This window comes from Anopheles coluzzii, chromosome 2 (genome assembly GCF_943734685.1).
Source record: "Anopheles coluzzii chromosome 2, AcolN3, whole genome shotgun sequence".
NCBI lineage: Eukaryota > Metazoa > Arthropoda > Insecta > Diptera > Culicidae > Anopheles > Anopheles coluzzii.
Window position 1 is genome coordinate 44,135,087 of NC_064670.1, and position 70,585 is coordinate 44,205,671.

General features: G+C 37.4%; 1 protein-coding gene across 1 annotated transcript; it reads left to right on the forward strand.

Annotated features, from left to right (window-relative positions):
* Positions 1 to 35,007: 35,007 nt before the first annotated feature.
* On the forward strand, positions 35,008 to 60,310 carry LOC120952467 (leucine-rich repeat-containing protein 4B-like). Its single transcript, XM_040371797.2, has 4 exons — positions 35,008 to 35,174; positions 37,059 to 37,401; positions 57,413 to 57,740; positions 59,096 to 60,310. Exons 3-4 carry the CDS (start codon positions 57,624 to 57,626, stop codon positions 60,308 to 60,310), a joined length of 1,332 nt encoding a protein of 443 aa, XP_040227731.2. The 5' UTR covers positions 35,008 to 35,174; positions 37,059 to 37,401; positions 57,413 to 57,623.
* Positions 60,311 to 70,585: the final 10,275 nt, after the last annotated feature.

The following is a 70,585-nucleotide window of genomic DNA, read 5'->3' on the forward strand; positions in this document are numbered from 1 at the left end:
AAAAATCAGCCTTCTAAATTAATATACCACCTTTATATTATACCAACTAAGATAGCTGCTCGAAAACTGTTATACAATGCAAACAGCTTACAGGCTGAAATTTCTGACTACGAACTTAAAACGGAAAGGGCCCCAATATTAGAACCAGAATATTCTCCGCATTTGCTAATTAAGGTATTTTACTTACTTACTTTACTTATCCGGCGCTACAACCGCTTTGCGGTCTTGGCCTGCCTCAGGAGTGCCCGAAACCGCTCACGGTCTCGCGCCTTCGTCTGTCAGTCCGTTATCCCGGCCTTAATGGCGGACGCCTCCACGCCATCTTGCCACCTCAATTTGGGCCTACCACGCCTCCTCTGTCCTTGTGGACGGCCTAAAAAGACTTTACGGGCTGGGTCGTCCGTTTCCATGCGTACAACATGGCCAGCCCACCGGAGCTTGGCGAGCTTAATACGCTGTACGACAGTGAGGTCGCCGTACATCTCGTATAGCTCGTCATTATATCGGCTCCTCCATTGTCCTTCCACACATACGGGGCCAAGTATCCTTCTGAGCATCTTCCTCTAGAACGCGGCTAAGAGGGCTTCGTCAGATTTGGACAGTGTCCACGTCTCAGAGGCGTATGTGAGTACTGGTACTATATAGGTACTATATAGTCCCAGCTTTGTCCGTCGCGACAGGTTCTTTGAGGTGAACTGCTTTTTCAGGCTGTAGAATGACCGGTTGGCAGCCAGCATCCTTGCGCGCAACTCAACTTCCATACTGTTGTCGTTGCAGACCTTTGACCCCAGATAGGTGAATTCTGGGACGACTTCAAAAGTGCGTTCACCTATCTGTACATCACGCCTACGTAGATTCGGATTATTTATTGGTAGGTCCACTGATGTTGCCAACATCAGTTTGGTCTTTGCCTCGTTTATCTGCAATCCGAGGCTCTCTGCCACCTGCTCGATCCCTTGGTAGGCTTCTGCTACATACGAGAGCCGCAGACCAATGATGTCTATATCATCAGTGTTGCAGTCCGCCGAGACTGCAGCCTCTTCGCACACTCGATGCTTTCCGGGAACTGACAGCATTCGATGTGTAGCGAATATAGTCGTCTTTTTCTCTCTCTCTCTCTCTCGTGCATGATCCATTACGATCGGGGATCCTGCGATGTAACGAACACTCGGGATTTTATCTGCACCAGCAATAGACGTGGCTAGCGCGCGCGGCACCGTATTCCTTTTCCTTTTATCATTTGATCGTTTTTATATATATGTTTGTTAAAATAAAGTATAAGTCAACAACAACATAAAAGTGGCGACGAGTTTAAGTGGAAACGGTCAACGACAAGTAGGGAAACGCCGCAGAATGTCCAGCCCAGAAGAGACGCCGATCATCGAGGAGCAACGTCGTCTCTCACAAAATGGGGTCCTGAACACAGGGTTCATTCACCCCCAGCCACCGCAGCACACGCCATCGGATTCATCGACGCTGCAGCAAACGCTGCAGATTTTACAAAAGCAATTGGCCCAACAGCAGCAGCAAATGGCACAGCAACACCAACTGTTATCGCAGCTCGTGCAACAACAACAGCAGCAGCAGCCACCGACCCCCGATCTGCAATTTGTGCCAAAACCGAGCAACCCGGAGTTGATACTGGAAGCCCTCGCCGGTAATATTAGTGAGTTCCGGTACGATCCAGAAGCGGGAGTAACCTTCGAATCATGGTACACGCAGTATGTAGATTTGTTTCGTGAGGATGCTTCTCGCTTGGATGACGCCGCCAAGGTTCGACTCCTGGGACGTAAGCTTGGAACCGCTGAACACGCCCGGTTTAGTAATTTTATTTTGCCGCGTGCACCGCGAGATTTCAGCTTCAACGAAATGGTGGAAAAGCTTACCGTCCTGTTCGGCAAAATGGAGTCGGTGTTAAGCAAACGCTTCAAGTGTCTTAATATTACCAAAACGCGCACCGAGGATCTGCTAGCATTTACCTGTCGAGTTAATAAAGCGTGCGTCGATGCAGAATTTTCTTCGATGACGGAGGAAGATTTTAAGTGCCTCATCCTCGTTTGCGGATTAAAGGACGAAAGCGTACAGGACATAAGAATGAAACTGTTAGCCGTCATTGAAGACAGGAACAATGCCACCCTAGAGCAGCTAGCAGCAGATTGTCAACGTTTAGTGCGTGTAAAAGCTGATAGCGCTATGATCGCTACGGACACTAGTGAGCGAGTACAGGCAGTGCAAGCCAGAAAGAACCGCCAGTGGCAACGAAACACCAACAACGAGCGCTACCCCAAACCAGCACCCCGAAACGAAGCCTCCAAACCCCGCACCCCGTGCTGGCTTTGTGGTGCCCTGCATTGGACCCGTGACTGCACCTACAGAACCAACAAGTGCCGGGATTGTGGACGTACAGGACATCGAGAGGGTTTCTGCAACTCGTCACAACGGCGCAGAGGACGACCGCGATTCGATCATCGCCGTGCAGTGTCATCGCGAGTAGTACGTGTCAACGTGTGCAGCGTGCAGCAGAAGCGGAAATTTGTTAGCATACTCATCGGAGAGAAGCCAGCTCGACTACAACCAGACACCGGATCGGACATCACTGTCATTAACCAGCAACTATGGAAGCAGTTGGGTAAGCCTCACCTCAACCCACCCAAGGTAAGAGCGAAAGCAGCTACTGGCGAAGTTTTCGGCCTTCAAGGTGAGTTTGAAGCGAACGTGAGCATTAATAATACCACCAAGCAAGCGACAATTCGCGTGTCAAAAGCGGATGTGTCATTGTTCGGGGCTGATTTAATTCATCTTTTCGGCTTGGGGACCGTCCCGATGGATAGCTATTGCAATCACATAGGTACAGCTGAACCACGATCCTGGGAGAAAGAATTTCCTTCGCTTTTTAGTGGAATGGGCCTGTGCACCAAGGCACAAATTCACCTACAGCTGCAACAAGGGAGCAGACCAGTTTTTCGACCGAAACGTCCGGTTGCATACGCGATGGAAGATGCTGTAAATAAAGAGTTAGATCGGCTTGAGAATCTAGGCATGATCAGTTCCTGCGACTATTCGGATTGGGCAGCACCAGTCGTAGTGGTTCGAAAGGCGAACGGCAAAATACGGCTTTGCGGAGACTATAGCACCGGACTCAATGCAGCATTACACCCGCACGAATATCCGCTTCCTTTACCCCAGGACATTTTTTCTAAGCTAGCCCGTTGCGTAATATTTTCACAAATTGATTTATCCGATGCATTTTTGCAGGTCGAAATAAAAGCAAAGAGCCGACCCCTGCTGACAATTAATACGCATCGTGGTCTATACCATTACAACAGGCTTCCTCCAGGCATAAAAGTGGCCCCTGGTGCCTTTCAGCAGATAATGGATAAAATGCTCGCCGGGGTAAATGGAGTATCTGCTTACATGGATGGCGTAATAGTTGGAAGGAAAACACAGGAAGAGCATGATGCAGCTCTTGAAGAAACGCTGAAGCGCATAAGGGACTATGGGTTTACCATCCGGAGTGAAAAGTGCGCATTCAACAAGTCGGAAATACGCTACTTGGGGCATATCATCAACAGCCGAGGTCTACGACCCGACCCGGCAAAGATCGACGCCATCAAAAATTTGCCTGCTCCAAAAGATGTCACAGGGGTTCGATCATTCATCGGTGCGATAAATTTTTATGCCAAGTTTATCCCCAACATGCGTAACTTGCGCTACCCATTGGATAAGTTGCTGCTAGCCGGAAGTGTGTTCCAGTGGACACCCGAATGTCAGACCAATTTAAAGCCCTCTTGTCCACGGAGCTCTTGCTCACACACTACGATCCAACGCGCGACATAGTTGTGTCCGCCGATGCATCATCAGTTGGCTTAGGAGCAACGCTATGCCACAAGTACCCAGACGGATCCCTAAAAGTGGTACAACACGCATCCAGAGCACTCAGCAAGGCGGAGATTGGTTATAGCCAAATCGACAGAGAAGGATTGGCAATAATTTTCGCTGTAACCAAATTTCATCGTATGATATACGGTCGTCATTTCACACTGCAGACCGACCACCGACCATTGGTACGCATATTTGGCAGTAAGAAAGGAATTCCGACATACACAGCAAACCGGCTGCAGAGGTTTGCACTTACTCTTCAGCTGTATGACATGGACATCGAGTATGTAGCAACAGGCTCATTTGGAAACGCCGATGTGTTATCACGGCTCATACATCATCACGCCAAACCTGAAGCTGAATACGTCATCGCCAGCCTGGAGTTGGAAAACGACTTAAGGTCAGTTGCCATTAATGCGCTTAGCTCATTTCCTTTATGTTTTAGAGACGTTGAGACAGCTACGCAGACTGACCCCTTGCTCCGGAAAGTCCATAAGTACGTGCAGGACGGATGGCCGCATGATGTTTCATTCGGAGCAGATTTGGCACGGTACCACAATAGGAAAGAATCGCTCTCAACCGTTGAGGGGTGTATTCTTTTCGGGGAGAGAGTGGTCATCCCGGAGAAACTGCGTTCCCGTTGTTTGCTGCAGCTGCACAAGGGTCATCCGGGGATGCAGAGAATGAAGGCGATTGCGAGAAGCTACCTGTATTGGCCAATGATCGACGACGATATTGTGAGCTACGTGGCATCTTGTGAATCCTGTTTGGCAGCCGCTAAAGCACCCCCTCGAGCAACACCAGCGACATGGCCAACACCATCGGGCGCCTGGCGTAGAGTACACGTGGACTATGCTGGGCCACTGGAAGGGTATTTCTTTTTAGTGGTGGTTGACGCTTTCTCCAAGTGGCCTGAAATCTACAAAACTACGAGTACAACAACATCTGCCACCATCTCCATGTTACGGAACATTTTCGCTCGCTTCGGTATGCCTGAAACGTTAGTTAGCGACAACGGTCCGCAATTTACCAGCGCTTTGTTTGCGGAGTTTTGCAACAGCAGCGGGATCGAGCACATCACGACAGCACCGTTCCATCCGCAATCAAATGGACAGGCGGAGCGGTTCGTCGATACGCTGAAACGAGCACTGCGGAAGATCCAGAGCGACGAGACGTCCCTTGATGAGGCCCTGGAATTGTTTCTCATGATGTACCGATCGACACCAAATGCGCAGTTGAACCAGCAGAAATCTCCAGCTGAGAAAATGTTCGGCCGCCCCATCAGGACAGCACTGGAGCTGTTGCGGCCCCCATCATCACACTCACTATCTCCTTCCTCATTTATTTCAGTGCGAAGTTTTCAGCCTGGCGATCTCGTTTCTACAAAATCTTTCTATAGAAACTCATGGAAGTGGATACCGGGAAAGATCGTTCGTAGCTGTGGACGCGTTATGTATGACGTCATTGCGAGTGATGGACGTTTACTTCGGCGCCACATAAACCAAATCAGGCGTCGTGCGGTAGCCCGTGCACCTGAGGGACATCAGCTGCCGCTTGATGTACTGTTAGAGGAATGGGCTTCTTCTTCTTCCCGACCAGAGCCAACCCAGCCGGAGCTGGAACCAATCGTAAGCGAGCCAACAGCGCTTCCACGGTCATCGCCCGCTTATTCATCACTAGCAGCGACGACCCCGATGGATGTTCCTTTGACGACATCCAGCTCGCTACCTCCTCCCGTCCTCGAAAACCGTCACGGAGGTAGGACCGATCAGCGCCTGATAGATTTGCCACGCAGGTCTTCTCGAGTAAGAAGCCTTCCGCGTCGGCTCGGAGCCTATCAGCTCATTTAGCCGGGGGAGATGTTGCAGTCCGCCGAGACTGCAGCCTCTTCGCACACTCGATGCTTTCCGGGAACTGACAGCATTCGATGTGTAGCGAATATAGTCGTCTTTTTCTCTCTCTCTCTCTCTCGTGCATGATCCATTACGATCGGGGATCCTGCGATGTAACGAACACTCGGGATTTTATCTGCACCAGCAATAGACGTGGCTAGCGCGCGCGGCACCGTATTCCTTTTCCTTTTATCATTTGATCGTTTTTATATATATGTTTGTTAAAATAAAGTATAAGTCAACAACAACATAAAAATCAGCGTATGCCAGGATCTGGGTTGACTTATAGAAGATGGTTCCCGTAGTCTCCACCCTCAAGTCGCGATTGGCCTTCTCTAGCGCCAAGTTGAATAAGAGACAGGCAAGCCCGTCCCCCTGGCGCAGACCCTTGGTGGTAGCAAAAGGTCCTGAGAGTTTTCCATCCACCCTCACCTGGCATGTAACGTTGGTCATAGTCATTCTAACTAGCCTTATCAGTTTGGCCGGGATTCCAAATGAGCTCATGGCGTCGTACAGTTTTACCCTGGCTATGCTATCGTATGCGGCTTTGAAGTCTATGAAGAGATGGTATGTGTCGTTTCTGTATTCAGCCATCTTCTCCAAGATCTGCCGCATGGTGAAGATCTGGTCAGTGGTTGATTTTCCGTTTCAGAATCCTCTTTGATAGTTTCCTACTATCTTTTCGACGTGCGGGACAAGCCGATCCTGAAGGATCAGGGAGAATATTTTATAGGCGGTATTCAACACCGTAATACCCCTGTAGTTGTTGCAGTCTAACCTGTCTCCCTTCTTGTATATGGGGTAGATGATGCCGAGATTCCAATCACAAGGCATCGATTCGCTATCCCACACCTCAGTAACCATTCGATGAGTCTCGTTTTCTAGTCGTGCACCTCCATTCTTAAGCAGTTCAGCTGCAATTCCGTCGGTTCCGGATGCCTTGTTATTTTTCAGCCGACGGATAGCCTGTCGTGTTTCTTCTATGCTAGGTGGCAGTAGCATGACACTATCTGCAAGTGGCGCTTCTAGCTGTTCGTTTAACTGGTCGTTGAGTAATTCATCAAAGTACTGAGTCCACCGCGAGAGGACCTCTGGCTGGTTACTAACCAGATATCCGTCCTTGTTGCTGCAGCAGGTTACCTTAGGTACAACGTTGTTTCGGTGACCTGCTATCGCTTGGTAAAACTTTCGTGTTGGTCCGTACGCCTCTCTGGTTTGCTCGAGTTCCCGCATGTTTTGCTCTTCCAAACCATGCTTCTTGGAGCGGTGAACTCGTTTCTCTTCGCGTCTGAGCCGTGAATATTCCTCTGCGCATGTCCGCGTTCTATGCCGTTGCTGCATTGCTCGGTATGCAGTATTCTTACGTTCGGTCACTTGTCTGCATTCATCGTCGAACCAGCCAGATTTGGTGTTGCCACGACGTGGTGGGAGTATATTTCTTGCACAGTTTATTATTTTTGTTTTTAGAGCGTTCCACCTCTCGCTCGTAGTTTCATATCTGTTTTCTGGTAGTAGAGACTCGTCTAAAGCGGCTTTGAATTCCTGTTGGACAGTAATGTCCCTTAGAGAGTCCGTGTTGAGCCGAGGCTGCGTGTTTTCTCCGCCCTCATTGGCGCAGAGGCCGGCGATTCTACAACGTATCACTAAGCCAACCAAGTAGTGATCGGAATCGATATTGGCTCCTCGATAAGTTCTGACGTTTAACAGGCTCGACTGTCGTCGGCGGCTTATTAACACGTGGTCGATCTGGTTGAAGTATTCGCCATCCGGGTGCGCCCACGTCATTTTGTGGATGTCCCTCCGCGCAAATTTGGTACTTCCTACAACCAGATTGTTCGCTGCGGCGAACTGGACCAATCTACTACCATTATCGTTACTCTGCTCATGCAGACTGTGACAGTCAGTGTATTGGCGGTACATTGGCTCCCTACCGACTTTTGCGTTAAAGTCCCCCAGGATGATTATGAGGTCATGCCTGGGGCACGCATCTATAGTTCTAGCGAGGCGGCAGTAAAAAAGGTCCTTCTCCTCTTCCTCTTTATCTTCGGTAGGGGCTTGAACGTTTATGAGGCTTATATTAAAAAATTGGCCGCGCATGCGCAGGGTGCATAGCCTATCGTTTATAGCCTTGAAATCTATGATTACGGATTTCAGCCGGGGACCTACGGCGAAACCCGTTCCGAGCACGTGGTAACGGTCGTGGCAGCTGTAGTAAATGTCGTAGCATTGCTTACCACGCCTGTTGTGCACACCGTTCCCTAGCCACCGAATCTCTTGTAGAGCTACGAGGTCCATGCTCAGTGTGGCTAGGGCGTCATCAAGTTGTTTCAAGGCTCCGGCTTTGCTAAGAGTGCCGTACGTTCCATGAGCCCATTTTTATCGTTGTCCGGGGGTATTGCGTTGGGTCGGTTTCGTTAAGTCCGTTTCGTATCCTTCTGGTGCTTTCTGTATTCAGTTGTTACGTGAGACTGGGTGACTGGCCCTGCGCCCACGTGGCCGTTTTATTTAGCGTCGGGTTGCCCCCCCGACGTTCAGGCACCCAGTTTCCCGGGATACCCACCCCCCTCCTGGTTCGCCATATGCCACCATCCGCCCAAGGGGTTGGATCTAGCCCGTGTACCCAAGCTAGGATATATAGAGGCACATGTTACCACTCTGCACGACGAGGACGTGTCGGAATAGAAGTTGGATGGGAGAGCCTATGTTATCCCTCGGAGGGCTTCAGATACCATCCCATTACAGAGCTAAGGTATTTTACATAACAGTAAACCGATTAGATTCAATATTTTCTCATGCAAAGTCAAATGAGTTTTCTCATTTCATTATTTTATTTAGATAAACGAATTCTAGCTAACTTAGATAATAACCGTAATGTTCGGTCGATTACCAAAAGCATTTTGATAATCCCCCAACAATCGCTAGAAAACAAGCTTCTTGTTCAAATTATAGACTTATAATTTATAACAAATACGAATATCATAATTTACTCTTAACATGCCCATAGTTTCCGATGTGTGTAAAATTTCACAAATTTAGCAACCTTAATTCACTGAATTAATAAATCCTGTTGTTCTTGTTATGGGTTCATGTTACAAGAGGTATGATTGACGGTGAAAGTATCAAACGTACCAAGGGCATTTTTTTTTAGTTTTTATTGGGCTACTAAAATTGACCGAGAAGCACCTGCTAGCAATGGTGGCGAGACAGTCTATGAACCATCTTACATTCGAATTCCATCAAGATTATGTGACGAACTTCTTTCCTGGAATTCTAGCTATAGATTTTGACTAGACTGAAGATGTCCAGGACACTGCATGGATATTGGCGTGTTTATATTGATTATGTAAAAGAACTGAAGATAATGAATTGAATAATGTAATGATTTCTAAGCACTACAGAAAACCGTTAACGAGGCCAACTGTTTGGAAATTATTCTAAATACATATGAACGGCAACCCGCAAAATGGTTTCAATCAGTAATCATGCGTATTGTGTTGTAATGGAATTTTTTTGCAAAGAGTATCAATAAACATGTTTTTGTTAAAAATGAGATGCAGTTCGTAAACAGTCTTCAGTGAATCGAAATGCAATACTTTGGTGTAAAAAATATATAGCATACACAATTAAATGCGCAGTAGTATAAAATTATACAAACAGTCCCGTGGTACAGACGTCAACTCGTACGACTTAACAACATGCCTGTCGAGGATTCAAATCTCGTATGGAGCTGACCCCCGTCCAGCTGTGAGGCACTGAATGAGTTTCAAAAATCTGTATAGTCTGGCACGACCGCGTTGTTTTGCAAAAACAAGGTAAAAAGTAATACATACAAAATCAAGATATACCGAATAACTTTTTTGTCACTTTATAGTCACGATTATCTGCTTCAAACGGAAAAGTGTCAACAAAAAAAACATTCTACACGAAAACGGAAACGAAATCAGTATTGTAGAAGCATGTTAAAGTCTTATTTAATTTCACTCATTTTTTTTTTGTTGACTTGAAACATTGCTACCAAATTGATTTGAAATGGTTTTGTTTGTCAAAACAAACTCCAACGTGAAACGCAGTAAGTATCGTACAATTGTTTAATTATTTCTACGTATGGTATATTGTTGTTCTTTCAATATTTTTGGCGATGTCATGGAAGGAAGTGCTTGAGTAAACTGTTTTTCTACTTTTTACAACTACTCTAATTCCTGTGTATTTTGTTGTTCCCACCCTGTCTACAGTAATATATGATAAAACATCTGATCTGGATGTAATTACATGTAATTCGTGTGGTTTAAAAATATTGAATTTATAGTAACCCCGCAAAGCAAAAAACATTCCTTAGCAATCTGAAATCTGACGGCAAGCTGTTAGACAATAAGCTGGTCTCCGTTTGAGCCAGGTAATGAAAATGTCCTTCGTTCATTCAGATATATTAAACGAGAAACGAATCAGACAAATGATTGAGAAATGTCTAATGCTGATCATATTAGCAAATCAACATTGTTGACGCTTTTTCTCTTTAAAATTACGAAAAACAATAATACCCTATTTAAAATTACTTTGAAATTTAAATTAGTTAATCCGGACCGTAGAGCACTTAGAGGCATAGGTTATGTAATACGCAGATGTTCACCCAAACTAGTCAATGGCTCTTGAATAACTGATATCACATGATTTAAGAATCATATTGGCCTATATTGGCATGCTACGTGGTCATTTTGCTATGAAATGAGTGAAATGACTTTCAGTGCACCGCATACATTTCATACCCTTTAACATATTTCTGCATGGTGTTCCGAGATTTTGATATTGATCTGATTTTTTGTAGGGAAATAAGTGAAGAGTAACAAATCGCAACGATTTCGTAGTCCGACTTTATCTGTCAAATCCCATGTAAAATTTTGACAGCCTGTCCAATAAAATCGCATGCAAAAAATCATTGCTACCAGCCTACGTGCAACTTTGGTAAATAAAACGTTTAAGTTTAACGTTTAATTTTAATAACGTTTACATTATTAAAATTAATCGTTAAACTTAAGAATGCTATTAAAATAAGAAAAAATAGTCAATGTAGTAAGTTATTTTTACGATTTTAATAACACTGAATGCCTTCTACCAAGGTGCTGAAAAGTCTCTATACAAATAAAATGGCACCGTTTTCTCAACAAACTCACTCAATTCGGAGAATTTGGTTGCGGTACGGTTTGTTGCGCACTAGGTCGCGCCGGACGGTAAAGGTGTTGTTGGCACGATAACGACCTCGTGCATTTTGACTGGTTTTATTTTACAAAATCATCCAGCTGTATACGGTAGCTCGAATAGTTGGAACTAAAAACAACAGGTCGCGTCATAAGTAAGATAAGGACAAAACGATAACCACAATTGCGAAATAGCTAGAATATCATAAATAGGTTCAATTAGGACAAAGTTCGGCAGCGGTCGCTAAACAGGTTCAAACGAGGTCAAGATTGATCAGCTGATCGAGAACAGAGCATTACTATTTATTTTTAAACTGTGCAATAAAACTTACAAAAGTCAGTTCTAAAAAAGGCTAGCAAGAGCTACTCAACAAATTGATACCAGGCGTATCAACAGGTGTCGAACTTTTTAAAGCGTGTTCTCGCGAATAAAGTGCCATAATTACTCAGCAAATTATAACGATCACTCACCGCAAAATAGAACAGCGCATGTTTCATTCCGTGAATGTTAATAATAAAATAAAGCCAGTTTATCTAATATTAAAAATACAACGAAAGGAGTTTACGCGATCAAACACCATGCGCCTCCATGTGACTGCTTTACCATGCCGGGCAATATATGACATTGCTAGAATATGCAAGTATTCCCTGAGAAACATGGAAACTTTTAAACCTTGACTTATTAATTTAAAAATAAGCTAGTTTTTAGACCAAATTATACTTTTTTTGCTTAATCCACAAACATCAATCGAATTTACTTCTTTGAGGACGTTTGAAGTATTTTGGTTGAAATTGAATAAATACTCTTAAGGACGGAGGACATTGCTCGTACTCGCTGGTGTAATTTCGATTTTCATTAGCAAATCTGACGGCGACTGACCGAAGCATTTTGCTTGAACAATTTGGAGCCACTTTAGAAAATATGTTATTTTTCCATGGTTTTTACTAAAACTCGAATTGAATTGCTTTGTAATTGATAGATAAATATGTTGTGTAAATATGTCAGCCATATTCGCATCAAAAACGGTAAACAAACTACTTAAATTTAAGATCCGGCCCGGCCATTCCCTCGAAAACAAAAAAAGCTTCCACCAGCCGTCGCCAGATGCGCTAGTGAAAATCGAAATTACACTAACGAGTACGGACAATGTCCCTCGGTCTTAACATTGTACGTGGAGTCTCCGTTCGCAAGCAGCACCTGTTGTGGTAGGTTCGACGCACTTTGCTTACCAGAACCGTGTGCGGTAAGTCGATGCCCAGAATGCAGAGGAAGAGTGCAGAACGGGGTATCGAGGCGAGAACGTACCGTGAGTTGGTTCAATTGCTAATGAATCGTATCATTCGTTCACTACGTTGGGAAGATCGTCAGGTTACACTTATGCAACGGACGAGTAGAACAACCGTGTTTGATACCGTGTTTGAATCGTAATGTGGTGCGTATTGGATCCTCCTTAAAATATAGGCATAGCATGACAAACTTCAAAGGAAAAACAATCCAGCAGATGGTATAATTTTTACTTCAATTAATAGCCGGCATCGCGAATAAATGAACACATTTTAACAGTCGTTTAAAGTTCATTTTGGTTTAACCGAGTTCATTTGTTGTTCATTCCTGTTAAAATAAACGACCGTCAAAACAGTTAACGACTGCTCGATATCGCATATAGGCAAACACGGGTAAAAAATTCGAGCAGTATAATTAAACGACTGTTAATTTGTATCGCATACGCTCTTGACAGTCGTTTGTTTAACGACAGCATAGGACCAGTCGTTAAAATTAACAAATGAACTCAATGCGTTCGCGATGCCAAATTCTAGGAATTTTTAACGACTCTGGTTAATTTTTAACGACTGTTAATTTTAAACCAATTCTTTCGCGATACCAGCTAATGTTTCGTAAGCCGGTTTCGTAGTACAGTCGTCAACTCGTACAACTTAACAATATGCCCGTCATGGGTTCAAGCCCCAAATGGACCGTACCGCCATACGTAGGACTGACTATCCTGCTATGGGGCGGGAATCAATTAGTCACTGAAAGCCAAGCCCACAAGTGGTACAGGCAGGCCTTGACCGGCAACGGTTGTTGAGCCAAAGAAGAAGAATAATTAAAGTTTGGACGTGTGAAATGCTTACTGACCATGCTGTGACAGCTCTTATAAATAAAGATACATGTGTGGATGCGCAGTGGTATCAGATCACATGAAGCGCTTTCACTACCAAATTTAATGAAAATAGTCGACAAAGAATGCTGGAAGAATGGAAAGAATGCTGGAAGAATGGAAAAATGCTTCTCGATGTGTTTACCCTAATGAAATGACAAGCTAATCTACTTGTTGTTTTATGCTGTTTGTGTTCCTTTGTCTCTTTTTCAAAAATGAATTGTGTTTTGATTATTAATATTCTGATAAATTGAATCCAAACAATTGATTAAGACTGCAGAAGGTGTCAAATAACAAGCTTTTTCTACCACTATGCCGAAAAAGGCATCGTTTTAATGAAGATTTTATTCTACGAAAATTTTGAAATATTCCCAGTATGAAGATACATTTGACCGCAGCTCATTGAATTTTCTATCAATGCAATTTACGATAAGCACAAGCGTTCACGAAAACAATTTAATGCGAGTTTTCTCATTAGCTATTCCATAATACAGAATTCATTTCTAGACAATTTTATCTTCGGGGTAACATTACGATGCTCTTATGTTTATTGGTTCTCCATCAAGCATGTGAGACTCATATTGCATTACCCATAACGAGCTTCAATTATGATTCTTTCACTAGGTATTCGATTACAACGATTAATTTTCACTGAGGACTGCATTTTCGCAGACGTTTGGAATGAGTCAGATGAAAAGTAAAACCAATTAGATAAACGACAGAAATGAGTAAACCATCGATCTATAAATTCTTCATAAGTTTCTCCTCTATTTCCCATTCCCATTTTACCCGACTTTATGACAGATTCCTATGCTAGAAAATACTTTGCTTCAACATGATTTCAAATTAAAAAAAAACAATATCTTGAGCAATCAATTCAATCGAATGATAACACATAAATGTTTATGTACAATTCATAACCATTTTTTTATATCTTCAAATAAATTTTCGATGCATAATAATGGCATTGATTTCGTAGTATTGTCCTTTCCATAGAAATGATGACCTGTTAAACCTGTTCATAAAATCTCGGTCCATTTTGGTATGTGTTTCTACTGTCAATCGAATCAAGAATCGAGAGAGTGAATGCTTGAAACCATTTTAAAACCGATCTACAACCATTATAAGTATTACTGCTGCAAATGGCAAGATACTCAATAAGTTTGGAATGTATTTTAGTTCAATTTGTTGGACACGCTTTCCGATACCAACCAATATACCGTATTTTGTGCTTGTATAACGATCACTTATCCCTGAGATATTACATTCGATTACATACAAACATATTCTGGAGCATAGGAATCCTCAAAGATAATACTAGAACAATCGAAGGGTGTTGCCGATCAAATGCATAAAATAGACTAATGTACTTTCATTCACTTGTACAAAAAGCTAAAAAATGGACGGCATCAAAGTGGATTTTTATACAATTGGCAATAAAACAATGGTTTTCTTCTAAATATTGAACAATTCACCAAGGAGGACGTTATATGCGGGGGTCGTTAGACATGTTAAAAGCGGTACATTGGCTGACAATTAATAGTTAATTCAAAGAAAAAAGGAGAAAAAAGGGCAGCTTGGTTCACATTATCTTTGCTGTTGGTGACCACTTATAGATATTATAGACCACTTACTAGCAAGCGATGTATTATCAGCTTTTAGCCCAATATGAAATAATTGCTTTTTATCATAAAATTCCTGATTGTTATACAATTCTTCCCTTCTTGAAAAACGATTACGTAATCAAGCTATCATTACAAGGTGGATTGAATCAGACACGGATTTAAATAAGTAAAGATTGGGCTACCGCAACAATAGGAATCCAAAAATGGTGAGTACAGCATAAATTATAATTCCCTACGCTAGAATGAAACAACTCTCGTCTTCGATTTCAAAGCACCCTGTGGTCGATAGGAGCCATATGGTATATATATTTGCCCAACCTCCTTGCTCTAAATCCATAACTGCGAAGGGTCTTCTGGCATATTGAAGGACCGTTGGGGTTTTTGATGTTCCATTATAATTAAGATAGACATTAGCATATCATCAAGGATTTCGATAACCATGTTCGTTCGTTTTCTCTAAATTGCAAATCGGAATAAAAATGCAATTGAAACGTCAAGTATATACTCCACTCCAATCAAATATGTCCATAGTATACAATCGTAATCATCGGTGTAATGACTGGCCACTGTTTTGTTTATCTATCATTAACTCTTGAGTGCTGTGTACAGGCATTAATCTTAATAAGATTTTAAAGAGCAGCTTATTTATAGATAGCTGAGTGACAGTAGAATAAATGCGTTTAAGCGGCAATCTGTTTGCGTGTAACTACATCGCAACCTATCAGGCAAGCGATAATTCCCGCGGAAAGTGAAAGGGATAAATTCCGTCGCGATAATATGTGAAACTTCCTTAAAAGCTATGCTATGTTAATTATTCGTCACAGTGGCTGAATCATTAAAGACTCTTAATTTCAGTAAACTTAAAACAAATAAGACAAATCACTCTAAAATAAAAAAAGAACTAAGCAAATGAACTCCAGAACAAACCTATGATAAATGTAGCATGCGATGTTTTATTCACTGAATCACGAACATGCAATGAACAGGCCTAGAGAAACCTGCATTACTATGCTTTGAGTATGGACAATTCTAATAATGCTCTTTTTAATTTAATTTATCATAAATTATGGTCCAAAACATAAAACTGTTGCAATTTAGACATTGAAAATATACTTTAATATCGTAATGCTTCAAATTTATATCATCCTACGGAATGCCAGAAAAAAACATAAACAATTATCACAAATATTCTGGAACAATATTTTCAAGTTTGTATATTTAGAAGCTCTTTCAACAGCTGCAATAGCTAAAAGCCAAAATATTAAGTTTTCATCGCATCAAACTTAATATTACAGGCAAAACATGATGTTGGCCACGCTCAATATTAGTTTCTGAGTTTCAATGGGATTTTCAGGCGCTTATTTTGCGTACTCTACTGAGTCATCATAGGGATGCAATCGTAGAAAAAGGTAAAATAGAATGCTTGTTTGCCACTGAGTTGAGTCATGTTTGGTGCAATTATTGTTATGCGTAACCGTTACCAACCGGTGGAGGCGAAACAGTAGCCATCAATGATATGCCGTTGATGAGCTCTAATATATCTAATCTGGTGTTTGTTCTGACGGTTTAATTTAGTTATCTTATCAGCGTTCAATTGTTTGCGAAGATCTGTCAGTAAAAATGGGCCAAAAAAAACAGTTGCAGGATGCTTCACGCCTAGTGTACAGTACAAACCTATTCTTTCACGAAAAGTTATGAGTATAATGTACGTTGAGGTATCATGCAGAGCAGCTAAGAGCTTATGGAGTTGCAAATATCTCTAAGCTGCTGGTTGGATAGCTCATTCAAACAAATTACCGAGTCATACGTATACGTGGCTATTCTCTTCTCACAATAATTCTATAATTGCAGCCAAAATGCGACAAGACTCTGCATGATACCACGTGAACGTTTGGTGCATATATCAAAGAAAAATATTATAGAGGGTTATTTGCTTTGGAAATATTTAAAAAAATTGTAATTGAACAATTTATCTAGCAATTGTACACAATATAATTGTACACAAGGAATAGGAGTATAAGTGAACAAGGATATGTGGTTTCCTAAAGATATTTTGATATTTGCTATTTAAATTTTTTAATGCTGTTCACAAATAATTGATTGTTTTCAACTTATTTTATCATGAAACATGAACGAACATTTGAAAACATTAATGAAAAAAGTGAATTTGTCAATTGTGGCACACTCAAGTGGCAAGAACCATAACAAGTTTTATTCACCATATAATGAGCATTTTAATATTCATTAAATTCTTCACTTATCTTTCCCTACATCTAAGTCGTTTCTATTATTATTGATAATAACAGTACATTCAGGATAATTTTAAGAAGTTGAACACATTTTCAAATACAACAAACGGATATACCTGTACCGGAGTATATTTACATTACTTATCAAGTCAAATTAATTGCCTTTTATTCAACAATCAATGATTAACAATGAAGTTTCTTTCTTTGATTTAAATCATAAGAACTAATTTTCATTAGATACTCTAAAAAAGTAAGACTTCTCGAAAAGTAATAGCAAAAATGATTTCTATCGATCTGAAATTTATCAGAATCCCCTGTACGTAAAACAATTCAGTTTCTATAAGAGAAACTCTCAATATTTGTATAGTAAAAAAGCCTGAAAGATAAAAAACCCTCTCAAGAATGTCTTTCGTCCAAAGATAAAAATTGAAGAAACGGACATAACAACATAATAATTTAAAATTATTATGTAAATATTATCATACTTTGATAGTTCAAACCTTTGATAATAATTCTATAAAAAAATAAAAACAATTTTTTTATTGATCGTAGTTTGGTTGTTGATTTTTTTGTAACTGAGCACAAAACGCTTTAAAAATACAAATTTAACAAGGCATACAAGGCAAGAAGATGAGAAAAAATAACAACAACAACAACAACAGACGTGTTCATATTTTGCTTCCAGCGATAATCAGGACCAGCAAGAAAGATCATTTAGTCTTAAGAAATATATAGATGCAGAGAGTGAAAGAACAACACTTTTTGTTCTAGCTGTTCCATACTTGATATTGTCGCGTTCTGATTCTGATAATTTACTTTTTCATTTACTTTTGAATACATATATTTAATTCATACCGATTGCCTTCGTTTCCAAGAGCCACGATTAAACAAGTGATATGACTTTGTGTTTGAGTTGATTCGATATAATTGTATTTTGCTTTCCTCGCAGAATTGAATTGTGCAATCTGCAATAATTTCAATTGGAATGAAAGCAATTACTTGTTTTTTTTTTTGGATTGCTTCCAATGGGAAAGATAACGGCTTCCAATATTTCAAACATAACTATGATGTGTGAAAGAGATGATTTTTAGAACTTGTATTTTAACACCAATAAGTGTTATATGTCAATGATTTACATCACCAAAGAGATAATTTTTAGAATAACACAATTTTTTTTACGCCAATCAGTGTATCCCCAGACATTGCCTGTTTTTTTTTAAATGAAACTTTATTCAAAACAGTCATTCACCTACCAAAAGCACACATAAATAGCAACTCTTTTCACTTTGTGCTCGTTCAAACTACGCAACAAGTATACGATCTGGATGTAGTTTTAGTAACCAATCGTTCTAGTCACAGCACTCTAAATGCCACCAATTCATCTCCAAAGCAATCACGCAATCATTGGGTACAAAACATGCGTAAACAAAACGCTTATGTCGTTGACAAAGAGAGGATTTATCACATACCACTTGTCATCGTTAGTATGGCCCACGGGCTGGAAAATACCACTCGGGTGTGCCATACCTCTGCTCTTCCCTAACTGTATCCCTTTCTCGTACAATCTCCGAATAGCGATAGTTAATCCGGCACATTCGTTGTCTATTCGGTTTGGAAATTGATTGGTTGCTCACGAAAGCAATTAAGTTTAATTGTAACTTTGGCATACCGTATGTCCTTCGATCTAGTTAGTGTAGCAAAACAAAAGGCGTAACACACGCACGTACATTACAACGCCATTTTCTGTTTGCCAATTCATCATAATGAATGTGCATATAATTAATGGCAGCGATCGTTATCTCTAGGGCAGTGAATATTCTGTAGGGAATAGAAGTTTGCACATAATGAAGGAAAGAGGACGAAATTCTCACGTGTGAACTGGAATGCGCACAATTAAGTCGTGAGTTTAGGATCAAGATAAAGTATCCTGGTGTTATTATACCTGAAATGAGTAAAATATTGATAGTGTACCGCAAGTGGTTGATTTCCAGAGTGTTAAAATAAAACAATTTTCAATGATAAGAATAGCCTAGCAACTTGAGACATTACATTAATTTTTATCCAATTATACGATAATTGCTGACCATAATAATATTACACACGTGAGAGTATTCTACTCTCAATGGATCGAAACAAATGTATGGTATAAAATAAATATGGTGCAATGAGTTTTATGATGTTTTGATTTAATATAGCTGATCTGTATTCGTTTAAATAATTTTATGGATAAAGAGTTGGCTGTATAGATTCATTTGATCAGGAAAAGAGAATTATTTAAAAAATAATTAAACAGAATTATTCTGAGTACGCGATACTCTAATAAATATAATCAATTTGATACTGTTCGAATAAAATATGACAAAAATGGAAGCTGATAACAGAAATATTGCATTAATCAAATTTAAGCTGCTATGGGATTGGTAAAATTCATGTTTAATTATGAGAAATACATACTATGGATATGATTGAACATTTTTTTTACCTAGCTACTCCATCCCCTCGCTGGCTGAGAATAGTTTATACAATCACCCCGAGAACAGATTTCCATCTGATGTTTTCTGTTAAATCATTTCTTTGGCGCAAACTATTCGTAGAAATCGAGGCAATGGGTAATATATGGATTATACAAAACCAATTTGGATAGGACATAGAAGCAGTGGTCAATACAGAAATCCCAGTCGCCAAAGAGATGTATGAATCCGTTTTCCGAACGACAGAAGTGGAGAATGCCAAATGAAAGGAATTAAAATGAGTAAATGAGAAGAAACTGAGATAGATAACTAGCAAGTACGTTTATTTGGTGTGGGTTCCGTCAGAGCACAATTCTAGGGACACAGAGAAGAAGTAATTTATAATTCATAACACGTATTCCCACATCAAATTAATATCGAAACATGCGTCATGGACAGTTAAATTATTGTTTCTTCTGCATTTTAGATTAGTCTTGGTAACTGATGTGCTAGTGGACGGATCACCATTAACACTATTACAGGAAAAATATTAAATTTCTTCACCTTGGTATTTTTAGTTTTTTCGTAACACATCAATTAATTGTGGAATAGAACGAAATGATTCGCACAAAACACACGTTGGCTAATTTTCTTGATCACTGTTTATATCTACAATCCACAAGCGTGAAAATATATACTATTTTCTTTTGCTGCTTTAGCGAACGAATGGGGTCAATGGATTTCGGCCGAAGACACTACGATCTGCAGCGACAAAACAAATGCAAATCTCAACTATATGAAACCTGAAGATTGATCTAACAGATACAACGCTGTGTTGGTGATCGATTGTTCTGGGAATACTAACGGTGTGTTTTAATTGAAACTATATTCAATAAATTTTATGTATGAGAACAACTTAAATTGAAATTGGTGAAAATTTGATTTTATAAACTTATTGTGTTAGAAACTGCAGTTCTAACTCGGAAAAATTGAATAAAATGAATTTCTTAGGTTGGCACTACAGGTGCACCAAAAAATTAGTTTACTTTTATTCTTGCTATTGCTTATTCACTTTTGAATATTTTCTTGTTATTGTCCTCGTTTATGTGATTTCCTTGCCTTTTTATCTCTTTTCGCGCGCACAAAACATCGCCTTGGCTGACAGTCCGTTGGAACCTTATAACAGTTTCCAACATATTGTCAATCATCCACTTTGCAGTTTTGCAAGTTTTGCAAAAGTTTTTGCAAGTGCTTACTAACTATGGTACCCCACTATTGTAACAAATATTTAAGATAAAAGAAAACCAATGTTACGTAACAAAAAGTTTGCTAAATCTGTATGCACCATATTTATGCACTTAAAAGTATAATTTATAAAAAAATGTTGGGAAAAAAGACTCGTGGTCAAAGAATCGTACGTTTTCGAAAGAATCGGTTTTTGATAACGTGTTATAATACATTTCATCCAATGACGTACTATGTTCCTGTTCCAAAGAAGTACTATGCATGGTTAAATTGACACATTGTTTGCCGTAAATAAATATGTGAGGAAACATGTTGAGACGTGTTTAGTTAGAAAAGCTTCACACGACAAGATCCAGCGAATACAAACCTCCATCCATGCGATCCCTTTCAAACTAGCTCCTTGCAGAAAAGCCGAAACACTCCTTTTATATCATATTTGATTAAAATGTTTGCATTCCAATCGACTCTCGCCATCTATAATTGAGCATATCAGTCACATTTTCCTTCACAATATTGGGATATAGCAACAAACTCGTCTACGTTAATTTCTCTCTCTCTCTCTCTCTCTCTCTCTCTCTCTTTCTCTCTCTCACACACACACACACACACACTTACGTTCTCTTTATTTCTTTCTCTCTTCCTTTTTATCTCCCTCTTTCATGTGAGTGTTGCAGCTAGTCTTTGATAATTGCACTTCATTCCAGCAACATGACCAGCCGCTGGCTATACACGAGCGCGTTGAATATTGCTAGGACGGAACCCCGTAAATGGATAGGTAGAATCCGGGAAGCTCATTCATCCATTTCCCTTATCAGAGGTAATGTAGCATGAGCTTTCCGACAAAGGTAAATTATGTAGAAGATGATTTCTGCGTTGTGTAATTAACTTACCTCGACAAAATATTGTGTGGATTCTGACAGCATAAGTTATGCCCCATGGTACGATTTTGACAATCAGCCTCTGTTCAAGTAACAATATAGCTAGAATAAAAAGCTGCAATAATGTTGCTGTTTTAAAAAAAGGCATACGTAAGCAATGGTAATAATATAAAATAATTGTACGAATGTTATTGCAAGTGTAAGTTGTAGTTGCCAGAAAAAATAAATTTTGCATTGCTTGTCGTTACATTTCAGTAAAAGTACACAAAAAGAAATTCAAGTTCAAATCAGTCTCTTGCTTAAAACAATATCTTACACATCATTTTCGCCTTTCGTTTGATGCTTTTTCCTTCAACAACTAATTCTGTATGTATAACTCTATTTCTATTTTTCTCTTTTGATTGTCAACTGAACAACGGCAGAACGGTAGTGCTCTTATCTAAAGCTATTAAGTACGGGAACAAGATTGAAATCTATCTATAGGAATCTATCGAGAATAATAGTGAAATCAATGTTCGAAACAGCAATAGAGCATAAGTTTAAAAGTGATTTAATGCTCTAAACGGCGTACCCTCCGTTAACACTTTCTGTTGTAAACTTGTTTCAAAAGCTATTTTTGAAACTGACGACGTTGCCATTTGAGCGAATTTGTTTCCACTTTTTCTCTCATTTTCCAATGTCTCAGGTGTATTATGTTGCACGTGCATAAGTATATCCTGGGCCGGGATATTTTTAGACGAGACAACATCCACACAATCCAGGAAAACAAAACGATAGAAACTTAACCTCTTCGTAATGAAGTGTAAGACATTCACTACACCAAACACAGCATCGTCTATGTAGATTGTGTCGTTCATTATTGCCTAATGGTTCAATGGCTCATATAGACACATATACACCAGAAACCAGATGGCAACGACTGTCGTGTGCTTACAGAAAGTTTCATACACACCTTTATTTGCGTACATTGTGATTTCTCAAGAGCTCTAGAGAAGGTTAAAAGATATCCCAGACCATTTAACTCAGACTCTGCTACACGATTATGCTGGTTTTCTAGATCGTATGCAACGTATTTAGCAGCAGCAGAAAGAACCGGCAAGAAACCGGTCCAATGTAATGTCGAATGTTTTTAAGTCTAATAGAAATGTATTCTTCACACTTATTCTCAAAGCTGTATCCAGCAGTTTAGTTCACCATCAGCAAAACAAATGTAGTGGCAAGTGTTGATGAGGTACTGGTGAATCTTTGTTAAGTATAATGTTTTGATAAGTATAATGTTTTCACTTAAAGTAAAGTAGATCACTTAAAGCGGATAGGAGCAATAAATCTTTTTTTTTTCCTATAGGGACATTGCGTTAATTGCGTAGCCATCTCTGGTAAAAAGTGAAATAATATAAGAAATTACTCAGCTGGATGTTACTATTACGAGAGAATTCAACGACTGTCATAAATCGCGGTGGTAAAAAGGGGGTGGTAACGAGTTAATCAAAAATATGAAACGAAAAAATATGAAAAAAGAGAAGAAAAGAACAAAATTACTAATTAAATAAGAATAATTTTCACTTGTTTACTTAAGAACACGTTTTTCTCAATATATAGTTTCAGTTAGACATTGTGTGTGCTTTGATTGTTCTGCTTATTATTGACTTAATAAACTTTATCTTTTTTTTCAACTTGAATGGCATTAACCGTAGGGTTTGAGGTTAACATTATACAGTTCCTTCAGTTGGTTTGGTTCATACTATTACAATACAAAGTTTGCAATAGAGAGTAGATTCATCGCACACTAGACTGTTTGTCAAACTACAAAAATATCCACAGAGTTTGGCATTTGTCATTATGATTATAAACATACCATAACTATAGCAATTGGCTAGCCCCATTTTCTGTTCCGATTTTCTCACATTCAATTCATTTTAATGCAGCATTCTCGATAAAATCATCGACAGTTGGTTATAGGATATCTTCAATGGATTCGGATTGTTTATTTTACATCCTGAAAATGAAACAAATCACTATAATACGTAACAGCGTGCCAGCCTCAGGGTAAACCCACCAACAACAAAAGTAACTGTTACACATCAACAACTTTGCTGCAAGGTATAATCATGGTAAAAGTGATGAAGGAATGTTTGGTGCTGAAATATTGAGGCCGCGCAGCAAGGTTGTTTCCAAATGAATGAACTCTTTTTAATGATGGTTCTGGGCAGATTCACGCGAATCTGCCCGCAGGAAAGCGTTCAGCGGTTTGTCGAGCAAATTAGAAAGGCTAGCTAACTTTCAGCGTTTGCTCCTTTCCAGCTGACTTACATTGCGGTGCAAATGTTCGCACATGACTGCACAAGTTTACTAATTTGCTTTGCTTTTCTGCCAGGGCTTGGCTTAGCGGTGAGTCCGACCGTCCAGAGTTTGGCAATGAATGAATGAGACAAACAAACCATTCGTGTGATACTTAATTCAGCCTACAGCATTTTATAGGTTCACCCTGTTCACGGTGCTCCATCTTCTTTTTAAGCATAACGACCGTTGTCGGTCAAGACCTGTCTGTATCTCTAATAGGCTTATCATCAGTGACTCAATGATTATCTATAGCAGGATATTCAGTCCAACATATGGGAAGTTACGGTCCATACTGAGATTGAAGCCATGGTGAGCATGTTTGAAAGTCATGCGAGATGATCACTGTACCAACGGACATCTTCGTGGTTTGTAATTGAGGTAGATAAAATTTGATTGATTAGATTATTTTAAATTAAAGTTGTATTTTTATTTAAAAATAAATGAAAACTGCTTATGTTGTAATAAAACTTGTATCAATTTAATATCTAGGGGTATCCGGTGGTCTGTTGGATAAAATTCAGAAAACTGGGAACTGGTCTCCATTATAATATTTATTAGCCACATTATCAATATGAATGACTTTCTGCTAGCGTGATGCAATGAGATGGCGTGTAGGTTATTGTAAAATTTTAAAGGGATCTACATTTAGACTGTTTGTTATGAAATAACATTATAATTTGTTGTGTAATTTAATGTTTAAAAAATAAATAAATGTTGAAACTTTCATAAATATATGCCCACCTTAGTGTTTTTACTTAAATACAATAATTTTATTACGTGAAAACATATTTTCACAAATGTATGTACACCAGGAGAGAACATACTTATATAACAATACTTATTAAAATTGTGCATAAATTAATTCATAATACTGTTGTTGATGACAGAAGGGGCTAAAGGTAGTTTATACTCAAATTTTGGGTTGGGTCTAATGAAATTAGCATATTTTGTATGCATTAAACAACTAGTGATAATTTGATGCATAGAAAGTTGGACACGTAGACAAGTAACTTTTGAACTTTCAGGATTACGGGCTCCTTTCAAGGTAAAGATGAGGGAAAGGTTCTGAAATAAAGTACCTGTCCACCTAACAACTTTAACCCAACAAGAAATGTTGTCATACCTTTGAGACGAGCATACTTAATTAGGGTAGTGATTTCATTATACAGGTATAAAAAAGAAGTATTATATTAAAAAAAGATTTATGAGTAGCTTACGGGTTGTGTACACCAAGTACAACTAAAATATTTGATGTCGTTCTTATTGGTGTAGCAACCTGTCCATCTCTTACTAATACAATCCTCGTTCGTCATTAATATTTACAAAACTCGTTAGGATAAACAACCTACTCTAGGACTTATTCCTTTACGGGAACCAGCTTATCTGCTGTTAGGCCTTTCATCGATTTCCTTTATATAATATTAATTGTATGAAAAATCAATTATTTGAAAAATGTCAATATCATTGTCGTTGACGAATTTTCAATCAAAGACCTTTTTGAAAATAAGTGACTTTTTTATTTTTTGTTTATTAGTTAATAATTTTATGATAATCTTAAAAACTAACAATATTCTTTGCAAGTCGTTTTGGGCTTATACTCTGATACTGGGTAGTTGAGGTTTACTTAATGCTACTCGCCGATTTTATTAAAAAAAATTATTTGGTATACATGCAATTTTAGTTATAATTCCTTGAAAATGGTAGTAATACGTAGATATTTTAAAAATTATCTTTGTCAATGGCTGTCTGTTGAGAGGATAGTGTCGATGCTGGGGTCCAATTTGCAGGTGATGCGTTCTGCAGTATTTCGATGGTGAACCGGATGTGTCGGATCCGAAGTCGTGATAACACTAGCTGGTATCGCGAAAGAATTGGTTTAAAATTAACAGTCGTTAAAAATTAACCAGAGTCGTTAAAAATTGCTAGAATTTGGCATCGCGAACGCATTGAGTTCATTTGTTAATTTTAACGACTGGTCCTATGCTGTCGTTAAACAAACGACTGTGAAGAGCGTATGCGATACAAATTAACAGTCGTTTAATTATACTGCTCGAATTTTTTCCCCGTGTTTGCCTATATGCGATATCGAGCAGTCGTTAACTGTTTTGACGGCCGTTTATTTTAACAGGAATGAACAACAAATGAACTCGGTTAAACCAAAATGAACTTTAAACGACTGTTAAAATGTGTTCATTTATTCGCGATGCCGGCTACTATCTGATCTTAGTGTGGTTAACATTCGCTCCATCGTGATGTTGTAGTATTGATGGTTCTCAGGAAAACTTTTTACCCACTGCAAACTTAACAACCGTTCCAACTATTAACGACGATGGTTTAGCTAAGCCGAATGAAGTCACGGTGTGGAAGAGTGTTATGTTAGCATAGCAAGTTACTACATCCTGCGTTGGCTAATCAATCTGTTACTTCGTTTCCATGAATACCTGTGTGACGAGGGATCCACCAGAAAGTGACTTGGGGTGAATTTGGTATATTGCTGAGCTGTTGGATGTTCGAGTCACAAGTGGTTCAAGATTCAAATGCCTAAAGGACACTTGCACTGTCAGTGAAGATCGCGTTGGGATTATCTCTGCATAGACCCTCGTCATCAGCGATAATCATGGCTATTGCTTCGATGGTGAAGATAGAGGTATAAATAAGTGGTCTGGCCGAAAGGTATTGAAACCGGTTTGTATTGATCCATCGGTGTAGATCAAATGGTGGTTGTGGAATTTTTGCTGAACAAGCTCAGCAAAATTATGATAGATGAGGATTGAGGGTTTACGCCCATTACGCTAAGTTGAAAAAGACGAAGTATCTATGACAATGCTTTTATTATCATTACAATATTTGCACCAATTATTGAAAAGTGCTAGACATGTTTTGTTATTGCTCAACCTCACTTGAACCTAAATTGTTTAGTTGATGAAGCACTATTACCAAGCAGATACCAAACTAACATGCGTGGTATGCTGGTACTAATATAAATTCGATAAATTTGCTGAATTCATTTCTTTTCTACTAATTGTTATCGAGGAGCAAAGATCAAAATGCGACACATCACGAAGTTTTGCTGCATTTTCCGGGAAGAGAAATAGAAAGAGAAAAAGACACAGCAATTAAATATACCAGACGGAACAGATGACGACCACGAGAGGTCTAACGGGAAGTGAGGTACGAAGCAATAAATAGAAAAGAAGGCGTATGAAGCAACTCTAAATCATTCCAATTTTGAGAACTTTAGCACACGCTGGAGAACCTCCCTTACCGCCAATATAGATGCATTGCGACGGGAAAATCTGGAAAGAAATAAACGGAGAACCACTCAATAGATAACTCCTACCGTAGTACGAATGGAACAGGGGTAAATGAAGAACGAAACTTATGCTCATCAATTTCTTTGACCAACGCCCCCGAACTCTATTTCCAACTCCCTACCCCAAACCTCGCCACTCCACTAGGAAACACTTGAATCGAACGGTTCTACTTCAATTTCGTTAGATGTGTTCTGCAGCGCTGTTTTCCTCCCTCTACGCCGATGGTAGACCAAATGCCAATACACTAACAGTTTCATCCACTAAATCGTTTCGTCCACGCTGCACACTTCTCGAAACACTTCAGCTACGAGTGGTATCGAGAGCATGTCAGCATACCAGGAATGAAAAAGCAATGGTGGAAACCATGTCACACGCTTTCAGAAGCACAAACCGTCGCATGCAAACCGTGTCAATTGATCGAAATATTCCACACTATCAGATTTGAATTTTTGGCGTACCAGTATGATTGCGATGCACTCTTTGTTTGCGAACCGTTTTCTGTCCTATGCACGTGTTCTAGGGCTGTCTGTTATCTTCTCAGCCGGTTTAGGAACAATCCTCATTTTGCCACAATATTCAAAAGCCACAAATTGTTTTGGAGGGTGCTCACCGTGTGATCTAAGTGCTTTTTGGCCGATGGTGAAAAAATAAACTTCAATTGCTGATTTAGCGGAAATAGTGGAGTGGAAGTACAAATTTGGCAGACCAAATGCATAAAGTATAAACATAAACGAATTGAATGAGAACGAGTTTAGTATTACGAATTGTAATTGAAAGAAACATTTTTATGTTACACATTTTTGCTTGTGTTATATCCATTCGAGTCGATTTGTTTACTAATTCTTATTATTATTTAACATGAAAATCCCTGGAATCAAGAAAGAACAATATACATGCAAAAATAAAATTATAATGATGAGTAAGTACGTTGAATTTTGTAAATCAAAATTAACAGACCACTCTATCGGGCAATGAGCCTCTCGACGGTTAAATTATACTGATTGTGGAGAAGAGTGCAATTTCGAGGTCGGTTAAATGGTGCAGTGTAAATAAACTACCGCACATTATGCAGACGACTGTGGTTGTTTAGTGGCCCCAATGTTTAGTCTCTATGCTAAGTAAACCATACAGACTGCTTGAAACACGTTTGTTTTTATTCAACTAATAATAAACTCCGGGTGAAAGAAGCAGCTTATTGAAAAAATACAACTGTACGAGAGTTTTTTTCATTCTCTAGCCGAACGGCCACACAGGACGAAATGCACAACAAAATATCTATCAGGAAACGCATCACAGAATCCAGCTAATGTGCAGTGTAAAGAAATAACGTATACAAAATTGTCACTTAATCTATTATGTTACTTCAATATCAAGTAGGGTAACTGCACCAATATTCGGCAGTGTACTTGTTTTCGGCAAGGGTAACTAAAAACGTGTAGTCTGGAAAAACCCGCTGAAAATAGTCTCCACACATATTTTTTAAATAGAGTTATGCTCATTCCTTATTCATATAGGAAGTATCATATCACTTCCTTGCATATTTTTCAAAATATCAAACAAAATGGGAAGAGTTCAACATGTTTCTTCAGATTTGTTGTCAGCCAATAGTTCGGTAGGTTTTTAAGAGAACCAGAATAGCAAATGAATAAATGTGTGGTTTTTAGGAAACATTCTATGGTTGTATAATTTATTCTAGCCCGTTTAGAATTTTAAAATCACGAAAAACATGTAAATATTCACTTTCAATACTGCCGAAAAACGGTACACGCTAAATGTTGATTTTTAACAGATCAATGTGGGCTCCTGTCGAAACTTGAAACAATAACACACTTTTGATTTTGCTGCATTCATTTATAACTTGATCAGAACACTACAATGCGTATGTCGACACATAAAATCACATTTCTTGTATCATATAATACCAATTTCACTATAAATAATCCAATAACTTGAGCGAAAAATGATAATTTGTGAGCCAGTTGGAGCCTTAATCTAAAGCCGTCAGGCCGTCTCATTTCTCCAATGCCTATTTTGTTTGTAACTCACATCATAACGACTGTAAAATCTGCCAGCAAAATGACCAAAAGGGGCACCATAAAATTAATAATTTAAGTACTTTTCAACACCAATCTTAGAAAAGTGAGAGTGTAAATATGTTTTTTACATTTTTGTATACCTTCTTCTTCTATTTGGCGTAACGTCCAACGCGGACATGCCCCGACCTATACAGGCTTTCAAGGCTTAATTCATTACCACGTAGCCGGATAGTCAATCCCTTGCTACGGGGGGACGGTCCATTCTAGGCTTGAACCCTTGACAGGCGTGTTATTGAGCCGTTCGAGTTGACGACTGTACCACGGGACCGCCCCTTTTGTCTACCTATTGGCATTAATTAAATCATTTACCGACTCGTATTCGCGTTGCCGAAAATAGGACCAAACTGCCGAAAATGGTAACAAAAACAGTGTTTGCATTTTCACGAATATCTCTAAAAAATACATTTCAATCGGCAAATAAATAAATAGTACAACATAATACAATAGTTTATCGTTCAAAATATTGTGAATTTTATGAAATATAATAAAAAAATTATATTCAAAAAATTTTCAGTTTTAGTGAAACTGCTAGACTAACCTGCCCAATACATTTACCCTATTATTTTATTATTAGTTTCGTGTTTTTTGCTTTTTTACAAATTGATTAAAAAAAATAGGCAAATATTCTCAACTTTGCTTACCGCGCGGCTACACGAAGTGAAATATAAAGCGAAATGAACTATACGACAGGTGAAATATCTGACAGGTACAGCTAAAGCGTTGGGTAGAAGATACAACATCCGATTTCAAAATTCATATTGAAATAATAATAATATTTTCTCAAGCAGAACATTCCCTAATTGGAAGAAATGATGAATTATTCACTGAAAAAATGACGAAATACTTGATATTTAAGTTATTAACTGGATTTAGTTGCAATTTTGTAGGGGAAGGTAGGTAAAGACGGACACGTTAAGGGAAATGGAAAAATCTAGGGATATATAAGTGCAACGACCATGAAAATGTGCATACATTATCTTACACTCATGTTTTATCAGAAAATGTGTTAAAACTTTTAAGTTTCCATCGATTTTTGTGTTTTTTCATGATTGAAAAACATGTTTTTTTTTCGTGCAGTTTTGAAATGTTCGGGTAAGACGGACATCTGATATGGGAAAGATGGACACCATGAAGGGTAAGATGGACACCTGTAGAAAAGGTTAGAAAGTGAAAAGTTTTACAATACAGTTTTAACAAATTCTATCGCTTTCCACGTCCTGGTACGTTTATAAACCAATTCTTGGTCTATTGCAACGGCGATTTATTCAGCCATGAATTTAGGAATTGTAAACGGCGCTTGTAATATATCGTAGAATGCAGAATCTAAAGCATTATTGAAATATCGCGCACTTACAGCTGACGTTGCTCTAGCTTACAGAACAACAGTCTAGAACTTCCCTTTAGGAAATTACTCCGCAAAAAGTCCACGACCCCAGTATTCATGAGGGACTTGTTAACAGTTTAATCCATTTTCCACCATGTCAAAATTCAACAATTGATTTTAGTAATCCAATAGAATTTCTCATCTATTCCTGGACAATGTCGTATAAATGCCTCATCTTTTTATTGCTTAAAGTTGTCCAAGTCCTGAGAAGATATTGGATTTCGTGAAGCGCCTCATCAGCGACGAGCAAGTAATAGCATAACGAATGATAGTAGCCATTAGACCATTAGACCGGTGTTTAATTTCTCGCTTATTTCAATACTTTCTCTCGTTACTGATTGATTTATAGCCTCGGAATTCCCTTATTTAAGATATTTGAAGAAATATATTCATCACCAATTGATATAAGATGTAAAAAAATCAATAAATTCCAGAAAACAATATTTTGTATTGCTTTTATCCTCGTTCTTTCGCCAGTTTTTTCATTGATGATCACGACAACCCATTCATGAAATAAAACTTCCGGAAATATAAACAATACAAGTTGTAGAGCTTAAGATCGGCAGTAGTCAAATTAGATCCACAAGGGTGCACATGATTGAAAATTTATTTTGTTCGTGGATTTAACCAATTTTATATATATTATGCCAAAAATGTTCTCAAATGTGTTGTTTTACCTTCAGTTTGGATTCTACATTGTTAAATTACTCGAAAATTACCTTTTTCATGCATTTATGCGAAGTGTCCATCTTACCCGCAGTGTTCGTCTTTACCTACCTTCCCCTACACGTTATTTATTTACATTGCACATCAGTTGGTTGCTATGATGCGTTTCCTGATAGATATTTCATTTCGCTGTATATTTCCCCTCGTGTAGTCGCGCGGTTACACTAGCGGACATTTTTTTGAAGTGTTTTGCAAGACAGGAAACCCGTATTTTGAACAACGCGTGCCAAGACTAGAATGGTTTTTTGACGATGTTTATGCATTCCTTCTAATAGGGCTCATATGCGTACACGTACATATGAACTTTCGAACATCATCATAGATTATGTTTTAATCCATCAGCAAGACAGGCTGCTCGCTGTGGTAGTGTTCGCACTCTGTCTATTTATTCGCATCACAAGATATATGCTTTTTATTGTGCCCTCAATGAAAGTGAGAGAGTGCATTTTTGTTGTTGTGAGTGCTTCGACAATGTGGTAATAAATATGTATAAACGTATCCATCAACAAACATACATTAGCTCGATCGAATACTTGAAAGTTTACATGAAGGTTATCCCAAACAATAGGGTTATTGTAACGTATTGCAAAACAGAGCCACGAAGGTAAAAGGACTTAGTGCGATCTTGTACAGTGCGTTTATTCTCTTGCGTTGAGCGTTTACCTTCTCTGTTTATCATTTATATTTTTGTGACTAACTTTGTTTCATAGATGTTTTTGAATTACATGTTTATATTTTTGAATGCCATCAACAAAACCAACCAAGAATCCAAAATGAACGGCAGACATCAACGTGGCGTCTACACGGAGTATATTAGTCGAATCGTGAAAACGTAACGGCCAAGTTGGCAAACAAAGTAAATATTTAAAACATAATGAACTCAACCCGATAAAAAATACCCGAAATCTGATTCGTGAGCAAAATCATAATTAACATTATTATGTTTTTAATATTTCGAGTTCACATTTGTTGACAGTTGTTCACAGTTGTTGATAAATCTGACAACTGAGTAATTAAGTTTAGATTTTGTAAGCTGTGAGTTTTTGGCTTGTGATTCCCTTTGTGCCTTAAAAATTAAAATAAACTTCTACAGGCATGTTCTGCGATTCATTATATTTTACATAAGGTTTTATTGAACGGTCTAGCTTTTTTCATCACGCCACACGTAACCACAATCCATCCTGCGCATACATACTTTTGAAACACATTACGACAAAATTCGCTCCAATTTTCATAAGCTGATAAAAAAAGTTGAAGGTGTTGAAAGCATTCCTGCAAAAGAATGAGGCACCATTCTTCCATGACCAATCCAACTTATTCTACAAATTTCAAATGTGTAGAAATTCTCTTAGAAAAAAAGCTTTTGCTAGATCAGCAAGTAAGTATCAGGAGATTCCAGTTTTCACGATTTTACTATTGGCTACAGATTGAATGAAATTAAATTTCCTCTACTTTGAGATATCTAAAAACCGTTGTAACCTGACATTTGAATGTAATAAATTGCGAGACGCATCTTCTAAAACCACAATAACATTGACAAGGAATTTAATTCCAGCACCGGTAACATATGAAAAGCACTTCATCCTATGTTTCGGGAGCGTAACGAGCAAGTTGTGAATCATGAGTGTCCATGGAATTTATTACTGATACTTTATATGGTGTGCACTTTTCCATTTATGGCACTATGCAGTTGTGGCCAACTACACTACTAATATAATTTTTAAATTGTTTTTCAGTATAAATTATTTTCAGTTGATGTTTATTTTGAGGGGCAGCGCTGGTACTGACTTGCGAATACGTTGTGCAATTGCCCTGTATCGATATCAATACACACTATATTGGTTTCCTCCAATCCTGCAAGCATAGATCATGGAACATTTTCATATCATTAGTTTTGTTTATCATGTTTAATATAAATGCATTGTATTTTTGTTTGTTCTTGTGTGATGATTATTATAATAATATACAGGCGTATTCTATTTTGAGCTCAATTCGATTCGAGTCGAGAATATGAACTCCAAAATGAACTTTTCTATACAAATGAACACAAAAAAAATCATCAACTCGACGAGGAGACGACTCGATTATAAGAATAGAATACGCCTGATAACTTCATAATTTTTGGCACATGTTTTAACGACTATTAGGTAACGAATTGAAAGGGTAATGACAGCTACACTGAAATATTCATCTTTTTCACTTCATTACAAGTATATTTCATATTCTTCTCACTTTCTCTAATGTGTTTACTGACTAACATTTTAACGTATGTCTGATATTAATTATTCAAATTTACCCACTCCATTTTCAGCTAAAGTATACGCATGCGGGTCTCGACATAATTTGGAGATACGCGAAATTAGATTGTTTTTCTAGGTAAGAATCAACCAGTTTTGGTGATATGGGTAAGTATGATTATGTTTTTTTTGCACTACCTCAATATGAATCCTTTTTCATACATATGGCTTCATTATTTGTGATGCTTAAGGTGAAATTCAATGCACAATTTGCTGTCTTACAGGCGACCCTGTTTTGCGTGAAGTTAATGTGATACGAGTAACAAGGCAAAGAAAAAAAAAATGAAATAAAGGTTGCCTGTGTAAAACATGCTTTAAAAAGGCTAAATGAAGATATGCAGTGACAAAAAAACAAAAAAGAAAACAATGTTGTGTGTGAAGCAGATGTCACTGGCAGCTTTATACTTCAGTTCTTCACGGATCAAGCTTGATCAAATTGGTTTCATCTATTGCTCACGCAGGATGTTGAGTCTCGTTGACATTTCTTCACACTGTACAATTTTTTCCCGTTTATTGTTTTCCATAAATAACAAAACAGAATTTTAAAAAACAGGACATGTTCAGAATCGCCTTTACCACTTGATGTGACCGTAAACAAAACTTCTCGGATTGTTTAGTGCCATTGAAATGTTTGACATTTACTTTTGAAATTACTTTTGAACATTTTATACATAATTTGTGGTCTCGTGTATCTTTTTTTGCGTAAAGGACGGGTTGAATTATGAATCTAGGTTTAGCTAGAAATTCATCGTTTAGTCAGAAATTCATCGAAATCAGTAGCACTTGAGGTTGATCATATATCAAAACTATTAAATTTGTAAGTTCTAACTTTTCGCGTGGACTGTTGTTTAAAACCATTCAGATCATCTTGCAAAATACCTCGCAGTATGATACTAGTATCACCCAGCAGCAAGTATCACAACCTAATAAAGACATTAGTTTGACTACAAGCGACTTAACTAAAAAATGAAGTTAAGTTGTTTTGTTCTTTTACCATTAATATTGTTACCATCATGGGCTCTCACTTCCAGTCGTTTCATAAAGGCAAAAACTTCCACTCACAGTAGGTCTTCCACGAAACACAAAAAAAAAATGCTCCGAAGCTCACCGTCGATTTGACCGAAGCAGCATCTTCGTATTGCAATCGCTTTTGTCCTCGTGATTGTTCGGATTCGTTCGTTTTATCGCCGACTCACGAGGGACCAAAGAGTGTTAACAGGGAAGTCGTACATTGGATGAAAACAACTGAACGAGATATTGCAGGACCTCATCTATCCCAAGGCCAGCCATGCGACAGTCAGCTCGTAAACGTTATCATTGTCGGACGGATTCGCGTCCTCGGTTTCCCGGGTACACCTACTCGATGGCACGTTTTTGTTGTGGTCGCGATACGGGTACATGCGAATGGTATGAGCATTTGTGTTATTGAAAGTGTTTTGAGAGTAAAGGTACGCCATAATGCTGAGTAATAAGAGAGTGTGTGCGTTTGAATGAGTGAAGTCAATCAGTTCTAATGAAGCAAGCGTATTCCTGAGTGAAAGTGATGAAGTGTGCCAACGGCTATACCCTCTGCCCATGTCCATAAGCAAATATCTATTTACATTGCTGAAGAGCTGCTTCTTCAATCATCCGCGTGAATACTTGACGAGCTGTTTTGTCAACTTTGAATTTTCATGTCGTGGTATCTAAATTTTTTTTCCGTATCAAAACCAATCGGTTGGCTTTCGAAGGTCAAAAGGAACTCATTAGTACTAAAGGAACCACTAATCACTAATTAGTCCCGAAAAAACATCCCAAGGTTGGAAAATGGAAAAGAACATTGTAGCCCATGATCAACACGCTGCTATATGTATAGAATCCAGTAGACATCTAGGAAAAAAAACACCCGGAACTCATATCATATTATATTGCCTATGCATATCACACCGTTATCACTAGGTCTGCTTCAGACTCAAGGCGCAAGAAACAACTTACGATGAGGGTTTCATAGAGGTCAGTGTTAAACGAGCACCGAGAAACGGTAGCAGATTTGATAGGCTACACAAACAGGGTGCCAACGGTGTCGTTATGTCTGGTGCAAAACCACAAAACTTCCTTAACGATGCATTTTTTAGCATTGGTTGAGGACAGTGACTTAGTAGGTACAGGATGGCCAGACTAGTACTAGGTGTCTTGATCGCGTGCTATGCTAACATCTATTAGCCGGAGGCATTTTGTGGCGAGCTATCGTTATACTCTACAATTTGGTCATGGCTAGATTGCCATCTAAGTTTTGTCTTTAGCTAAGGCAGCTTCCGGCAGACACGTGAGTGGTTCGACATTTTCCCCATATGGAAGAGCAATGGAAGAGAGCATACGATTACATAGAACAGACAAGTTAAGAACTAGTAACTCAGTTCTAGTATTTTATGAGCGTAGTTTACTCCTCACTTCAAAATCCATTGCCTTTCTGATATGGCCATTGTGAATAGGTTGTAAGTCAAAAATCTAATGAGAGTATAATATTCAACCTCGATTCAGCAACCTTTCAAATGTATTATTTTAATTGTTTGTGTGCGATGCTGTTTTTTATGAACATTTTTCTTTCAAAAGGAAGCGTTTTATGTTAAGCTATTGTAACCATATTGGCGCAACAACATATGGCTATTGTTTAAAACCATTTTCCTTTACCAACCGCAAATTTAGCTTTGTTTTTCTTTTCCGACAATAGTATACCGGAATAGTTTGAATAGCTTACTTAATTGAAAAAAATACGTTGCTCATCTAATATGACTCACAATGCATTTTAGCTACTCTCAATTGATTTGTGGTAATTTCTGTGGTATTCATTCTGGGCGAATATTTCCAGGCTTACCTCATTTTATTTCTCTTGGGCGGAATGGGACAACTGAGGGTCCGTCAGGCGATTAATTATTATTATTTATTGAATTAAACGGGCAGTGTGGTCTAATTGAGTATTTCTAATGTGAGATTAACTCAAAAAGTCCGTTTTGCTACTTAACTAATTGTTACATAACTGAAAGCCACATATTATTCTAGTGATTTTTTTTTATTATTTATGTTGCATCTCGATAGTATAGAAAGTCTGGGGTCATTTAATATTAAAAAAAAAAAACATCAAAACCTTTATGAATAGAGATGTTCAAAGACTGTGGAAAGATAGATAGCCGAAAAATCAACTTATTAAATTTGTATAAGTGATATCTTCATGTGAAAAGAATGTTGACTTATCAGTTTCATAAAATGTTATTCCAGTATTTAAACCCCAAAATGAGTGAATCATCTACACTTACTCTTAAAATATAAGTTTCTTATCAATTGATATTTCATAGAGCAGTGAATTTGTTACAAACAAATGTTTTTTTGTGCAGACATTACTTTGATGGATATAGAAAGTGAAGATCTCAACTCGTGCTATTTATAGTCCGCGCAGAATGTGAAGTGTTTTCGTTTCTTGCTCTATACATATGTTATTCAACGGTATGCAGTTCACACCTCTGTTTGAATAGTTTATGCAATTACAGCACCCATCGGATACAGTTGCAACATCACCTCTGCATTGGACAACCGCATACTAGCGAGCGCATCATTCGTTCGCCCATGTCATCTCATTAGAACCATGCGAGTATTTGCTAGACTTTTCATAAAAATTAAACACACGCAAAACATTATCCGGTAAGTAGTAGTAGTAGGCAAAATGACTGTTATGTGAAGAAAATTCAGTCGTTAATTCTATGGAAATTATATTTGTTTTGCAAAACTACAAACTACTGTTTTGTTACTCTTCTTCTTTTTTGGCTCAACAACCGATGTTGGTCAAGGCCTGCCTCTACCCACTTGTGGGCTTGGCTTTCAGTGACTAGTTGATTCCCCCCATAGCAAGATAGTCAGTCCTACGTATGACGGCGCGGTCTATTTGGGGATTGAACCCATGACGGGCATGTTGTTAAGTCGTACGAGTTGACGACTGTACTACGAGACCGGTTTTGTTACTAGATAAGCTATTATTAAACTGAATCTCTATTAACGTACCAACATCTCTACTGATATGTTTGCGTTCCAAAACAAAGTTTATTTCACGCTGTCGACCATCCAATTTAGATTGAAATCAAACAAATATCATTATTTCTTCTATTATGATTAGGTATCAAAAATTCAAAATGGTAAAAAAAACTCTCATTTTAGTCCACTTTTAAATAATTGGAAAAAGTGAGTGCTGCGATCCTATGTTATTGAACGGCCCAAAGCCTTATGTTTTGATTGTACCATCATTTTGATAGTGGTTTGTTTATCATAGGCATGTGAAAGTAGGTTGCAGTTTGTTACTTATTTTCTAAAATACTGTTGAACCAAAAACACACCAGTAATGGCACAAGAGGCTGGATCAGCCGTACCGGTGAATTCGTTCGACAAAAAACGTTCGTCACTCATGAGAAAACAGGGTTGTGCCATTAGGTTGGGCAGAACAAAACCTAGACGGTTTTCAAGTTTTTGATCTAGAGGTCTATGCAATGAGCGAAAATGACCGTCGTGGCGAACGTTCCATATAACGAACGAGTTTACCCGTACGGCTGAATATCTCTGTAAGCTGACGGTCCCTTAAAGATTCACTTTAGAGATATTTCACTGTGATTCGGGTGATTTGAGAGCAGAAATTAGATTAATAAAAAATCGGGTTTTCTATTCATTAATGATCATGTATTTGCCTAACACAAAAATACATAATATTTAAAAAAAAATGAATGTATCTACTCTAGACACACATAACATGAATATTGGGATTATCTCCACTTAAAACATATGAAATACGTTGGCTGTTCTCTTAGGTGTGCAACTGTTGTCAAATCACAGTCGCCAACTCGAACTACTTTATAACATTGCCCGTCATGGGTTTAAGCCTTATATGAACCGTCCCCCCGTAGTAAGGATTGACTATCTGGCTGCTTGGAAATAAATTAATTAAGAAGAATATTATTATAACGGTACGTTTTTTACTGTTTACACTTTTGTTTTATATTTAATTAATTGCTGGCACTTTCTTCGATACAATACACAAGGTTGCATTTTTCACAGAATATATTTAAATAAGCCATTGTTTGTCTAAGATGTCAATTCAAATATATTTTTCATCGGTAATGCTCGCAATCGATGATGAGAGACTGTAAACTTTTTGGAAATTACACAGCTATTTTCACCATTTCATCTCAAACGTTAGCTGCTCACGAGAAAATTATTGATCTGAAAAATTTGTTAATTCCGATTATATATTAACGTGTCATACAAAAAGATGTTATAAAAAAATACAAAAAGATGTAAAGTAACATATATTATAGCATGAGTTTTTCCTCTCGCCGATAATTGGGCCAATAGTGCCATGTTAAGCAATTGTGCATGTAACTTACATGCAGAAGTTTGGTACAATTAAATTTTGCATTTTACTTTTATCTTTCAACATTTAAATGATTGTCAGTTTTTATGCATAAATTCTTTCTTTTTTTTAAAGACTTTTTTCAAAGGGTGTTTTGCACTGTGTAATGTGTTTCTATTCATTTGCATTAGGCAATCTGTGGACATTATATCTTTATATTTTGTAAGGTATTCTTTTTTCATTAATCCGCCTCCTTTCATTCGTGTGCGATCTCGTGGTACAGTAATTAACTCGTAAGCCTTAATAAAATGCCCGTTCTGGGTTCAAACCTCATATGAACCGTCGGATGTGCCATGGCATTGATTGCTAAGTGTCATATTCGTTTTTGTGATCTCATTTGCAGCAAATACAACAAACATACTAATACGGCATACGGCTCCCCTAACTAATCCTCAGTTCTCTTCAAATACCTAATAATAGACTATCCTACTATCCTATCTATATACTCCAATTAAACCAATCTCTCAAGTTCCTCTTCAAGAAATCTCATCATGTAAAGCAATATTTTGTTTTGTTATTTGTTATAAGTCATATTAACTTTTAATTGCTTTTACTTACCTTAGACATATTTTTTAAAGGGCATTCAGTTTTTTTAAATGCCCAAACGTACACTGGTGTATCCCATTAAATACAATTCCTCTTTAATTTTTGCTACCAGAATTTTTGAAGTTTTCATTGTTTATTCAAGAGCTCCAGCGCATACAACATACCTTTTTGTTGTTTTTTTTTCACATCATGCACTGCTCTAATTCTTGTTTAGATCCCTAGTTTAATGGATCCGAGATTACTTTTTTCCGGCTTGTTAGTCATTTTGGGTAGATGGTATCGTTCACGCTGCAAATTAATTACATCAAAACGGTCACGGTATCATGGACGGGCGCGTGATCCGTCCTATAGTTAATGCCAAGATTCGTTGGTCCTTGAGTTAGGGACAACACACCGGGACATGACCTTTATTTACAATGGGTACTTTCGGGAAAACTCGCGTTTATACCCGCTGTCATCCTTTCCATCATCCTGTTTTCCTTTATGCCTATTGGTGGTTGAAAAACCGAAAAAGCTATTAGAAAGATTTAAGAGCTTTTCCGCAAGGGAGGAAAAAGTAGTAAGAATCTCTTGAGTGATTAATGTTAAACTGATTGGCGTAATTCCGCTAATATTTAACGGACGTTCAAATCGATTTAACTTCGTCATATGACCGCATATTATAAATCATAAGTCCTGTTAGTATCAACTGTTTGAACAAAATAATAACTACGTTCAAACAGATTTAAATTTTCATGTATGATAACTAGATATAACATATTATTTAGTTCATTAACGGGAACCAGTGGTCAATTCGATGGACGCGTTTGCTCCTAGGATGACGCATTGGATTAAAATCTCCAGTGGACCGTCCCCCCCGCAGCATATATGGATCATACCCGGCTGTATGGTACTAAAAAGTCTCGGAAAAGTGTACGATCGCAAAGAAAATAGACGGATAAGTTTTTTCATTATAGTGTTTGAGTATTACGATACAAAGTTATATCAGTACATACCATGTTCCTGATAGTATGATGCTAAAGTTGGTGATTCATGTCAAAGCGACAATGCAATTTGAGGCAGATACTTAAAGTACTATAACACTTTTTAAATGTTAAAAAAGGAACCAATTTTTAATTTCCGGATACGGCCAACCATTTCTTCCTAACTGTGGAATTGGGATCATGACAATGAAGCTAACAAAGACTTTGTATAAATAAGAAATACTACAAATGATAGGAAACAAATTTGTACGATCTTCAAGTTGGATTTTATTCGGATTCAGTTGCATGTACATTAATAAAGCTCTAAAAATATTTGACAGTGATCCAGTCAACAGTGAATAAGAAAGCTAACTTGATTGCCATATCAAATAGCTCATCCGATCCGCTGGTCGGCATGATTATCTTGATGTTTGATCTACTGTTACAACACGTATATCTAAACCTAAACCCTACGTTCATCACGTAACGCTATCACCATCAACAGCTCTTGATACACTTAATGTTCCAGTCAAGTCCTCCTGAACCGAAGGACCTTCACACCCTATTCTGTACTTTGCTCGTTGGACCACATTTATTTATATATTATCGTTAGTTTTCCCGTGAATCACAACCGTTATCCTCTCACTCGACATTCTTCACAGAAACTAAGCCGCTCTCAATCTCAAACACTCTCGCATCAAACGAAATTCGTTTCACCGCACGTCAGCCATACCAGTACCATCATAAACTTGTTAGCTATTGTTTTGCTATTTTTTAGAGCTTTTATCTGTTCAGATAAAGTATGGACCAATCATCATCGCACATACATAATCTAATGTTGTGCTGTTCATTCCATACTGGCAAGTTTTGAGGTTTTTCTTTTTCACTATGGGTTTGGCCGGATGATTCATGCAAGTGGACTGGATATCGTAGATAACTTTTCATTTGTTTCGTACGGCTTCTTTATGATGTACCATTTGTGCATTTATCTTTTGTTTCGACTTTTTTCTAAGTCTCGTAATATCGATCTAGTAAGCTTTATTATTTGTTAGTGTATATTAAGCGACAAATTTTTGCAAAAGACAGCTTTCAACGGTTAATTTAATCTTTTTTTAAATATAGAGCAGCGGGCGTGTAGGCTTTTTTCGAAATAATATAATTTGTATTAAAAAAAAATATAATCAGCTATTTGGGTGTCATAGCGATTTGAGTATTAGATCAATGGATAACCTTATGCAAAAGGTATTCACATACATCTCATGCCAAACAACAAAAATAATAAAAATGTAATCCCGAAAGAAAAAAAAGCTTCTTTCCGGTTGTCTAACAATTTTCCACTCTTATTCGACATAAACGACGTGTTGGAAGCTTACCGCATCATTCTACATAGCAGTCTCGTACAATTTGTTTGGTAACTGGATCGTTCGGATTGAACACGTTCTGTCGGAGCTCAGGTGTTAAACGTATAAGTTGTGGTTATGGCACTCGCCGTAAAAAGGATCGTGTTTCAATCTCTCTATGCAAATTTCGTATTTTGATTGATAACATATTCTTTTGATCTTTTTCTCACGCTGTTTCACTCGAACCTATTTAAAGTTCTTAAATCTAAGCTAGTGCCACAAATGAGATTGAGTTCCTTTGCCCTCCATATTATTTTATTTGCAAACAATTTTACTTAATCTTTTTCCAATAACTCTTTTTTGTTGTAATTATACTCAATAAAGGATGGGTTTAAACGCATGACGGGAATTTTATTGAGGCGTACGAGTTGACGACTGCGGTCTCAGGGATTTCAAAGAAAACCTTGATAGGAGGGTTAATCTTGTACTATAATAATTATCAATCATTGTGTTATTTCATTTCATTTCATTTCACTTCAGCTCAGCTGTAAGCAATGTGCAACACGATAATTGTTTACAAATGTCCCTTTTGCAATTCGTGTGTCGTGTGTAAAAAATCATTAGTTGTTAAGAAAAATCTCATTATGCCACTTATTTTATAGTAGAGTAGTAAAGTGTGTTGACACTAAATTTTCGTCTTAATAACTGGTGCATTACTAGACTTCTTTATGTTGTTTTGTGGCTATAGGCACTGTCAACTGATATCATTTCATTAGCTACTTGCAAATAAATTTCCATAAATTCGATAAAAAGTAGTTTGCGGTCTGTATTGCTATTCTATGCAGCATTTTGATGCATTTTGATGCTCAAACATGTTTTACATTGCACATATAATTCATGATTTTCATAATAAGAGGGCATTGCTCAAATGAAGTCAAACGTATAAAACTACGAGTTTTTTTTATCAAAACATTTTATTTATCGATCCGTAGTAGGTAAAGGTAGAACGTAAAGAAAAATATTCAGTGCTAGTCAAGCTACGTTATTTATCCTGTCATAACTAGTTTAGTGACACGTGTTTGTATTGTGTTGTTAAGTACTCGAATGGGATCGAATTTCGGTTCATTTAAGTGAATGTGAGTGTACCGAGTCGTTGTTTAGCAAAAAAGCAATACCTGTACAGTCTATAAATCGGTACAATACTCGAAAATCGGTAACAGTACAGATTAATCCGTTGGTCTGATCACATTAAAAATGAAGAAAATATTGACAATCTATCCTCTAACAATATAAAATCGACTATTTCTTGTCTTGTCTCGAAATTTGCGAACGTTGGATAGTTCTTTTGCTCATTTTTGCGATTTTTTCAAATCCTCATGAATGTTTGAACTCATTTTCATAATTTTTATTTTTTCATTTTGATGTATAAAAAAGAACCATAGCGTTCTTTTCTTGTGAATTAGTTAATTCATTTTTTTTCTCGTGAGCTTAATAAACCGTACTGTTTTGGTTCATTTGGTGATGATGATGATAGGTCCCACCTCATAACCCAACACAGGTTTGAGAAGGACGATACTTCGTCCTAAGATATTAAATAAATTAAATGTAACATATTAAATAAACTGGTTTTAGTTATGCTAATTAAAATTAATATCGAACAAGTGGTGAGATCACAGATGCGATTAAAAGCAACAGGATGACAAGAAAAGCATTTCTGGATTTACATTATCCTTGTAACGTCTAATATAAATGGAAAACGAAATAAAGCTTCCTGCGAAATCAATAGCTCCATGGGGTTTTGTCGTATAGCCAAAGTTCCAAAGATAAGGTTTTTTATCTTGGTCTACTACTTTCCAGTATTCCTCACATCTCGCTTAGTTGATAGGGCCAGAGACACAAATTGTTATTGACTACTTGTCCATACATAGCCAGGTTCGTCGAATTCTTCTTCTTCTTTTGGCTCAACAACCGTTGTCGGTCAAGGCCTGTCTGTACCATTTGTGGTGTTGGCTTTCAGTGACTTATTGATTACCCCCCATAGTAAGATACTCAGTCCTACGTATGGCGGCACGGTCTATTTTGGGCTTGAACCCATGAACCCATGAGGGCATGTTGTTAAGTCGAGTTGACGACTGTATCACGAGACCGGTCAATCCGAATATCCGTAAAAAATATTGTGGTCCTACTTTCCGGACAAGTTGAACTCAATGTATCTGCTTATGAACTTCACCCATCTCCACCGATGGATAGAGGTAATCACGCAGACTGCCGGATCGAACAGCTAGAGCCCAAACGCTCGCATCCTAATCACCACTTAAGCGTGCGCGAGTCTCAAACCCATGTTGACTCATTCATTTACATTTACTTTACTTTTTTTTCTTTAAGCTAAACAATATTCTATCATCATCATCCAGTGCATAATGGCAAGTGCAGTCAGCTACTTCCACATCATACTTATAAACTATCAATGGCTTTAATATGTCAACAAGATATCGATTTTACCCCTATAAAAATAGGGACATTTTCACTCTGTTTTAATCAAAATACTAGAAAAATTCAATTAAAAATTGCATCTCAAGGTGCCAATTATGGTTAAAGTGTCTTTATCAATTCACCAATTGTGGCTGTATGCCAAAGCTCTTGAATACTGACACCAAAAATTATTTTGTGACATTGTTTTAACTTAAATCAAGTTATAATACGTTCACTGCAACAATATAACTAATAAATACGTAAAATTTTCAAGTATCCGCTTTCTATCACTGGTTGTATTCATAACTACGCTCAATCAATCGCACAATTGATGGGAGGATAATCCCTAAAAAAATAATTTCTTATACATTTCTGATTACATCGTAGAGATCGTAGATCGTACATCGTTGGACACACTTCATATCACTTGAAAATGCTTCATATCACCTGGAAGCTATACCAAATCCAGCTACCGTATCATATTTTGCGAAAAACAGTTCAACAACAACTACAGTTCATTTTAGCACACCTCTATTAAGTACTTCATAGCTTTGCCACCTAGCCTGCCATGAAGTACTCAATGACTATGACAACCTATGGGCGCGTCTAGTGTTATTGTTGTGATATTAATATTGTAAATACATAACAAATGATAAAAAAAATCCTTTGCTTGGTTATTATTAACTTATCCATTAGAAATTGTTGTGCAAGAATTACTATCATAATTTTTATTATTTTAGAATAACATTACTACGGTCGTATGTTCAATCTGTATCGACAGATTTTATTTTCTTGTTTGAAACAGAATTTATCGCTTCATGTGCAATGCTATATAAAAAAGAATTTGATTTAAATAATTTGTAAAACGTATTCTTCAACGTGGAGCTAATTATTCCGACTATTTATAGATTTAATCATGGCAAATGTATCCATTATTGCAACCATTGATAAACTGTTCCAAATGTCATGCTTGTGCAATCGAATTAGCATCATTGGACATGAACTAGGGGGAAATCCGTGGAGGCAACATAACCATCATCATGAATGCCATGTAAAAATAGTAGGAATGAAACAAACGTTGAATAAAGAAACGTGGCCAAATTGAGAGAAACGCGATTGTATCGAATGGCTAATGAGCAGTAGGAAATCAAATGCTTTTGCCGGAAATTCGAGCAAGGAGGAAATGTTTCAGAAGTGGCCCGAATTGTTTCCTTCCGCATTGCTACGTTCAACGCAAACGTAGTATACATATTTTGATAATGGGTTCTAGTCAGCTTTTTTATATGGAGTTTGACAGTGAAACCATGTCAACACTCCATACAAATCCACACACAAAACACTAGCCTGCGATTTAACCAATGACGGGCATGTTATTAAGTCGTTTGAATGAATTTTATTTTTGAAAGCACATTTAAAACTTTTTTGAATTGCGCGATAAAGTTTGCCAAATTCCTAATAAGAATTATAATGTCAGTCTTCGCCTGACTAGCGTACTTTTTTGTCTTGATAGTTTTTGTACATGTGATTGAGATAATTTTGTGAATAAGACTAAAAGCACAAAGAGAGTGATTTTTTATGCCAACAGCGTAAACATCGTAAGGATGAAGGGGTCAAACGCGTTAAGAAAATTTTGGAAAAATAAATGAAGATAATTAAGCAAAAAAAAAAGGTTCTGAAGCACTAATGTACAGTCACGATGCAATGAATCAAAACATCATCATTCACACTAAGTGTCAACGAACAAAGCAAAACAAAACAAAAAGCAAAAAAAAGTGAAGTGGGCACTGAAGGGGATAAAAGAGATTTATCTTGTTGCTCAACGGTTGCCTTCGTTTGTGTGTCACAACGGTTTCCAGCATCGATCCGTTAGGATACTTTTTAGGGATACTAGTACTTCTTTACTCTCAAATGATTTTATTTTTTTATAACTTCATAGTTAAAGGGTAGTTTCTTGTCAACCAAGCCGACTGATCACTAGATGCGTTGTTACGCCATTTTTGTGTGATGGCGTGTTCCTGAATTTGGGCTTGTATTTTGATGTTGAACAATGGCATGGTTTTCTTTAAAACCTGTGGTCAACTTTACCCACGAAACATAAACGTAATAAAACTTGAATGTTAAAGATATACGTCATACTTCAAGCATTGCAATTTATGATAATTCTTAAAAATTTAAAATTGGAGTGTAGATAAATATGGACATTGTATATTTGGGTTGCGCTTCAAAAAATCTTTCAGATGCGCTAAGAAAACAAAATTTCCATGTTTTTATTGAAGCTCTTCCTGCGGATTTAAAAACATCGTAAATATAAACACAGAAAAACCTAAGACTGTCAACGTAACATTGCAATAACCCAACAATATTTAGAAATGATTTATTAAATAAATCTCTTTACTTGTTTTGCTAACGTACGCTTGTGAAAAGTAAGCTGGGAATAAAATAAATAATAATAATATAATATTTACTCCACAGGAAGGAGCTCTTAGATCAGATATGTCCAACTGGAGGCTCGCGGAACACATGTAGGTTCTGAGGGCTATAAACAAACATATACAGGTGCCCGAGATACGACTGAATTTGGGACCGACAAAATGTCTCAAAACAAGGCGTAAGTCGAAATAGTCGTATGTCGAATATCTGTGAATATAAAATTTATAACCGAAATTGAAGAGTCGGAATCTATAAATCGTATATTTTATTTAAAATAATATACGATAATGTATTAATTTTCCTCCAAATGCCGTTTACACGATCTAGAAATTCAAGATGGAGGAGTTTTGGAGTCTGAGGAAATATGTTTGTAACGGTATTCAAAAAAAAATATCAATTTCGTCTCAATAACAACTTTTAACTGTCAAAATCAAAATCGTCGTATCTGCGAATCGTCGTAACTCAAGAGGGTCGTAACTTGGGGGACGCCTGTAAAGGGTTTTCAATGATATTATTGACGTTTTCAGTGAGTTGTTGATTCGTTCGAGCATATAATTGACTCTTTCAGCGAGATATTGAATTGTTCGGAAGCAGGCGTTGACAAGTTCGGCTATACTATAGAGCTGTCACTTTCGTACCCCTTGGACTACAGCTTGGATCTTTCCCATCAGAAGGTAAACAAACAGTTTTCGAAAAAATATGCTAGTTGTAACTAATATATGTATTAAAAAGCTTGGGGAATGGCTATTTGCTAATAAAAGGACATCTAAGAATGAAAAATTACACGCTTCGGCACAGGGTGTAAACAAAACAAATGACAGCACTACAGAATCGCTGAACATGTCAACGCCTACTTCCGAACAATTCAATATCTCGCTGAAATAGTCAATTATATGCTCGAACGAATCAACAACTCGCTGAACAGGTCAATAATATCATTGTAAACCCTGTAATCTCTCAATATGCTGATATTAAGTTGAACTGGAATAATCAGGTGGATATACCACCGTAGTACACACGTCTCAAACTTTTAGGACTGGAGATGCTTAAAAAAACGTAGAGACTTACAAGTAAGCTTCATGGGATGGGATTGAAGGGTTAGTTCTAGGAACAATTCATACACCATCGCTTCTTCATAAATTATGCTTTTGCGTTCCTAGTTTAGCATCGCGGCAATCTTGAATATTATATTAATCGAATATATCGAACACATAATATGGTGCAAATGACTCCAGGAGCATCATGACCAACACTCAGAATTAATCGGAACCTAACCGTGACAACATTTAGAAACATTTTAAAGACATTATAGGTAGAATATGCTCTCTTTTACGAGTATTTTTTTAATTAAAAAAACAACACTACTGTACAATAGTATTCATGAAGCAATAAATTGCCATGTTATATTTCTCGAATTTCAGAAACTCGGATGAAATTTATCACTTCCTGCTTGTCATGACTACGCTTTCTGCTTGTCATGAGTAAATTTTCACGCATGCTAGCAACGTAAAGATACTCTAGGCGAGTAATTTATGACTCCGTTTTTCACTAAAGAATTCGTACTGTAAAAGATGCTACAAAGGAATGAAACTACTTCAACATAATCCGTAGCTTAGGGCAGGGTGAACCAGGAAAGATCAAGTACGTGCTAATGGCGCTAAACTAGTGTAAGGTAAAAGAATGGTAAAAAACGTAGCAAAACACCTTTAAAACCAACTACTTCATCGTCCAAGTCAGCACGATTGCCAATCATATTGCAGACAAATGATAAAATATAATTGTGCATTGGAGGTCAGCTGGTATTACTTTGGACATTTTTCATCATTAAGATTACCATGATTTCGAAATGTCTTCGCCATCATGTTTTAAATCCTGATGCTTAGCTTTCTTTTGACACCATAACAACATTTAAATTTAATTGAAGACTTGAAATGGTGAAATACAGGGTTTTCCACGATTTATTGATTGATTCCTATTAATTTTAGTACGTTCCCATATTTTTTTGGTGCGTTCCCACGATTTTTGGCCGTTTCCCAGAATTTTTTGTTCCAACTGTATTGATATCCAATCGGAAAATACCAATAAATTATGGGAACGAACCAAAAATCTATGGGATACGATCAAAAAATCGTGGGAACGAACCAAAAAACTATGGGAACTGATCAATAAATCGTGGGAAACCCTGTAAGAAGAAAATAAAATTGTCAAGAAACAATAATATTTCCTTTATTACATCATCGTTTTTCTAAAAGAGTTTTTCATATCATACAAAAATTCCATAACTGAATAATTTCTCTGAGCTATTTTTCATCTTCATGTGCACTTGAATCTGAGCAGTTTCAGTCTACAGCAGGGAAAAATCTTAAAATACCAGCTGATCAGCAACTGGGATTATTTCATTTTACATTCTATATAGATGCTTACACCTAGTTTATAATATGAAAAGATAATCAGAAATAGTATCCATGCAGTACACGAAAGATGGGTATGCTACATAACGTAAAGCTTTGCAAAAAATTACAGAAAACAAGCAGTCTGAACTTGTAAATCTTTGAACGGGTAAATTGCGAACAACTTGGGTAAAGCTGAGTTTAATCTTACTCGTCGATTGTGTCTATTGAATTGAACAATCGGTCCATTTTTAATGTCCTGACAATTGAATAAATAAAAGCCTTTGCAGGTTTTAACAAAATAATTTTCAATTTCAACAACATCTGCATTGCTTACGAGATGTATTACTTGCAAGAACAGCTGTCAAACATTGTATTTGAATCACAATGAAATCACTTCGTCCACATGAATTTCAACATGTTGTTACCTAGAATGAGTTTGGCAGTTCTTTGTGATGTGTTGAAAATCATGTATAAGAACTGAAATTTTATTATCATGCCAATACAATTTGTGGCAGCTGTTCTCGGAGGTGGTGTATAATGATGCATATTTTGTCGATCACAAAATTTACTTTGACTCCTTACTTTGACGTACGAGATGCGATGTTAAAGTCGAAGCAATCCGAAACAGTGTTGAATACAGTAATAACATAATTTTTAGTACTTTAACATATAACGGGTTGTTTCACGATATATTGCATGCTTCAGGTTCTGCCTCGCATCAGTTCCCAGATAAAACCTCGTGCTTTCGAACACCCGTAAGCTCCCATCTTCGGAATCTGTTCTTGGCGCTGCTTAAACATTAAGATTCAGTTTCCTTATTGTTCCATTTTATGCACCACATGAACCGGTAAACCTCTTCTTCTGTTTGAGATTTCTATGGTAAAACAGTGCAATTGGTACCAATTTGTTTGTAGTAAACTGTATGAAAATAATGCAACGCGCAACACACAGCAACAAGCTGTACCTATCCTTGGCTGCCGAGCGCGTGAATTGTTTACCGTTATTCCCATGAGATATTACGAAGCAAGCGAATACTTCATTACAATAATGTTTGCCCGCCGGAATGAAAATAGAATCAACGCAGTGTGTGGCTAACAGTCACATACATGGATTTGCTTTGTTGAGAGAATTTTCCAGGGTATTTCTCGGCTTAGCTTTATTCAGCCTTCATCCGCTTCAGGTGATATGACGATGTAGTTGATAGCACCAAGCAAAGGCAGCTGCAATAGTGAAATCACGAACAACAAAACAACTTTTTGCCTCTCTCTCACCAACTCTCCACCAACTCCCTTCAATTTTATGTCTCCACCGAATTTACGATCTTTTTTCATTAACCCATTCCAACATCCTGGTAGTCCCATGGCTGCAATGAGCTTTACGCCTGCAATGAGCCTGACGTTGGAGGGTTCGTTGAATATATGCTATTAACAGTTGGTTGGTTCACATTTTCGTTCGCACTTACGCACATGCAGGGGCTTTGGCGTTACCATACTCAACCACAGGAGGTTCATGGTACTTGATAAACCCGTACACAAGCTGAAAGTCACGGGTAAAAGCAAACAGCAACAGATGATGATTTTATTTCCCGCGCACGCAACACAACTGTTGGTGGAGGCAAATTTGCCTGTGCAATGGATATGGTCGACTCCTGATGGTTTACACACTTCGTGGACAGATTTTTGCCACAAACCGAGCAAAGCGTCACAGTTGAGGGTAAGGTTGGCACGAAGACAAGCAACGAAACAAAATATTTTAACGTTTCCTCTTCATCACGCGTGCAAGCGTAGGGCTATGTACTTGTATCAAAAAACAGAAACCAAAAAGGCATATCCCGTTGTATTCTCTCAATATTTGCACAGTGAGAAATTAAATAAAAGGTATTTGAAATAAGAGGTACCGTTGTAAAAAGGGCACGTAAAAAACAGCTTTTGAGCTGAGGTGGGTGGGGGGGGTCTTTTTCGGGATTGAATGAAAATAATAAATACTAACAATATTAAAATATTACAACATTAAATAATAATAAAATACAATTAATGCCACTAATAATGGATTCCTCTACCGTGCAGGTTTTATCAAATGGTTCGTAATTTTTGTTGTTTTTGCTATTTTTGCTTCTTTAATGTCACACCCATGTTCTTTAATGTCATGCCGGTCTGGTGGCACAGTCGTCAACTCGTACGATTTAACAACATGCCCGTCATGGGATCAAGCCCCGAATAGACCGTGCTCCCATACGTAGGACTGACTATTCTGCTATGGTAACAATAAGTCAAAGAAAGCCAAGCTCACTTCACCAGTGAGGGTACTGGCAGGCCTTGACCGTCAACGGTTGTTGTGCCAAAGAAGAAGAATGTCACACCCATTTTTGCAAAAGCAACTACGTTGGCTCCTAGATGGTAGTGTACAAAAACATTAACGACCGTTTGCACCAACGTGCAATCTTAACCTTACAGTAACGTAACTTAAATAATACAGTACAAATTGGTCGATCCATAGTTGAATAATGTTGTAGACACTGTGTAGTTAAAAAAACAGGGTCTTGCGTCAACTAACTTTTTAAAGAGGCCGTTTATCCTGCGCACGGTGTATTTATATTTTCTCTTCAAGCGATAGCCGTTGTGCCATCACGTTACACAGCGAAGCTTTGCCTTTATCTCATTCTTCGAAAATTTGAAGGTCGACCTTGACAACTGAGGAGTCAAACGTATTGCTTATGATTTACGTGATTGTTTTTGTTTTCGTGTGCTATTAAAAGGGCAAGCGGGTTGTCAGCACAGTTACTTCAACATTCACCATATTATTGTATCTCTAATACCTCGCTGACGTGAACTACCTGCATACGAGATCTTGGTGCCCTGCTAGATTGTAAGCTCAAGTTTCATGAACATCTTAAAAGTGTAATATCCAGGAGTATCCAGGCATTAGCACTCATAATGAAAATGTGTAAAGAGTTTCACGATGATATGTGCCTAAAAGTCGTATAATGCGCCATCGTTTTTTTCCATCTTACAATATTGTTTTGTAGTATGGTGCCCCTTTGAAGCCCGCTCAATCAATCGCCTGGAAAGTATTCAACGAAAGTTTACTAGATACGCTTTACGGCTCCTTACTACCAACGGTGCCTGTTGCTTGGTTTGGAGATGCTTAATGTCAGGAGGAAAAACATGCAACCCTCTGCAGCTTATTGTTTAATTGTTGAATTGTTTATTGTATTTAAGTGATTGGCCAAACAAGCGGCCTTATCACAAATATAACGCTGATTAAATTTACGGGCAATCGCAGTCATAGTGTCGTTCTTGCTGTATGTACGTCTTGTAAGGTCAGTTCTTATTAGTCGGTAGTTACTGAACACTCTAGGAGGGACATTTATATTGACTCTAGCCAGTAGTTCTGGCGAGCCAGTAGTTATGAGTCGTGAGTTAAATGTAGTGAGTGACCTGTTTGGTTTTAACATTTCTACGTCAGTGTTCAAAGATCGTCTTCGTCAGCGTTTCCATTCTGATAGTTTATAAGTATAGATATTAGCTAAGCTATTTGTGTAGACCCGTGAAGGTCCGACAATTCATCATAATAAATTAAATTAAATAATAACATTGGTGGCTTTGTATGTGCTGATAATGTTCATTTCATAGGCAAAAGTATTTCATTGTGTGTTGACGAAGTGCATCAAATGTTTCAAAATTATTTCTATCAGCAATTTGGGAAGGACCGGCACAACTGAAAAAAATATGCTATGTTTTGTCTCCGTGCAATTCTTTCTACATCCTTCCATGAATACTTTAAATCTAAATATTTTTAGAAAAAGTTAAATCTAGTAAAAAAACTAGTAAATTAATAAGTAAATCTAGAAAAGACACGCACTTGTACTTTTTTATTACAGAAATATAAACAAAGCTTCTCAAACCGGACACAGCATGGTAGCCCGAACCTCACTAACGCTAATGAATTGCGATTCTACACTAATCTACTCTAATTGAAAACACCAGGTCAAATACTCTCCAAATTAACCATTCCGATAGCCACCAGTTCTTGGTTACCTATTAAGAGAACTTAGCGAATAGAAAAAAGCAATCAAAAACCAAATATCAAAAACTAAAAGCGAAAACACGTAATAATGCTCCAATTTCTTGGACAACTCATTCGCTCAAAGCCACGCAAGCGGCTACTTTACGTTTTCCCCATTGCGCCTCTATCTTTCTCAGTCAGTGCCAACAGACGCGTAGCTTGTCAGCTTCTGACGTTTACAGTATCGTTGTAGTCATACCTGCCTTTAGGGAAAATGGGAAAAGAAGGCTGTTTCCTCAAACGTACAAACGAAAGTGGATAAGTGAGCTCGTTATGCCGTTACGCTCCAGTCTCGTTCTTACGGAAGCCCGTCATTTGCAGTAAAACGGTACTTTGCATCTGTATGGTCAAATTTATTCAACTAATTATCACATCATTTTTCCATTATCTACTACACACGTTTTACTTCTCTGAAACGTTCCTTTTCAACGTTGGCGTAGAAGTTTACCGAGAGTCGTGAGTTTAAAATGGTCTCCGCTGGAGACAATATAATGACAATGTTATTGGTGTGTGAGAAAACGAATTTGTTGTTTTAGTGCCACATGAGGTACAGACTTTTTTTTAAAGAAGATCACAATTTGAAACATAAAGTGATGTGACCATGGACATCCTAAGAAACATATCCTATACCTTTTACACTTATTACATATCTGACCAATGATTTATTATGAGTGTACTATGTCACCTAGAATGAACATGTCTTTTAAATATAATAATGTTAGAGTTAAGCGGGTTTTAGCTATTATTATAGCTAAAACCCGCTTAACTCTAACTTTATTATATTTAAAAGACATGTTCATTCTAGGTGACATAGTACACTCATAATAAATCATACTTCATTTTCGTTTCTATTTCATTTGCTTGCAATTGGTGATTTATTCCCTGCATAGATTATAAGGTATGATTCCAACTGAAGAGTGAATTTTCTTATTTAAATTAAAAGTTGTTAGTCTACACAAGCCACAAGCCGGTCTCGTAGTACAGTCGTCAACTCGTACGACTTAATAACGTGTCCGTCATGGGTTCAAACGCCAAATAGACCGTGCGTCCATACGTAGGACTGATTATCTTGCTATGGGGGGTAAAATCCTTAAGTCACTGAAAGAAGAGCCCATAAGTGGTACAGACAGGCCTTGACCGACAACGGCTGTTGAGCCAACAGAAGAAGAAGAAGAAGAAGTCTACACAAGAGCTTGCTAAAGCTATGTGCTGTTTAAACCTATCCTAACCACATAGAAATGGTATGAACCACATAGAAATGGTTCCTGATGTGTGATCAGGAATGTCCTTCTAATCCTTAGTCAAAGGAATCCATTTTTTATTGACATTATTTTTGATTTGTGTTTTCAATATGTCAGCCATGGTGATTCTTTCATAAGGTCTCCTTAGACCTTGCGGGAAATGAAATTTATGTTCAAATGAATAAAAAAAAATGAAACAGCTAGTCCGGATCGAGTCAAGGTGGGTTTAGTCCGACCCGTGGGTCTAGCGAATTTGGATAGACTCGAATGTTCAGTAGATGCGAGAAAGCATCCTGACACGTTGGTGTATTCAGGTCGGGTCGGGTCAAAGCAGGTTCAATACTCAAACTGAAGTCGCACCAGGTTCGAAATTGCTAATGATATCTCGCACCTATTGAAGAACGTCGGGTCGTGAAAGGAGGCACTGAACGGGGTTGCTCTTAAAACCGCAATGTGCCAGGATGCGGAAGGAAATCTCATGACGGACGAGCGGGAGGTGATCGAAAGGTGAAAGTGCTACTTCGAAGGACACCTGAATGGATCAGAGACAGGAGAGGCTGGCGCAAGTGGCAGAACAAGGCAACCGCCACAGCATCAGCACAGAAATAACAACAGCGACAGCATTGGCGCAGACGACGAGGTGCCCCCACCATCTCTGGATGAAATTGCCAGCGCCATCAAGCAGCTTAAGAGCAATAAGTCTGCCGGCAGCAATGGACTGGCGGCCGAGCTCTTCAAGATGGGGCCGGAGAGGCTTACCGTCGAAATGCATCAGCTAATCGTAAAAGTCTGGGAGCAGGAGGAACTACCGGAGGAGTGGAAGCTGGATGTCATTCACCCAGTCTACAAAAAGGGCGACAGGCTGGATTGCTCGAATTTCCGAGCCATCACAGTCCTGAATGCCGGCTACATGATCCTGTCCCAGATCCTGTTCTGCAGATTTGCGCACCTTGCTACAAATTTTGTCGGCACCTAACAAGCTGGGTTTGTTGGAGGCAAATCCACCACCGACCAAATTTTCACACTACGGCAGATCCTCCAGAAGTGCCGGGAGTGCCAGATCCCTACGCACTTCCTGTTCATCGACTTCAAGGCGGATTACACCATAGACCGGAATGAGCTTTGGAACATCATGCAGCGGTACCATTTCCTCAGACTCAGACCATCTGGGAAGCAGTGTATTAGAAGAAGGTGACAATCTCGAGGTAGTAAAGGAGCTCCCCTATCTCGGGACGATCGTTACTTCGAACAACGACATCAACAGCGAATTTCGGAGACGCATTGTCCATTGTCTATGTGCTTCACCGACTGCTGAACCATCCAAGCGGAGGATGCAAACGCTCTGGGCGTGTTTGACCGACGCATCCTCCGGATCATCTTTGGCGATGTGTTTGAGCATGGAGCGTAGAGGAGAAGGATGAACCACGAGCATACTGAGCTGTACAGCGAACCGAGCATCCTGGCAGTGGCAAACGCTAGCAGGATACGATGGCTGGGGCATGTCATGAGGATGCCGGACTCATGCCCCACCAAGAAGGTGTTTGACAGCGATCCACAGTTCGGCATAAGGCGCAAGGGACCATAGCGAACTCGATGGCTGGATCAGGTGTAGCGAGACCTTTTGGAAATCGGGTGTCTAAATGAATAAGAGGCTGCAGCCAGGGACCGAGCATCCTCGAGAATGATTGTTGACCGGGCTATGTCACATCGACGTGCTCTATTGTGAGCAGGCCAACAAGAGAGATATAGAGAGACGTTTAGAACATTTTTAGAACCAATTGAACAATATGCAAGGCACTCTACGATCAGCAGTTGAGGAATAAATATTTAATTGTTAAGAATATTGTTATTATTCCCTAAGGCCCGGGTTGTTCCTATATAGTCTAATATAAAAATTACGCCCTTTGATACAGAACTAATCAATAGTGTTTATAAAACAATACTATTAACACGGAAACTATATTTTTGTTGAATTAACGCCACAATTTCTTAAGTCCCAGAAGTAAAAATTTACATCGACTGTCAATCAGAACCACCATGTATTTATTTTGTTGTTTTAAATAATTGACAGGTTTCTGATCAGTAAAAAATAACTCAAATATTCGAAACAGTTAATATAAATATGGTGTACCAATTTTTTCCCTTAAAAAGTTCTATAAATACTAAATCGGCAAGGTGTCGATGTTACCCACAATGTCGAACCAAACTTGACTTCTCCTAATATCAATAGAAACAGTTCAACCGGACGAGAAGGTTAAGTGGAAACATATGTTGTGAAACATATTTACAAAACAACTACAACAAACTGCAATATGCAACAACGATTACCATTGTACATATTATTGCTGGTCATACATTTTTGGGGCTTTTAAAGGAATTATGAATTGCAATTCATCGCTGCCCTTTGATGTATACAACATTTTCCTTTGCTAACATTTGGAGAGCAATTGAGTGCCACCGTTTACAGTTCGAAAGGAATACATCTCTGACAGGATAAATAAACAAGTAACTTAACACAGCCAACAATTTAGTGAAAGAGGCAGTAAAAGTTATTCGTTATTCAGCAGAAGAAAATATGGTATAATTTTCTTTAAGTGTTAAGAATTAAATTAAAAGTATTAAATAATGTGTGCGGATGCTCTTCAATACAAACCGTAATCTGTTACACTAATTGAGTTCCTTGTAAGTGAAGGAACCACAAGCCATAACCAATGACACTTATTTTGAATAATGTTTTATCCATGTATAATATACTCATTTGTCTCTATATTTGTCTAACGTCTAATTTGATATTATTGTTTAATTGCAGACATTTATGTTGTTGTGAAGAACAGTTTCATCAATCAATATCAATGGATTACTGTAGTGCAATTATGCAGAGACATAAAATATGACTCTTGCTGTATCGTAGTATTGATCATGTAGTGGATTAGAAAAAAGAAGTCCAACTGAACCGAGACTATCCCATAGAACCAAACAACCAACCAGCAACGGCAAAAATTCTAAAGGTGTCCAAGGAGATGAATTCAACCTGGCGTGTGATAGTATTTCTAATAATACTATGGCGAATTTGCTACAATAACAATCTCTTGGTCCACGGCTGTCCTCTGGAGTGTATCTGTCTATCACAAACACAGGTAACATTTAAATTAATTAGTATTTCAAATGTATTCCAACGAAATGCAAATGAACCACAATATCTACAGCAAATTTAAAAATGGAATATTTGTTAAAAAACTAAAAACTGTATCATGTTTAGAAAATGTCTTAGACGCTTAGGATTTAGAATGATGAACAACCTGAAATGTTGACTGTGACACAAGAGTGCCTGTGACAAAAGGCATGGAAAGTATTCTTCAAATTCTATTTTTAAAAATGAGGAAAAGTTTTTTATAGGGTGGAATAGACATCACCTAATCAATATCACAGGGGGGGGGAAATCAGTAAATCTGAGTTTTATTTGAGTGCGGTTATTTTCTTTGAAGTACTTTACATCATATCATCAACTTTTGCTCAAACGCTTCCTACTTAATGTTTTCTTAACTTTTTATGGTCGTAAACGCCAATCCTAACAGCATAAATAAACGAGACGTTAATCTAATCATAGTTTTGCTAACCAAAACGATTCATACGGAAAAATGAAAAATTCTTGAACCGGCAACATGGTCAAAGTACAATTTAGTGCCAAATTTAACTCCAACTTTCAACATAGGATAAACGGGTACTGCTTGGAGTTCTCAGTGCATATCGAGGTTAAACAAAGAATGGACATTACAATGGCTCTCTGATTTGGGTAAAACTTATTCATTATTCAGCTAGCACTAACGATTTGTTTATAAATTACGGGGAGTGAAAGCAAACACTGACTTCAAATACTTTCAAGTACAACCAGATACTAATAAGATTGTGCAAAATATCATTTCTGTAAATTGCTCTGTAGTAAAACCTTCTTTTCCAACTTGTTTCCACATAAAAAATAACTGCTAAATTAAAGTTTCCTCGCCTTTCCTAGAAGCTCAACGCCTCAAAAGAACAAGTGTTGAAAGTTCAAAAGAGAACGCTATGCTGGAACTTTCTTATCACCGAATGAGAAACATTTATGGTCTTCCATAGTGTACGTTAGATTGCCAATTTTCGTGTGTTCGAGCTACATTCGAGCCAAAGTGGAAATTCTCGCGAGACAGGATACATTTCGAGAGGCGAAATAAAGTTTCATGCTACGTTGGTTGTACGAGTCTCAGACCAATTTAGTAATCGATTTATAAGGCTTCTAAGTGGTCGAGGGAGAAGGGAAATATTCTATTACATGCTGTTTTTATTCCATTTAATAGAATGATAGTTGTTTAATACCATACGTGAGCATTTAAAAAGGGTACATAATACGATTTTATCCGTTTGTTTTGTATGAATGATGATGTATCGAATGTTATTTTACTCTTTCTTATAAATTTTATTTTAATTATTTTTAATACTTATCCAACGGATTCTATAGGTCATGTGCAACACTGGCGCTCTGCGTGAGATACCATTGAAAACCATCCCTGTCACGGTAGAGCAACTGTCACTCACCAAAAACTACTTCCCAATCATCAAAAGTGATGCATTTGGAGGATTGAGAGCGTTACGAAAGCTGTCACTCGATGGCAATAACATCACCACTATTAAACCATTTGCTTTCCGTGGTCTACCTCGGCTGCGAGATCTCTCGATTCAACATACCCCTCTGGCAACAGTTGCATCATTTGCCTTTGCCGGGCTGCAGAACGTCTCGCAGATACAGCTATCGCACAACAAAATCCTACGCATCGAAGGGTACGCATTTGCCGGGGCCGTCAACATTCGACAGATACATCTCGCCGACAACCCAACCGTAACGATCGAGACGAACGCATTCTCCAGCCTTAGCAACGTCGATCGACTCATCCTACCGTCGGGTATACGTGTGATCGAGCCGGACGCTTTCTATGGGCTCGAAACGGTTGGCTACCTGAAGCTTTCTTTTATGGATCTTGCCTCCCTGGAGCCGTACACATTCCGGGGCCTGACGCACGTCAAACTGCTCTCCCTGCAAGAATCTGATCTAGGTATCATACGAGCTGGCGCCTTTGAGGGTCTTGTGCAAGTAGAGCTGCTCAACATACTCAACAACAAAATTGACGCTATTCAGGAGCTCAACATTACTGCGGCCAATAGAATTAGGGTGCTTCGGATACAGGGTAACCATCTGCTCGAAACTCCCGAAAGTGGCTCGATCGTGCTTGAGGGCATCGATACACTGCATGTAAATAGTAACTACTTCCCATGCGGATGTCACATCCACACGCTCCTAGATAGTCCCCTCTCCAACGGTACTTACTTGTCACACAGTGGGGCTCCCGCCGGTGACTTCCTCTCCAAGAACTACTGCATCTCCCCGCTCGAGGTGAACGGGATGCCAATGAGCTCAATCGATATATACTCAATCGGGCGCTGTCTTGAACAGGTTACACGAGAAAATCTCGAAGCAGCCAACTCAGTCATATCAACTATGCTGCGGGGACAGTCTTGGAACAGGTGGCTGCAGTGGCAAAGTGAACATAGTAAGCGATCTCAAGAGAAGACACTCATTTCGTCCGTGTCGTCGGCTGTGCGGTTTCTGGCGGCATCGCCTATCATAGCAATTAAGTTTTTAGTATACTTAAAAAATTTTAACATAAAAATCAGTTGAACTTTACCTTTTTGGTGTCAGTTAATAAGATATTTTTTTATGAAATCAGAACTATTCGATTTCTTCTTATTCGGTTCCGAAGACATAAATCTGTATACTGTAAAGTTGGATACTGTAAATCTAGAATAACTAATTACAGAGTTAAGCTTAAACATAAAAATAGTGTATCAGTCACTTGTCAAAATATGTTAAAGGTAATGATCTAATCTTCTTTTTAATTAATATGGCCTTAGATTGCTTTCCTGTGCTGCAGTTACAATATCAGTATTTTGACAACAACAAAAATCAACATAAAGTTCGTTGTTTTAATTATTTTTTTTTTTTAATTTCAAAATTTTTGTAATTGAATATCATTTTTAAGCCATATTATTTATATAACTCATCAAACGATATTTTCTTCGATGCCGTCAATCGAAAGTAGTTAGAGTAACTGCATTATTAGTTAGACTTGTTTGCATTTAGCGAGTTCATTTTATTACATTTTTTATTTAACAACTAATTTAATTTATGAGAGGAAATCAATAAATTGATAAAATAATAAATTAATAGATGATTAAATGATTTGTTTATTTCATTTCCCACTCCTGCTTCTGTTGTAAGAGCCACTATACAAATATGATGTGCTTATCATCCGAGCAAACCATATATAATAAACAATGAAATGGCTCACCCAAAAACGCCTTTTTATGATTTTTTTGCCCCAACATAGGATAACATAGTCAATAATAATCTTTTCAATAATCAACCCGATATTTTTAAAATATCGTACATAATATAATTTACATTCTATCAAAAGAATTGTTTTATTTTTGTTTCGTTTCACTTTAAAAATGCCTATGCAACACAATGCTAGCCTATGTTGCTGACAAGATTCCTTCTTCAATGCCCATCTTTGCAAGAAATTTGTGGTTTCTTCCGTCAAATATACTTTATGGTAGTTCAAGGAGTTTCTGTTAGAAAGTTGAAAATAAAATACTGTTCTACATTGAGCCCAAAATATCAACTGTATTTTTTTTTCTTTTTTTTCTTTGGCGCAACAAACGCAGTCGGACAAGCACTATCATTGCTACTGATGGTCTTAGCTCTCAGTGACATAATTTATAACCCATTGAAAAATAACCAGCAAAATACTACGAGAGACACGGTCCATACGAGGCTTGATGTGATGGCATGTTATTAAGTCGAGCGAGTTGACGTTGTATCACGGGACCGACTCATCTGTTGTCAATTAGCTTTATGAAAACTACTCAAGATACAACCATGTACCACGTTGTGCATCGTCTAAAAATGATTTCGTTACTCTACGTTCAATTCAATCGGTCTAATTACGAACGTGGTTTTGGGAACAGTAATATTTAATAACAATGTATATCTACATAGAAGCAAGACCAATGCGATATCGTTTGAACGCTTATCGCAATCAAATTATTATGATTAGTGGGATTAGTTTTCCAACCGTCAGTATAAAATGTTTGTAAATATTACAAAATAAGACGGTAACATTTATGTATATTAAATAATAGTAAAATTCTAAAACTCATGCAATTCAGCCCCATCACTGACAGTCCATCTCTGAAGTTTGACAATGAGATCTACCGTTAGGTTTTACGAATTTCGGAAGATCAAGGTAAATTGTAATAATTTAGTCGAGAAATTTTGAAAAATCATCCAACTCCAGTTATACTATCGCAGGCAGCAAAGAAACTATTCTAAGTAAAAGGAAAAGAAAACCACAGCTTGCATTATAAAAACAACAAAAAATGATCTTTTTTTTGTAAGACCCCTAATATGTTGCAGGTCAACTAAACATCCAAAGTAGGTTTACAAAATATGGTTATAAGGACATTCAATTGTGCTTGATGAATGATTTGATTTCAAAAAGAAAACGATGAAGATATACAAACATAGTCGAGTCGTATTGGGCTGAAACTGGTTATTCAAACAAGCATAATCTTAAATGAAACAAAATACAACCCATTATTGAATAGTTTTAACACGACATAAGTTGTATATTTTGGCTTAAAATGTTAGGTAAAACATATGCATATCTTAGCAATAAGCCAGCATATCAACAAATAAATAAAGCGCTCAATATATACCATACGATTAAAAAAAAAAAAACTTGTGAAATGGCAACGGAAAAAACCTTCTAAAGAAATCAAACAGAACAGAAAATCAGTATAAAAATATGCCAATGTGTAAACCTTTGGTAAGAGGTGTAGAATTTGATTAATTATACAAAATGGTGGAAGAACTCAACAATACACAAATCATGGTTACTATACCTTGTGGTTGTAGTTAAATAAATTACACATTTTTTATAAAAAAAACTAAACCAGATATTTGTCTTTCTGTTGTGGGTAAAATATCGAGGTAAGTTTTTAGTTATGTTTTTAAAAATGCATTGATACAAAACATCTAGATGTTTACATTAACTTGTTGGTAAACATATTGAAAACTGCGCCATGAAAGAGTGCATTGATTATTGCAAAAAAGCAATCAATGTAACAAATTACAAAACTATTATACCACAAAGTTCGCACGAAAAAATTCTCAAGAGTTTTTTTTTATGTTTACCATTTACCATTCACTTACCAATCCGTTTCTAAAACTCCCGTTCCTTGTGAACGTGTGTTGTCCCAGATGGGTTGAGTGATTTTTTACGTTTTTAGTATGATAGAATCCTTTCCACATATCCCCATGCTGGCGAGTCTCGAACAGACCTAGAACACAAAACCGAGTGACGACAACCCGTGTAAATACGGTTAGACATCTAATTAAACTCTGGGGAAATGAAATGGTAAAACGTTTTGCTAGCATGATACATAACCATTGAACTATTGATCAATCGATCTGCACAGCTCGCATGGTATGGTTGCTTTTACAATGTGTTCATACGAAAGGCAAGCAATAATGTGTATTCCAATTTAGCTTGGATGGTTTCCAGTTTTCTTCAAACACTTAAGGACACAGTCATAAAATGATATCATTATGCAGGAATTCCCCGGAATATGCCATTCTAGAAATACGTACTTTCATTATACGCGATATTCTTAATTTGACTGTTCTTTGAATAAATTACACTGATTTGACACATCAATTGTCAAATATAAAACAATTTCACTTTTAATTGAATTTCAAAAATCATTTTAAAAAGTACAAAATTGTATTCTTCAGTTGAAATTAGATCAAATAATTATATTTGAAACTAAAACCTACGACTTCAAGCAAAATTACTATCAAATTTGCTCCGAACCGCGGTAATCTCCAGCCCGCATTAATAGCGTATATCGGGGATTACCTGTATATCACGTTTTTTTGGACTTCATGGACCGAGTAAATTGTGGTGTCATAATTTAGCGTTTATCAAAAATGAATAATTATTACTCATTTTACTAATATTTTTACTAATAATTAAAACAGATAAAATTGACATTTCATTTTCTTTACTTTTCACAAATCATCTGGTTTATTTACTTTTTGTTGAAAATGCCTGCTTAATTTTAGCGTCTCGCAATTTCCTATCAAATTTTAATTGGCTCTTTATTTGCCCTTTAAAATTAATGAACGCACGTGCGCCTATATTTTATACAACTCATTAGTCGTCACAACTACATCAGAAAACCCTCAATCTATCAGATTCACTAATTGCAATAACTAACAACAGTGTCGATCATCGTTGATTTGGACATTGTCACTGTCTGTCGACTGCATGTAGCAAAATCATACTAAACAACTCACGCGTTATCTTTCTCGTTCCGGGTAATGCAGTCGTCCAGTTTTTATCATCTTCGTGTTCTTACTTTACCTTAGTTCCCAAACCAATCATTTTAATTTCAATACTTTGGTACATGCACTTAGAATGAATGAGACATAAATGACCGATATAATTTTTTTAAAATATATTAAAAAACATAAAATATAAAATATAAAATGAGCATAGTTAAATTTTCCATTGAATGCTTATGTCGATTAAAATGAGTCGCTAAATCGGTGTATTTAATTAACGTGTTTTTGCTGGATTATATATTTAAACCGAATATTCCCAACCAACTTTTTTTTGTTTTATGATTGCGCGGGGTCTGCAAATAATGGTTCATTGAATCATCAATCATTGTATTACATCGGAATTTAAAAAGCACACATCACAATTTCGCCCACATATAAGGACTTATTTGTTACCATAGATGATGTTGTAATTATGATAATGTTTAATTACACATTTGTCCAACTTATTTCAGAAAGGAACAAACATTACATTGGTTTTCCGTTCTCGGGCTTAAAAACTAGTTTTATTCAACACAGCATTCAAAGAGCTTTTTGAGTTTCAATTTCATGTTTGCAAATATCACAGAATACGTGGTCAAACTTCTATAGTTTTCGAAAGTTATTTATTTAAATCAATTACAAAGAATCTGTTTACGTTACGGTAAAGTGTATCAATGTATCAATTACAAGTTGCACAGTTCTATCCATTCAACCAACCTATCTATCAGCGTTTTGAAGTACAACTTTTGTTCAAGCAAAATCAATCGGGTGAGTAATTGAGCAAATGCCAGTTTCAGCAGACACTATCGGAAAGTCACTGATTTGGGGAGTTAAGGTAATATAAACGAGTTCTTACCAGTCAATTAGGTAGGATCGAAGGTAACAATGGCATTTGTCAGCTCAATTTGGAAACGTTGAGTAAATTGAAATTGGCCACCAGCGGGGAGATATTGACAAGGAGGAATGTGACTAGTTCTAAAAGTAAATGTTCATCTAGAGACAAGTTTAAAATACCGAATAATTAACTGAGTTTTTCTCTTAAGAGAAAATAATTAAGCATTATAATGAGAATAAAAAATAAAAAAATGCTACTTCCTCGTATGTAACGTATGAATAAGACAAAATTCAAATTATCGGTCTGTCATAATTCTTATCTTTCGAAAAAATATGTCTTCGTAGTGTCGGCGATCGGCAAAGTACTTCGCTTGAGCCGTATGCGGCTCTTTGAAATCGAGATGGCGGCTCTTAATGATATATTTACGATATCATAGAACTTTCACACATTTTTGCTCTTGGTTTAACAATTTGGCTCCTCGCGTAAAACTCTATGAACATTTTTGTATAATTTAGCTCTTTTGGCCGCAAAGTTTGCCGACCACTGTTTTAGAATGTTAGTTTAGAGGATTAGTTTATGAAATTATAAAAATGAAGATTTTTGAGCTTTTTTTAATGCAAAATATGCAAAATACATTTCCCTTTTATTTATTACGTAACATGGTCTTCAGCTACACACTTTCTAGTAGGGATTGCCTAGATCTAGCGCAAACTCTAAGTGTCTTAGTGGACAATTAATGGTATCTGTGCTAAGCCTAAAATGAATGAGGCAACGGAAGCGCAACGCATAGATACTGTTCTAGATTGAACATATAAGTCCTTCCAAGATCGCTCCGAACTTACTTCTTGAGGAAGTATAGTATTCTTTATGGCGCGATTTTCCCTTTGTGTTGTGCTCTGCTTCTCTCTTTGTGTTGTGAATTTAACATCATTTGTAGTTGACATCAGCTTGGCATGTCATGCATTTCGTTTCTGAATAATATTTCAGTTGTGCCTTAAGTATGATCTAATTAGTTTATTGCCTTTATGTTTAAGCTTATGTATTTTATGCATGTAAACCAATATGTTATCCCAACAAAAGAACTTGAAATATAGTTACAGCAAATTGGTAGCATGGTTATGCGTGCGGATAAGCAATTGACAGCAATCCCCAGATATGTTGTCAAATATTCAGTTTTCGAGGATGGGTCGCTAAACTTAGTGAAACAATGTATTCGTTAGGCTTTGACGTGCTCCATATGAGCATGTGTCAATACTTATAAAAACTTTTTTTGAAACTAAGAGCACGTATGTTTTGTAATACGTACCAATACTCACCTGCGTGTGACAAACCTATGGACGGATGGAAAGTGTAAAACGTTAAATGAAATTTTCTTCGTAAGATAATATAATTAAGTTGTACCAAATGAGCTAATAGAAAGGCCGCACGTGACTAGCATTTAGTTTCCTCGGAATATTTTCTGTTTAGTTTCGAAAGATACCACCCACCTGGTGGGTGTAAAGTCTCGCCTGCTTGAAAGGAATACAACCTTCCTGTCGTTGTATTTGGGCAACGAAATAGATGACGCTACTTTAGGATGTCAAGAATTACAAGGGTTTCAACAATGTTCACCCATTTCATATAAATGAGAAAACATGATTTTCTTCCTCCTTTACTTAATGCATATCAATAGGAAAACTTGAATCTCACCTTCCTTGTTCTGATGTTGTAGCCTTCTTTTGAACTGCCTTATTTTGCATTTCTAATTTTGTGTCAAGCGATCTTGAAAATAAAGTACAACCTTGATATCAATCGGAGTTACTTTTGTCTAAAGCGGTATTCATATTGATAACAAACCGCAACGTGCAAAGAGAAAAAATAAGCTTGTTGTGTACAGGAAATTATAGCTAGTTACAGAACTTGTACATCTGTTATCCTTCATAGTTACCTCAAATCAATTGTTGGCACTTGTTGTAGGTAGTTTGGTAGCAATTCAAATATGAAAGGAAATGGATTGCAAAACGTGACAGGTCTACACGTGTAAAATGCCCAAAGCATCATGTCATGTGGTGTTGCTCAATGGGCAGTTTACACCACAATCCTGGCCCCAAACCGGATTTAGTAGAACTGTAACATGCTAGGCAAATCTAGAATCTAATGTTTGACGCATACAGCATATACCGTCCTGGTACAGTGCTTGTTTACGAAATAGAAACACACTCTCTCAAGTGAACAGCAGGATAATGCTTATCCGGCCGTAAGTGTATGCCTATTGGCAAATTAATACAACCACGGGGCAAATATCGACCAGTATGTATGCTGCTGTCGCAGCGCAATGGGACCACAGTAATAGGAAATGTAAACTTATATTTCTTGCTCATCTGATAAGGTGCCAATGGGAATGTGCATCCAGCTCTGTTAACCAGGGCTGCACATTTACGTTTGTGTGTTTAGTGCCAAGCACCTAAATGCTAATGCAATGGCCAAGGCAAATGCCAAGTTAGAGCGTAAGTTGATTGCTTATCTTCCTATGTAATTCCCCGTTTTATTCTGCTGTTCAGGATTTTCGTAAAGCATACAAAGTTAAGCGAGCATCAAAACGATGCATTCACCGTCAATATTCCAGTATATAATGAAATGAGTTCGATTTCGTGAAGTCAGAAGTTTTGCACAGAATAAAATCTTCGTCGAAAACATTAACCGTAATTTGACAGAATTATTCCTAAAATATGAGTTTTTATTATAAAAATTGCATACCCAAAAATTGCATCCTACCCAAACACTTTGGGCTTGGGAGCAATCGAAAAGATACAAAAAACAAAAACACACGATATTTTCCTCGGTTTGTCAATAGATGGCAAGGAAATATGTTTGTAATCCATCTAGTGATGCTTAGCATAGATTGCTTGAAAAATATTGGCCAAGGCTGCTACACTTCTTCTACCTCAGTGCAAAAGTGTGTTTAACAGATAATTTCTAGCAGAATATGCCGTGTGAGAACGTAGCTTTTAGCCTTGTCGAAACGATTTCTGCTTAAAACTTCTGTCAAAATCACCGTCTCTCATGGCAACGTAAAATCGAGCATTCTGAAGAAATTAAAAATTATTATGATGGATATGAAATGTCAGATAGATGTGGAATAACATTTTGCACGCGGTGAATAACAAAATTTAAATTCGAGACTGAATTGAAAACGTTGTATGCGTAAAGGCAGGTTTTACAGAAGTGATGATGCTAAGAAGAGAAGATTACAAACATGTGTCTTTAGCACTGACAAAGTGTGATATCCAAGAAACTGATCTGGTTTGTTTGTTATGTTGTTTTATTTTCGTTTTGATATTTTGCTTTTATTTGCATTGTTCTTGTGATTTAATATTTAATAATTTAGGAAATCAAAAGTAACTTTGCTAATAGGTAGCTCAAACAGCTAAGTCGAGTAATTATAATGAGGTTCGATTAGGATCGCAGTACATGAACGTTAGACGGGGCAGTAGTAACGTTTTACTATGCGTCTGTTTTAAGGATGAAATCTGTAAGAAGAAAATTCCTGAAATCTGTGAGAAGAAAAAATATTAAATTTTTCAGTTTATTTTCTTTTCTATGCACAAACACTGTTCGCAAACTCGGCGCGTGACTTGTCGAACGGCATTTACTTCACAGCACATTCAGTAAACACTGAGTGAACTCTGTGATGAGTGAACACTGAGTGATCGCGGTTTAAAGTATTCAGTTATCGAAAAGATTTGGGTGTATATTTCGGTGGCCCAACTGGATAAAACTCCCCCAAATTACTCATTAAACGAACTTTTTTGGCGCAACAACCGTTGTCGGCCAAGGCCTGCCTGTGCCCCTAATGGACTTGTTTATCAGTGACTTATTGATTATCCATAGCAGGATAGTCCGTTCTGCGGAAAAGGTGCCATCGTCCATTCGCGGCTACAACTCGTGACGGGCATGTAGTGAATGTAAAAGGAAAACTTAACTAAACGAAATAAAATCAGAACACAAGGAACATTTTTTAAAAATCAATCCTATCAAATACTATGGACAGCATAACAATATGCTTTACAGTGCCATCAGCACTCACACGCGTTATCATCATCCCAATATTTCCGAAAAATGGATGGGTAGCATTGGAAGAATCAAATAGTTTTTAATTTCATTAAAAATCAAAACATCATGTGAAAAATTTGAAGAATTTGCTTTCAATGTTAATCTTACAAACTATTTTTTATAGTTTTAAGTTTTTTTTCTATTCTGTAAAAGTTTAAACTATATATAAATATTGTGCATGATTTACTTTCCTTTAATTTACTAGCATAAGGCTATCACGGATCGTAAATGAAAAATTTTGTTCATGCAAGCATAAGTTTGATTGCTTAAGATTACATCACTTTATTTAAGCAGCAATTAAACGATGCCTCAAAGGTGTCGAGATACCTCTACTCCCACATTCCTCATTTTTATCCCTCCGCCTACTATTCCACCCGATATCATAATCTGGGTGGTGTTGATGATCCCTACCATTACCAACAACCGGTGGTTTTATCACCTCGAGCTTTCATTTCGCACTTGATGTGCGATGTACACTCTGCGTATATAACTTTTTTTGCATTCATAGTGGTACTGTAGGATATGGTTTCAGGTGTTTCAGAGAAAACTTGCAACGGTAGGCTTCACTGATTTTTAATTTGAACCTTTAGGCTACGCAGATGAAGCCGACACGTAGCATTTATAGTACTGGGTGACAGATTCAAAGAATTAATTTGCTCCATCCCTTTTTTCCTCCTGCTCCTTCGTATTTGTTTTTTTAAGCTGTGTAATATGTACTTCATATCTCAGTTTGATGCGCGTGGTTTTTTATACGGTATCAAAAATGTTGGTTCTTCAAATTCTTCAAATATATCATGATATCTCTTACAGAGTGGCATACGACACAATGGTATCAATACCTGCCTACGGAATCTGGTATTTTGATAAGCTTGTAGTTGAGTGTCAAGATGATAATGTTAAGTTTGCAACCATAATACAGGACCCGCATGCAGTGTATTTGCTTTGCTTTTCACGATATCTGGCGTCCAGACAAACTTTTATCTAAGACGAGTTTTGCGATGTGCAAAAAAAAAAACAATTTAAAAAATCTGTTTGTATAACAAAAGATAAAATACGGCATTCTCTTCACTACCATGCGAGTCAAATGTAAATATATATCCAACAATCAAAATCATACATATTGACAATTGAACATGTGACGACGTTGATGAACAAGCAGGGTGATAGTTTTCTTATGACGCTAGTTTTAAGCTAAAATAAATACAATAGTTTACAATGAACATAGAGTAATGCAAATTGAAATAAAACCATTACTAATAATTTAAGAATCTAGACTTACGATTCTTTGCCATTAAAAAAAACACTAAAAACATATGATAATTATTTCAATCAAAACCCAGGAGACTCGGTTACCACTCTATTTTATTAAGTTAGATTTCAATTTTTCTCTTCTTGGCACTATGTATTTCGCGTAACTAAATGATTTTTGACAATTCAAGCTATAAAGAAAATCTATTTTTAATTATTGGATAAACAATTTTGGCGTGAATATTTCTGCATTTTTGGAAATATATTCAAAATATACATATATATATATATATATATATATATATATATATATATATATATATATATATATA

Coding starts and splice junctions, on each gene's coding strand:
- LOC120952467 (XM_040371797.2), top strand. CDS start 57,624: ATGAATTCAACCTGGCGTGTGATAGTATTTCTAATAATACTATGGCGA. Junction 57,741..59,095: donor TCTGTCTATCACAAACACAG/GTAACATTTAAA, acceptor CGGATTCTATAG/GTCATGTGCAACACTGGCGC.